Source organism: Coregonus clupeaformis, chromosome 9, assembly GCF_020615455.1.
Source record: "Coregonus clupeaformis isolate EN_2021a chromosome 9, ASM2061545v1, whole genome shotgun sequence".
Classification (NCBI taxonomy): Eukaryota; Metazoa; Chordata; class Actinopteri; order Salmoniformes; family Salmonidae; genus Coregonus; species Coregonus clupeaformis.
This window is the reverse complement of record NC_059200.1, coordinates 5,493,217-5,565,305: the sequence shown is the minus strand read 5'-3', so window position 1 is coordinate 5,565,305 and position 72,089 is coordinate 5,493,217. Positions and strand designations below refer to the sequence as shown.

The window sequence follows — 72,089 nt, the reverse complement described above, 5'->3', positions numbered from 1 at the left end:
TGACTTCCATCTGGCCACTCCACCATAAAGACCTGATTGGTGGATTTCTGGAGAGATGGTTGTCCTTATGGAAGGTTCTCCCACCACCACAGAGGAACTCTGGAGCTCTGTCAGAGTGACCATCGGGTTCTTGGTCATCTCCCTGACCAAGGCCCTTCTCCCCCGATTGCTCAGTTTGGCCGGGCGGCCAGCTCTAGGAAGAGTCTTGGTGGTTCCAAACTTCTTCCATTTAAGAATGATGGAGGCCACTGTGTTCTTGGGGACCTTCAATGCTGCAGAAATGTTTTGGTTCCCTTCCCTGGATCTGTGCCTCGAGACAATCCTGTCTCGGAGCTCTACAGACAATTCCTTTGACCTCATGGCTTGGCAGGCTTGTCGCATTCAGATTTATCCTCCCATGGGCTACTAGGTGAGGGTGAAAATCTCCCCGTATGTTTGGGTCAGAAGATCCCTGCATAATTGTGGCTATCAGGCCTGTAAAGCAGGAGAGTGATCTCTGCGAACTAGGGCGTCCCTGGTCATCGAGGGGCTCGAAGATGAGGGATGCCAGACATAGGGGAGAGAAAAAGCATAAGAAACAAGGTGTGTCACACATTGACAAGGTGTGTCAGGGCTTCCACTCCTAGTGGTGCATTATCACCATGTAGGTATGGGGTCTCCAAAAACCCTCATAGGGTTGTCGCTTCTGACAGTCTGTCTCCCGAGTCACCCCAGGGCGTAATAATGCAGAATGGCGCTGGAGGGAATAGCAGACGTCTTATGGGCTCCAGACCAATTGTGCTATTTTGTGTGTTTTTCTGCACTGATCTTAACTTTTTCTGTACATAATGTTTCCACTATCGTTTCCTATGACTGAAACGAGCTTCTGGACATCAGAAAAGCAATCACTAACCTCAATTTGGACAAGGAATTCTACTTCAATGAATCAGAGGCAATGGACATACTGCTCATCACGGACCATGCCCAAATCCCCAACACTCAAAATTGAAGAGGCGGCATTATAGAGGCAAGCGTGCAGGATACCTGATGAGGCTACGTTGGCTAGTGGATAAACCGCCTCTACCCACCGTTCTATTGGCGAACGTGCAATCACTGGAGAATAAATTGGACGAGACCACACTCCATAAGCTATTTAGAATCATAATCAAACAAAAAAATACTCACCCGCTCCTAGTGGCCGGTGATTTTAATACAGGAAAACTGAAATCCGTCTTACCTTATTATGTCACCAGTGCAACTAGAGGTGAAATAAATCTATATCACCTTTACTCCACACACAGAGACGCATACAACACTCTCCCTCGCCCTTCATTTGGCAAATCTGACCACAACTACATCCTCCTGATTCCCGCTTACAAGCAAAAACTCAATCAGGAAGTACCAGTGACGCACTCAATACGGAAGTGGTCTGATGAAGTGGAATCTAAGCTACAGGACTGTTTTACGCTAGCACAGACTGAAATATATTCCAGGATTCGTCCGATGGCATTGAGGAGTTTACCACATTAGTCACCGGCTTCATTAATAAGTGCATCGACGATGTCGTCCCCACAATGACCGTACCTACATATCCCAACCAGAAGCCATGGATTACAGGCAACATTCGCACTGAGCTAAAGGCTAGAGCTACCGCTTTCAAGGAGCGGGACGCTTATCCGGACACTTATAAGAAATCCCGATACACTCTCTGACGAACCATCAAACAGGCAAAGCTTCAATACAGGACCAAGATCGAATCCTACTACACCGGCTCTGAAGCTCGTCGGATGTGACAGGGCTTGCAAACTATCACGGATTACAAAGGGAAACCCAGCCGCGAGCTGCCCAGTGACGTGAGCCTACCAGACGAGCTACATTTATTCTATGCTTGCTTCGAGGCAAGCAAGATCGAACCATGCATGAGAGCACCAGCTGTTCTGGATCACGGTCTCCGTAGCCAATGTGAGTAAGACCTTTAAACAGGTTAACATTCACAAGGCCGAAGGGCCAAACGGATTACCAGGACGCGTACTCAGAGCATGCGTTGACCAGTTGGCAAGTGTCTTCACTGATATTTTCAAACTCTCCCTGACCCAGTCAGTAATACCTACATGTTTCAAGCAGACCACCATAGTCCCTGTGCCCAAGAACGTAAGTTAAACTGTCTAAATGACTATGGCACTGTAACACTCACATCTGTAGCCATGAAATGCTGTGAAAGGCTTGTCATGGCTCACACCAACACCATCATCCCAGACACCCTGGACCCACTCCAAATCACATACCGCCCCAACAGATCCACAGATGATGCAATCTCTATTGCACTCCACACTGCCCTTTCCCCCTGGACAAAATGAACACATACATGAGAATGCTATTAATTCACTACAGCACAGCGTTCAACACCATAGTGCCCTCCAAGCTCATCACTAAGCGAAGGACCCTGGGATTAAACACCTCCCTCTGCAACTGGATCCTGGACTTCCTGACGGGCTGCCCCCAGGTGATGAGGGTAGGCAACAACACATCCGCCACATTGACCCTCAATACGGGATCCCCTCAGTGGTGCGTACTTAGTCCCCTCCTGTACTCCCTGTTCACCCACGACTGAGTGGCCGCACACGACTCCAACACCAGTATTAGATTTGCCAATGACACAACGGTGGTAGGCCTGATCACCGACGACGAGGAGACGGCCTATAGGGAGGATGTCAGAGACCTGGCAGTGTGGTGCCAAGACAACAACCTCTTCCTCAACGTCAGCAAGACAAAGGAGCTGATTGTGGACTACAGGAAACAGAGGGACGAGCACACCCGCATTCACATTGACGGGGCTGTAGTGGAGCAGGTCGAGAGCTTCAAGTTCTATTTTCATTGACCCCCTTTTTTTGCACTAACTCTCTTGCACTGGCTCTATGCACACTCACCGGACTCTATGCACACACACACTCATGCACGCACACACATCACTTTTTCACACGCTTCACATACGCTGCTGCTGCTACTCTGTTTATTGTCTATGCTGATTGCCTAGTCACTTTTACCCCTACCTATATGTCACAAGAGGTTGGTGGCACCTTCATTTGGGAGGACGGGCTAGTGGTAATGGCTGGAGTGGAATGAGTGGAATGGTATCAAACACATGGTTTCCATGTGTTTGATGCTATTCCATTAGCTCGGTTCCAGACATTATTATGAGCAGTCCTCCCCTCAGCAGCCTCCACTGCTACATGTACATATTCCCTCAATTACCTCAACTGCCTCTTACCCCTGCACATTGACTTAGCCTCTTACCCCTGCACAGTAACAGTACTCCTTGTACATAGCCTCGTTATTGTTAATTGATTGACTATAGCTCAGCATTCAACACCATAGTACCCTCCAAGCTCATCATTAAGCTTGAGGCCCTGGGTCTGAACCCCACCCTGTGCAACTGGGTCCTGGACTTCCTGACGGGCCGCCACATTGACTTAGCCTCTTACCCCTGCACAGTAACAGTACTCCTTGTACATAGCCTCGTTATTGTTAATTTATTGTGTTACTATTTGCACATTTGTCTTACTTTTTAACTATGCATTGTTGGGAAAGGGCTCGTAAGTAAGCATTTCACGGTAAAGTCTACACCTGTTGTATTCGGTGCATTTAACAAATATATTTGATTCGATTTGATTTAGAGAGGATGTCCCAGATAACAGTAATGCGTCCGAGGCATATGAGCACAGTGTTTCTTGCAAATCATGCTTGATCCTCTTGGACTGCATCTCTAGTAGGTGGCGAAAAGTATGTCTATACCGTGTCACCGAGCAGGGCTTTGCATGAGAAAGCGGCCAACGGAATTAGATAAACCATCAACCGGTGTACCTTAAAGGAAGAAGGAAACTGCTAGACACTAACAAAAAAACAATCATATCTGGCCCTGTGCCCTCTCTTGATCGTGGCATTAAACGCTTTAGCAGGATTCTTGCTCTTCACAACTGGCTACGTGATTGTCCCGTGTAACTCAGTTGGTAGAGCATGGCGCTTGCAACGCCAGGGTTGTGGGTTCGATTCCCACGGGGGACCAGTATGAAAATGTATGCACTCACTAACTGTAAGTTGCTCTGGATAAGAGTGTCTGCTAAATGACAAAATTGTGATTATTGCAGCTCAATGGGTTTAACTTTTGTTGACAATTTCGATACCTTTTGGAAACAAATCACGTTTTATAACTAAGATGGGATCCACGCAAATCATTTGGGTTCCTGGATCCGTTCACAGCATTATAAGGATGCGTTGAGACAATGACTTAGCAATGACCCAAGCCCAGCTCAGCTAATAGGCAGTGTGCCAGATCCCATCTGGACAAGAGGAATACCTATGTAAGAATGCTGTTCATTGACTATAGCTCAGCATTCAACACCATAGTACTCTCCAAGCTCATCATTAAGCTTGAGGCCCTGGGTCTGAACCCCGCCCTGTGCAACTGGGTCCTGGACTTCCTGACGGGCCGCCCCCAGGTGGTGAAGGTAGGAAACAACATCACCACTTCGCTGATCCTCAACACTGGGACCCCACAAGGGTGCGTGCTCAGCCCCCTCCCGTACTCCCTGTTCACCCATGACTGCATGGCCAAGCACGCCTCCAACTCAATCATCAAGTTTGCAGACGACACAACAGTAGTAGGCTTGATTACTAACAATGACGAGACCGCCTACAGGGAGGAGGTGAGGGCTCTGGGAGTGTGGTGCCATGAAAATAACCTCTCACTCAACGTCAACAAAACAAAGGAGATGATCGTGGACTTCAGGAAACAGCAGAGGGTGCACCCCCCTATCCACATCGATGGGACCGCAGTGGAGAAGGTGGAAAGCTTAAAGTTCCTTGGCGTACACATCACCGACAAACTGAAATGGTCCACCCACGCAGACAGTGTGGTGAAGAAGGCGCAACAGAGCCTCTTCAACCTCAGGAGGCTGAATAAATTTGGCTTGGCACCTAACACCCTTACAAACTTTTACAGATGCACAATTGAGAGCATCCTGTCCGGCTCTATCACCGCCTGGTACGGCAACTGCACCGCCTGTAACCGCAGGGCTCTCCAGAGGGTGGTGCGGTCTGCCGAACGCATTACCGGGGGCAAACTACCAGCCATCCAAGACACCTACAGCACCCGATGTCACAGGAAGGCCAAAAAGATCATCAAGGACATCAACCACCCGAGCCACTGCCTGTTCACCCCGGTATCATCCAGAAGGCGAGGTCAGTACAGGTGCATCAAAGCTGGGACCGAGAGAATGAAAAACAGCTTCTATCTCAAGGCCATCAGACTGTTAAACAGCCATCACTAGCACATTAGAGGCTGCTGCTATTGTCTATTGAAATCACTGGCCACTTTAAGAAATGGAACACTAGTCACTTTAATAATGTTTACATATCTTGCACTACTCATCTCATATGTATATACTATATTCTATTCTATAATATTCTACTGTATCTTAGTCCATGCTGCTCAGTCATTGCCTGTCCATATATGTAATATTCTTTAAATTCCATTCCTTACTAGTTTTGTGTGTATTGGGTATATGTTGTAAAATTGTTAGATATTCCTTGTTAGATATTACTGCACTGTCGGAGCTAGAAGCACAATCATTTCGCTAAACCCGCTATAACATCTGCTAAACACGTGTATGTGACAAATAACATTTGATTTGATTTGATTTGTGACACAGAGTTGTCAAAATGCTTCAGCAAATGTACATTACACCAGGGGCGTTGGTAGACACAATATAAGTAACCTAATCTTTGTCCCTCTAACTGTCCCGAATGCCTCTGCTGATCCTACAGCTATTGTATGCAGTAATCATGTGCCTAAGAACCAGATTTATACTGTTTGCACTGAGCCGGTGTGCCCTAGGAGGAAGTCCACTGTGTGCAGCTCACCCTGCACTAACATAAAGAACACGAACACATCTACTGTTGCTAAGCTTCCCTGTAAAGCAATAAAAACAAGTAAGCATCCCAGAAAAAAAGTGCTCAAAATAGCCCACGTTAACATATGTAGCTTAAGAAACAAGGTTCATAAAATCAATACTTTTCTAGTACAGTGAGGGAAAAAAGTATTTGATCCCCTGCTGATTTTGTACGTTTGCCCACTGATAAAGAAATGATCAGTCTATAATTTTAATGGTAGGTTTATTTGAACAGTGAGAGACAGAATAACAACAACAAAATCCAGAAAAACGCATGTCAAAAATGTTATAAATTGATTTTCATTTTAATGAGGGAAATAAGTATTTGACACCCTCTCAATCAGAAAGATTTCTGTCTCCCAGGTGTCTTTTATACAGGTAACGAGCTGAGATTAGGAGCACACTCTTAAAGGGAGTGCTCCTAATCTCAGCTTGTTACCTGTATAAAAGACACCTGTCCACAGAAGCAATCAATCAATCAGATTCCAAACTCTCCACCATGGCCAAGACCAAAGAGCTCTCCAAGGATGTCAGGGACCAGATTGTAGACCTACACAAGGCTGGAATGGGCTCTGTGATTGCCAACAAGGGTTTTGCCACCAAGTACTAAGTCATGTTTTGCAGAGGGGTCAAATACTTATTTCCCTCATTAAAATGCAAATCAATTTATAACATTTTTGACATTCGTTTTTCTGGATTTTTGTTGTTGTTATTCTGTCTCTCACTGTTCAAATAAACCTACCATTAAAATTATAGACTGATCATGTCTTTGTCAGTGGGCAAAAGTACAAAATCAGCAGGGGATCAAATACTTTTTCCCTCACTGTAACGGATGACATTCATTTTCTGACTATCTCTGAAACTCACTTAGATAATAGCTTTGATGATACAGTGATAGCAATACAAGGTTATAACATTTACAGAAAATATAGAAATGCCAATGGTGGAGGTGTTGCTGTTTATATTCAGAACCACATTCCTGTGAAGATTAGAGAGGATCTCATGTTAAATACTGTTGAAGTAATATGGCTACAGGCTCATCTGCCTCACCTAAAGCCCATTCCGGTGGGAAGCTGCTATAGACCACCAAGTGCTAACAGTCAGTATCTGGATAACATGTGTGAAATGCTTGATAATGTGATATCAATGGAGAGGTATACTTTCTGGGTGATTTAAATATTGACTGGCTTTCATCAGGCTACCCACTCAAGAGAAAGCTTCAAACTGTAACCAGTGCCTGCAACCTGGTTCAGGTTATCAGTCAACCTACTAGGGTAGTTACAAACAGTACAGGAATTAAATCATCAACATTTATTGATCATATCTTTACTAATGCTGCAGAGATTTGTTTGAAAACAGTATCCAAATCCATTGGATGTAGTGATCACAATATAGTAGCCATATCTAGGAAAACCAAAGTTCCAAAGGCTGGGCCTAATATTGAGTATAAGAGGTCATACAATAAGTTTTGTAGTGATTCCTATGTTGTTGATGTAAAGAATATACAGTGAGGAAAAAAAGTATTTGATCCCCTGCTGATTTTGTAAGTTTTCCCACTGACAAAGAAATGATCAGTCTATAATTTTAATGGTAGGTTTATTTGAACAGTGAGAGACAGAATAACAAAACAAAAATCCAGAAAAACGCATGTCAAAAATGTTATAAATTGATTTGCATTTTAATGAGGGAAATAAGTATTTGACCCCCTCTCAATCAGAAAGCTTTCTGGCACCCAGGTGTCTTTTATACAGGTAACGAGCTGAGATTAGGAGCACACTCTTAAAGGGAGTGCTCATAATCTCAGCTTGTTACCTGTATAAAAGACACCTGTCCACAGAAGCAATCAATCAATCAGATTCCAAACTCTCCACCATGGCCAAGACCAAAGAGCTCTCCAAGGATGTCAGGGACAAGATTGTAGACCTACACAAGGCTGGAATGGGCTACAAGACCATTGCCAAGCAGCATGGTGAGAAAGTGACAACAGTTGGTGCAATGTAGGCAAATGGAAGAAACACAAAAGGACTGTCAATCTTCCTCGGCCTGGGGCGCCATGCAAGATCTCACCTCGTGGAGTTGCAATGATCATGAGAACGGTGAGGAATCAGCCCAGAACTACACGGGAGGATCTTGTCAATGATCTCAAGGCAGCTGGGACCATAATCACCAAGAAACAATTGGTAACACACTACGCCATGAAGGACTGAAATCCTGCAGCGCCCGCAAGGTCCCCCTGCTCAAGAAAGCACATATACAGGACCGTCTGAAATTTGCCAATGAACATCTGAATGACTCAGAGGAGAACTGGGTGAAAGTGTTGTGGTTAGATGAGACCAAAATCGAGCTCTTTGGCATCAACTCAACTCGCCGTGTTTGGAGGAGGAGGAATACTGCCTATGACCCCAAGAACACCATCCCCACCGTCAAACATGGAGGTGGAAACATTATGCTTTGGGGGTGTTTTTCTTCTAAGGGGACAGGACAACTTCACCGCATCAAAGGGACGATGGACGGGGCCATGTACCGTCAAATCTTGGGTGAGAACCTCCTTCCCTCAGCCAGGGCATTGGAAATGGGTCATGGATGGGTATTCCAGCATGACAATGACCCAAAACACATGGCCAAGGCAACAAAGGAGTGGCTCAAGAAGAAGCACATTAAGGTCCTGGAGTGGCCTAGCCAGTCTCCAGACCTTAATCCCATAGAAAATCTGTGGAGGGAGCTGAAGGTTCGAGTTGCCAAACGTCAGCCTCGAAACCTTAATGACTTGGAGAAGATCTGCAAAGAGGTGTGGGACAAAATCCCTCCTGAGATGTGTGCAAACCTGGTGGCCAACTACAAGAAACATCTGACCTCTGTGATTGCCAACAAGGGTTTTGCCACCAAGTACTAAGTCATGTTTTGCAGAGGGGACAAATACTTATTTCCCTCATTAAAATGCAAATACATTTATAACATTTTTGACATACGTTTTTCTGGATTTTTTTGTTGTTATTTTGTCTCTCACTGTTCAAATAAACCTACCATTAAAATTATAGACTGATCATGTCTTTGTCAGTGGGCAAACGTACAAAATCAGCAGGGGATCAAATACTTTTTTCCCTCACTGTATGTTGGTTCGTGGTGTGTAATGAGGAGCAAACAGACACTGCACTTGACACATTTATGAAATTGCTTATTCAAGTTACTAATAAGCACGCACCAATTAAGAAAATGATTGTAAAAACTGTTAAATCCCCATGGATTGATGAGGAATTTAAAAAATGGTATGGTTGAGAGGGATGAGGCAAAAGGAATGGCAAATAAGTCTGGCTGCACAATCAATTGGCAAATGTAGTGCAAATTGAGAAATCATGTGACTAAACTGAAAAAAATAAGAAGAAACAATACTACATAGAGCCATGACTACATGGAACTCTATTCCACATCAAGTAACTGATGCAAGTAGTAAAATTAGATTTAAAAAACAGATTTAAAAAATACGTTATGGAACAGCGGGGACTGTGAAGCAACACAAACGTAGGCGCAGACACATGCATACACACACACGATAACATACGCACTATACACACACGTACACATGGATTTTGTACTGCGGTAGTGGTGGAGTAGGGGCCTGAGGGCACACAGTGTGTTGTGAAATCTGTGAATGTATTGTAATGTTTTTAAAATGGTATGAACTGCTTTAATTTTGCTGGACCCCAGGATGAGTATCTGCTGCCTTGGCAGCAGCTAATGGGGATCCATAATAAATACTAATACAAATACGAAACATGCTGGTTACCCAGATGTCCTAATCCTAAGCAGTAGAGCAGCTATGTGTCTGGTCTGTCTTGGCCCTACCCCGAAGGGGAGGTTTAACAAGTGAGAAAATATCCCCAGCTGCTTGTTCCTAAAAAGGGAAGGTAGAGCTGACAAATGCCCGACCGTGAACCAAGCACAATTTAGAAACGGGATGAAGAAAAAACGACAGAATGTAGTGGCCTTGGGTGTATCCAACATGTTCCCCTGTTTATCGTCATGAGAACAGGTAATTGTGTATGGTCTTTTCCCTGCCTCGCTCACTTAGAATGATGGCACCTCCTGGTGGTAGTTTTGAGGAGGTGCACACGTGATGTCAGAAGAGACTGGATGTAAAGCGGAAAGCTGGCTTTTGTCCCTTTCTAGAACCTGAGGAGGTGTCAAGGGAAGAGTCCAAGGGAGGATGGCAAGGAAGCTTTGAACACTATCCTCCTCTGCCGCTTAGGGCTGTGCCCTAGGTTGCCTGACCCTTCTTGCCCGCCTTAGGGGCGTTAGGAGGGCAGAACCTTGCTGCGGCAGCACCAAAGGAATGTTTTCCTCCAGGTTTGACTTTGGTTCAAGGGCTTGGCCTGGGTATTGGCAGTCTACTGTGTCGCCAGGGGTTTTGGTCCCCCAAGGCCAGCTTGTTGTCCCCTCCCTGCTGTGAAGCTGGGGCAAGTTGCAGTGATCAACGGGCTGCCACGGGGCCCGGGTTTGCGCCTTTTAAAAAATGTGTCACACTTCTGCCCGATGGCAGTGACCGCGGGGCTGAACCACTCCTTGGGTGTCACAGGGACATCTAAGAGGTCCACTTTTTATTTGTCTGTTAAGTTGGATAAGCTTTATTAAAGTGCCCTTTCTCCCACCACCGCCAGGCTCATGGTACGACCACAGCCTTGGATGGCACTACAGGAGGCACCGAGATTTAGATCTGTAATCATACAGATCTCACCCCAAGCATCTGGATTCAGGGTATCCAAATCCAGTTGCTTCCCCACCTCCTGCAGTAACTCTGCCTGGTAAGCCATCAATAAAGAGGTAATGTTAAGTGCTCTGATTGATAGGGCCAAGGTTTTGTACACCTTGGAAAATGGAGGCAGAAAAGCACTTAATCTTTCCAGTGACGGAAGTGCCAGTAGTGCTAGTAGCAAAGCGTGTGGGGTGGAGGTGGTCAACCAGTGAAGGCTCCACCATAGGAGGGTCGCAAAACCCGGATTCCTGCATATTGTGAAACCCCTAGCTAAGATATTGCAGGTAAGGGGCTTGTCCCATGAGCTACTCGACTCCCTAAGACAAGCTGGGACCACGGGAAGCAGTTGCTTAGCAGTGGCCATGCAGGATGGGAGTATTTTCCTATTGTACAGGTCCCTTCCAGGGTCCTGGCCATCCAAGGGAGCTGGCTACTTGATACCAAGTCTGGCTGTGGCTCGCTTGTTAAAGTCGAGGAGCCCGAACTCCAAGCGAGGGAGATTTGTGTCTCCTCCGTCTTGGGGGCAGGGAGACCTAGGGACAAGAGGTGGGAAGAGCGGTGTCTTAACTCTCCATCTCAGTATCCCATAGCTCGCATTCCCCTGACACTACGTCATCAGACAGTGAAGGGAGGGAATCGAGGCTATCCATAGCCTCGCCCCAGCTGGGCTTGGTTGCGGGGTCTGAGCCTCAACCAAGGCTAGTGGCTGAGAGGTGAGGTTAGGGGTAGAGATAGGGGAGTGTTTTAGCCACCTTCTAAAAACTGCCTTAGACTGCAATTTACAATGCTTACAGGACTCGGGTTGTCGAGTGCTTCCTGAGCATGTTCCCTTCCCAGGCAATTGATGCATAGAAGGTGAAACTCCTTCCCCGCAATCATGGAACTGCAAGCGCAAGAACATGGGGGTTTGAGTGCTTTGCTGGTCTCGTCTTGGGATGGGACAGCAGTGGCCATTATATAGAACAGGGCTAGGCTGAGACTCCTGTTGTAAAAACAATGTGTAAGCCCTGGGCTTTAGATAGGCTTAAGCTAGCTAGTAAAAGCCTCGCGGCTAATGCTATCTACAGTGTACACAGTGAGACCACTACAGCCGCAAGGCTAGAAGTGCATTAACTAGCTGGCAGCTACCTCCTGGCTAAGGCATGCTGTAGCTAGCACCATCCTGGCCGAAGGGAACCGTGTGGGAGTGGGTTGACCTCGGGTAGGTATTCTCTCATGACTGTAGAGGTGTGAGGCTAACCAGTTGGTCACAAATGAGTAAACGTAGGTCAAGTTAGATGAGAGAATCTTACTGTGTTGCAGGTAGTAATGCTGGTGTGGTTAGCTTGCTTTCCAGCTAGCTAGCCAGGTTAGCTAAAGAGCTTTGCGGCGTGAGCTAGCCCTTTGTTAGTGTGGTTAGCTAGCTTAGCAGCTAGCTAGCCAAGTTATCTAAAGCCTTGCAGTGTGGGCTAACCTAGGCTAAAAGAGTCTTGGTAGCTAGCCGTGTGACGCTAGCTATAACCAGAGACTGAAGTAGTAGAAAATGAATTCTACTTGAAACAAAACTTTCCTTTCGGTCAGTCGTCAACACTACCAACAGGAGCTGAGGTCCTATGTTCGGCGGCGTTAACCTCACGGTTCTCCTGAGAACAGTTCGGTACGAAGACAGGGAATTTAGTCTTGCTAAGGAGAGCTTCAGTGAGCGTAGTCTCTTCCGCAAGTGGCTCCTTATAGTGAGGATGACCGCGTGAATGACCGCGTGAGTGGCTCCTTATAGGAAGGAGAGGGGCTCACCTCAATTGCCACTCAACCTGTTGTCTCCAACAGATGCTGTGATTGGATACTTCGAGCCAGTGATCAGCCCCCGAGCAAATCCCATAGTGACACATCGAAACGAGTATTAGAAATATAAACAAAATGTTCCTCCTTAAAACTTTATTTCCGACAGTCAATCACATATTGCTTTCAATATGACATAAAAATGATTGCATTCCATTCATATAGTCTACCATTAATATTGTAATCTATCAAAATAACATTAAAAAAACAACACCTTATTATTTACGTTTTATTTTGCAGCAATGTCAGTATTTACTTTGAGATGCCCCCTCTCCTGTTCACTGTTGACTACAATATATGGGAAGTAAAGTTATTTTGCAGGATACATTTTTATTAAGACAAATGTAAAAGAAGATACACTTTGGTGATGATTAGGTGTTACCAACTACTCACAAATAGTTGAAATACTTTAAATAAGTATTTTATAATTTTTTAACTTTATTAACATTTGCAAGCATTGTCAAGCTTTACAATTCAAATACATTTTAAAATGTATAATTATTTATAAAGCATTTCTAAATGAATCAGTTGTATGTCTTCCTCTTACCATATTTGGGTGAATTACAGAGATGAGCCAAATTTAGAGCCTGTTGCTTGGAAACGGGTTGCCCCACAGTGCTGAGACAGGTGTTAGATATACAACCCCAGTGTTTGAGATACAACCCTGTACCTAATAAAAGGTGGTGGTGTTATTTGTCTAGCCTCAGTTGTAGGATGGTGTGTCAGACGGGGTAATCTAGACAAAGAGAAACCTACTGAAGAACCTCTCACTTTCTCACTCTGTCAATGGTGTGAGATGTTAGAATAAGGCTTATATTTATGTTGCAGGAGGTAATATACTAAGTCTATGTATACAAGATTATTCATTACCAAATATACTTTTATCTTTGTGTAACTTGAGGTTGGGTAAGAAATCTGCGTTTCAGATTTAATTTCATATGATTACATTTTTTAAAGGTTGCAACCTTACAGCACTTCTTTGATATCATACTTAATGTAGGAATGATCATTGCAATTGTATAGCTAAATTGTGTTTGATTCGTACTGTATCTTTTCGATTGATTCTCGTTTCTCCTCCAGGTTCTCTGCCCCTCAGATGGAGAACCATACATACAACGAGCACTTTCTCCAGCTGGAGGGGTTGAAGGTCACCCACCAGTCCTCCTACCCTGTTTTCATTTTCATCCTCATCATATACATCTTTACTATGGTGGCCAATATCAGCCTTACAGTGCTGATCTCCATGGAGAGGAGCCTGCATAAGCCCATGTACATCCTCCTCTGCAACATGCATCTCAATGATGCTCTCAATATCACAGCCATCATACCTCGAGTGCTGAGTGACATTTTAAAAGCAAGTGCAGACAGATATATTACCTACATTGAATGTGCCACGCAAGCGTTCTGTGGTCACTTTTTTGGTACGAATACACATACAATACTAATGATTATGGCCTTTGACAGGTATATGGCCATATGCAACCCTCTACGATACGCCACCATCATGAACAACAAAATGCTTGTGAAGCTGTGTGTGTCTGCCTGGGGAGTGTCGTTTGTCTTTGTGGGGGGGCTTATAAGCCTCTCAATCCGCTTATCACGCTGCAGGTCACAAGTCATCAACCCTTTCTGCGACAACCCATCATTATTCAAGCTCTCCTGTGACGACTTGCTCATCAACCAAATCTATGGTCTCTTTTTCACCGCTGTATTCTTAATTGCCTCCATGGGGAGTGTGGCTCTGGCATACATTAACATCGCCATTGTGTGTGTGAGAAGTAAAAGCAAGTCACTAAACAGCAAGGCCCTGCAGACCTGCTCTACACACATGGCTGTATACCTCATTATGCTGATAACCGGTTTCGTCATTATCTTTCTTCATCGTTACCCACAGTGGTCAAACCAAAGGAAAGTGGCATCCATTATGTTTCACTTGGTTCCACCTTGCCTCAACCCCATTATCTATGGGCTACAGTCCAAAGACATCCGGACATTATTGGTGCAAATGATCAAGTCTAAGACAGTTTTTCTTTAATTGTAAGATAACTTTTGTGTACAGGTTATGTTTTCCCCTATTGAAATGCAGTTTGTGAACTAGGACTATGTTAACAAATGTAAAAAAGTATATTATATTATTCTATCCATGGGTTATAGTACACGTTTCATCACAATATTGTTTTGAATGATCTTTTGAAGACTGACTCCCGACTGAACATTCTACTCAATACAGTACATTCTCAATTGGCACTAGGGTTGCAAAATTCCAAGTATTTTCCCCCAAAATTTCCTGGCTTTCCAGAAATCTGGGATTTCAGTTTATGCCATCCTGATTTCTGGAATCTTCTAAAGCAGATTTCTGGAAAACCAGGGAATTTGGGGAAAGCTACCGGAATTTTGCAACCCTAATTGGCTCCAAAAGTGCATTAGAGTGGCTTGGAAAAACGATGACATTTCTAAAGGAGACAAATCATTTGTGGGAAAACCTTTTGTCATCAAGGTGATGTCGTCAGATTGACTTTAGATGTAGTATAATATTAGCTAACTAGCTAAGATTGAGGGGAAAGCACCGGATTTTAGCTAGCTAACATTAGCATTGCTAGGTATTTTTGACTAACTATGCTAGATAATGGCAACATTGTCATCTGTCAGATATACTGCTGTAAATCTGACGACATCATAATGATGACAAAGTTGTTTCCTACTAATTATCCTATTTCCAAGCCACTATAGTGTAATTTAGACTAACCAATCATTAGCCCTGTTAAGAATGACTGGGCACCACTCGGTAGGTTGTTCCTGGCACCAACGAAGATGGCGGCCTCGCAACTAGCTATTAGGAAACTTTGCAGTAATTTTGTTTTTTTTATGTATAATTTTTTACATTATTAGCTCAGAAAGTGTTTTGCATCATTTCATACAGCCGGGGAAAACTATTGGATATCAGAGCGACTCACCAGCATTACGACCAGGAATATGACTTTCCCGAAGTAGATCCTTTGTTTGCTCTCCCCAGGGCAACTGAACTGATTCCAGCTGCTGACCCAAAACATCGCCGGCGGAGGAGAGGCACTCGGAGTGGCCTGCTGGTCCGACTTAGGAGGCGCGAACACCACCCACCGCTTCCAAGTATTCTACTTGCTAATCTTCAATCTTTGGTTAACAAAGTCGATGAACTACGGGCAAGGATTTCTTTCCAGAGAGACATCAAGGCCTGTAACATACTCTGCAACAGAGCCTCTTCAACCTCATGTCTGCTAAATGACTAAAATGCCCTCCAAGACACATACAACACCCGATGTCACAGGAATGCCAAAAAGATCATCAAGGACATCAACCACCCGAGCCACTGCCTGTTCACCCCGCTATCATCAGTACAGGTGCATCAAAGCTGGGACCGAGAGAATGAAAAACAGCTTCTATCTCAAGGCCATCAGACTGTTAAATAGCAATCACTAGCACATTAGAGGCTGCTGCTGCCTATTGAAATCACTGTATATACTGCGTTCTATTCTATAATATTTTTCTGTATCTTAGTCCATGCCGCTCTGTCATTGCTGTCATTGCTTGTCCATATATGTATATATTCTTAAATCCCATTTCTTAATTTTTTGTGTGTATTGGGTATACGTTGTGTAATTGTTAGATATTACTGCACTGTCGGAGCTAGAAGCATAAGCATTTCGCTACACCCGCTATAACATCTGCTAAACACGTGTATGTGACAAATAAAATGTGATTTGATTTGAAATTTGATTTGATTTGACTTCCAGGAGCCACTATGGCTGAAATGTCTTTAGAACGCTCATAACAATGGTGTGACACAACCGAGTGATGGTGGTGCAACCAATTAATATTATATTATTTATTACTGTCAATATAGAGATCATTGCACATAATATAAGAATTATAATATTTAATTTATATTTTTTACTAAAATAAACATTTTTGTAAAAACAGTATTAGTTATTGATATCATGGCAATGTCAGTATACACACTGAGCTGCCACATCTGCTGTTCACGTTTTAATGTATTGTACTATGCAGGGTTGCAAGTTATTTAGCTAAAGGGGCCATTTCAGAGGGGCTTCACTATGGTGATAAAACATCAACAAAAGTATATACCATTAAATATTTTCAAATTATTAAGTGGCCATTGTTAATAAAAATAAATAAAAAATAAAAGTATGTCATTAACCCCTCTATGTCTTCAGTAAAGACTTAAAGGTTGAGACCGAGTCTGCGTCTCTCACATGGATAGGCAGACCATTCCATAAAAATGAAGCTCTATAGGAGAAAGCCCTGCCTCCAGCTGTTTGCTTAAAATTCTAGGGACAATAAGGAGGCCTGTGTCTTGTGACCGTAGCGTACGTGTAGGTATGTACGACAGGACCAAATCGGAGAGCTAGGTAGGAGCAAGTCCATGTAATGCTTTGTAGGTTAGCATTAAAACCTTGAAATCAGCCCTATACTTAACAGGAAGCCAGTGTAGAGAGGCTAGCACTGGAGTAATATGATCAAATTTTGGGGTTCTAGTCAAGGTATTTTGGAACTAACTGAAGTTTATTTAGTGCTTTATCCAGGTAGCCAGAGAGTAGAGTATTGCAGTAGTCTTATCTAGAAGTGACAAAAGCATGGATTTGCTTTTCTGCATCATTTTTGGACAAAAATATTCAGATTTTTGCAATGTAATGAAGATGGAAAAAAGCTGCCCTTTAAATATTCTTGATATGTTCGTCAAAAGAGAAATCACGGTCCAGAGTAACGCCGAGGTCCTTCACAGTTTTATTTGAGATGACTGTACAACCATCAAAATTAATTGTCAGATCAAACATCAGATCGCTTTGTTTCTTGGGACCTAGAACTAGCATCTCTGTTTTGTCCGAATTTAAAAGTAAAGAATTGTCCGCCGTCCACTTCCTTATGTCTGAAACACAGGCTTCCAGGATAGGCAATTTTGGGGATTCACCGTGTTTCATCTAAATGTACAGCTGTGTGTCATCCTCATAGCAGTGAAAATTGACATTGTGTTTCCGAATGACATCACCAAGAGGTAAAATATATATTGAAAACAATAGTGGTCCTAAAACGGAACCTTGAGGAACACCGAAACGTACAATTGATTTGTCAGAGGACAAAGTGCTGCATGTTATGATGACAGACACCTGTCTCAATCAATGAGAGAAGCAGGGGCGCAACTTTGGTTTTAGAAGTGGGGGGGACGTAACTTGGCGGAGGGTCTGGGGTCCTCCCATTTTTTGGGGCATTTAAAGCTCATTTCTTGCATTTATACACAATCTAATACAAAAACAGATGGCCCTTCTAGCCATCTCTATTTAGAACAACAAAAAGTAAGAAAACATGACCACAGTCATCAAGCTAGGTAAGAGATCATTATTAAATATGTTTAAGTGATTGATAAGACTGAACTAAATCAATGATAATTCAATAATCAACATCGTGTTGCACCTTTAACCAATAGTCTAACAAATAAAGTACAGACTTACCCCCTAAAAAAAAAAAACTTTTTATTGTCAAGAGGTGAGGTGTATGTGGGGTGGAAGTCAGGCGCAGGACACCGAGGCTCAGTCCAACAGAGTTTACTCAAATAATCCAACAAGGAAACGGTAAACAAACTGCCTCGAAAAACACAGAGGCAAGCATTACGCACAATGCGTAAAACACTCAAACAGAAAACAAGAAACGAAACACGCAGCACTACGACAGGCGAACAACAACACACAATCCTACTAAGCAAACAGACAGAACTTATAGGACAGGTGATCAATAAACAATTGGACACAGGTGTGACAGACAGACAAAAGCAATCACACACAGAACAAAGATCGGTGGCAGCTAGTACTCGGGGACGGCGACCGCCGACGCCTGCTCGTACAAGGAGGAGGAGCAGCCTCGGCAGAATCCGTGACAGTACCCCCCCCTTGACGCGCGGCTCCAGCCGTGCACCGACCCCGGCCTCGGGGACGGCCAGGAGGACGCGGACCCGGGCGCGTGGGATGCCCACGGTGGAACTCAGTCAGGAGGGATGGATCGAGGATGTCCCTCCTGGGCACCCAGGACCGTTCCTCCGGACCGTACCCCTCCCACTCCACGAGATACTGGAGACCACTCCTCCGGCGCCTCGAGTCCAATATAGTCCGGACCCTGTACGCCGGTGCCCCCTCGATGTCCAAAGGGGGTGGAGGGGTCTCTCCTATCTCCTCCTCTTGGAGTGGACCAGCTACCACCGGCCTGAGAAGAGACACATGGAACGAGGGGTTAATATTTTTGTACTCAATAGGCAGTTGTAATCTGTAACACACCTCGTTCAATCTTCTCAGGACTTTGAAGGGCCCCACAAACCGCCGACCCAGCTTCCGGCAGGGCAGGCGGAGGGGCAGGTTTCGAGTCGAGAGCCAGACTCGATCTCCCGGTGCGTACACCGGCCCCTCACTGCGGTGGCGATCAGCGCTCGCCTTCTGTTGACGGATGGCACGCTGCAGATGGACATGGGCAGCGTCCCACGTCTCTTCTGAGCGCCGAATCCACTCGTCCACCGCAGGGGCCTCGGTCTGGCTCTCGTGCCACGGTGCCAGGACCGGCTGATACCCTAAAATACACTGGAAAGGTGTTAATCCGGTGGAGGAGTGGCGGAGAGAGTTCCGGGCCATCTCTGCCCAGGGGATATACCTCGACCACTCCTCCGGCCGGTCCCGGCAATAGGACCTCAAAAACCTACCCACATCCTGGTTAACACGTTCAACCTGCCCATTGCTCTCTGAGTGGTACCCCGAGGTAAGGCTAACCGAGACCCCCAGGCGTTCCATGAAAGCCCCCCAGACTCTGGAGGTGAACTGGGGACCTCGGTCGGACACAATATCCTCGGGGACCCCATAGTGCCGGAACACGTGGGTAAAGAGGGCCTCGGCGGTCTGTAGGGCAGTAGGGAGACCCGGCAGTGGGAGGAGACGACAGGCCTTAGAAAACCGATCCACAACGACCAAAATGGTAGTATTACCCTGGGAAGGGGGTAGATCGGTCACAAAATCTACAGATAGGTGGGACCATGGTCGTTGTGGAACGGGCAGAGGATGTAACTTACCCCTGGGCAAATGTCTAGGTGCCTTACACTGGGCACACACCGAGCAGGAGGAGACATAAACCCTCACATCCCTGGCTAACGTTGGCCACCAGTATTTCACGCTAAGGCAGTGCACCGTCCCACCAATACCAGGATGTCCAGAGGAGGGTGATGTATGAGCCCACGAAATAAGCCGATCACGAACCTCGAGCGGAACGTACGTCCGCCCCACAGGACACTCGGGGGAGTAGGGTCGGTACGCAGCGCCCGCTCGATTTCGCATCGACCTCCCATACTACCGGAGCCACCAGACAAGACTTCGGCAGTATGGAAGTAGGCTCAATGGACCTCTCCTCCGTGTCATACTGTCGGGACAGTGCGTCTGCCTTACCGTTCTGGGACCCAGGGATGTATGTGATCTTAAACACAAACCGGGTTAGGAACATGTTCCACCTAGCCTGACGAGGGTTCAATCTCCTAGCTGCCCGGATGTACTCCAGGTTGCGGTGATCAGTCAGAATGAGAAAAGGGTGTTGAGCCCCCTCAAGCCAATGCCTCCACACCTTTAGGGCCTGGACTACAGCTAACAGCTCCCTGTCCCCAACGTCATAATTGCGCTCCGCCCGAGCTGAGCTTCTTGGAGTAGAACGCACAGGGGCGGAGCTTAGGTGGCGTGCCGGACCGTTGTGACAGGACTGCCCCAATACCGGTCTCGGACGCGTCCACCTCTACTTGGAAAGGCAAAGAGGGATCCGGATGTGCCAGCACCGGGGCCGAAGCGAACAGGTTCTTCAGCTTGACAAATGCCCTGTCCGCCTCAGCTGACCACCGCAAGCGCACCGGACCCCCCTTTAGCAGGGACGTAATGGGAACTGCAACCTGTCCAAAACCCCGGATAAACCTCCGGTAGTAATTAGCAAAACCCAAGAACCGCTGCACCTCTTTTACGGTGGTTGGAGTTTGCCAATTACGCACAGCTGATACCCGATCTACCTCTATCTCCACGCCAGACGCGGACAACCGATAACCCAAAAAGGAGACGGACTCCTGGAAGAACAGGCATTTCTCTGCCTTGACATACAAGTCATGCTCCAACAGTCGTCTCAATACTCGGCGCACCTGGGCTACATGCTCGGCTCGTGTAGAAGAATACACTAGAATGTCGTCAATGTACACCACTACACCCTGCCCATGCATGTCCCGGAAAATCTCATCAACAAAGGATTGGAAGACTGAAGGAGCATTCATTAACCCATACGGCATGACGAGATACTCGTAATGACCCGAGGTGGTGCTAAATGCTGTTTTCCATTCATCCCCCCTTAATGCGCACCAAATTGTACGCGCTCCTGAGATCCAACTTTGTGAAGAAACGCGCTCCGCGTAATGACTCCGTCATCGTCGCAATCAGTGGAAGTGGGTAACTGTATTTTACTGTGATCTGATTGAGACTACGGTAATCAATACACGGGCGCAATCCCCCGTCCTTCTTCTTCACAAAGAAGAAACTCGAGGAAACCGGAGAAGTAGAGGGCCGTATGTATCCCTGTGCCAAGGACTCGGCTATGTAAGTCTCCATAGCCGCAGTCTCCTCTTGAGACAGGGGATACACACGACTCCTGGGAAAAGCTGCTCCGGTCTGGAGATTTATCGCACAGTCCACCTGTCTATGAGGAGGTAGCCGTGCTGCTCTCGATTTGCTAAACGCTAGTGCTAAATCCTCATACTCGGGGGAATGCGCAGTGCGGGCACTTGGTTCGGACTCTCTACCGAGGTCGCCCCTATGGAAACACCTAGACATCTCCCTACACACTGGGCAGACCACTCCATAAGAGCCCTCTGTTGCCACGCTATGGTAGGATCGTGGGTGCTTAACCAGGGAAGCCCCAACACCACTGGGTACGCAGGAGAGTCAATCAGATAGAACTGAATGATTTCCTCATGACCCCCCTGCGTAGTCATCGTCAGCGGTGCCGTGACATCCCTGATTAGACCCGACCCCAACGGCCGGCTGTCTAACGCATGGACAGGGAATGGAACTTCTACCGGCCGAAGGGGGAATTCCTAACCTAGCACAAAATGCCCGATCAATAAAGTTCCCAGCTGCGCCTGAATCTACTAGCGCCTTATGCTGGGAATGAGGTGCCACCTGTGGAAAACGCACAGGAATGCTCATGTGACCAACAGAGAGCTCTGGGTAAGTGGGGCGCCTACTCACCTGAAATGACTCCCCCAGTGCGTGACCTGTTGTCCCCTCTCTCAGAAGACCCTCCCCAGCACCTGGCCGCGGTGTGTCCTCCACGGCCACAGTTGGTGCAGGGATTGGCCCTCCTCGGGTTCTCCCTCCTCCTCTCTCTAGCGCCAGCACCCCCGAGCTCCATAGGAATTGGCTCAGAGGTGCTGGAGGATGGAATGGACGACCCCCACTCGGGACGTCCGCGGGCGGCCAGCAGGGTGTCAAGCCTGATGGAGATGTCCACCAGCTGGTCGAAGCATAGGTTGGTGTCCCTGCAGGCCAGCTCACGACGAACGTCCTCTCGCAGGCTACACCGATACTGGTCGATGAGGGCCCTCTCATTCCATCCCGCATCCGCAGCTAACGTCCGGAACTCCAGTGCGAACTCCTGTGCGCTCCTCTTCTCCTGTCGGAGGTAGAACAGACGCTCCCCCGCCGCCTTCCCTTCAGGTGGGTGATCGAAGACTGCCCGGAAGCGGCGGGAGAACTCAGCGTAGGTGATGGTAGCTGCGTCTATTCTCCTCCATTCGGCGTTGGCCCATTCCAACGCCTTACCGGATAGACAGGAGATGAGGGCGGCGACGCTCTCGTATCCCGAGGGCGCTGGGTGTATAGTAGCCAGGTATAGTTCTATCTGCAGGAGGAAACCCTGACACCCGGCTGCAGAACCGTCATATGCCCTCGGGAGCGAGAGCCGAATGCCACTGGGTTCCGGTGCTGAGAGAGGAGGACTGGTCGTTGGTGATGGGATCGTGGGTGATGGCGTGGGCACTTCCCTCGTCACCAAGCGACTCATCTTGTTGGACACCTCGTCAAGGGCGGCCTCAAGTTGCTGGAACAAGATGTCTTGATAGCGTAACTGCTCCTCCAGCAACCTGGGTGCCGCCACTGCTCCTGCTGACTCCATGATGGTGTGTTGTTCTGTCAAGAGGTGAGGTGTATGTGGGGTGGAAGTCAGGCGCAGGACACCGAGGCTCAGTCCAACAGAGTTTACTCAAATAATCCAACAAGGAAACGGTAAACAAACTGCCTCGAAAAACACAGAGGCGAGCATTACGCACAATGCGTAAAACACTCAAACAGAAAACAAGAAACGAAACACGCAGCACTACGACAGGCGAACAACAACACACAATCCTACTAAGCAAACAGACAGAACTTATAGGACAGGTGATCAATAAACAATTGGACACAGGTGTGACAGACAGACAAAAGCAATCACACACAGAACAAAGATCGGTGGCAGCTAGTACTCCGGGGACGGCGACCGCCGACGCCTGCTCGTACAAGGAGGAGGAGCAGCCTCGGCAGAATCCGTGACATTTATTTTCTTTATTATCTTTCTTTATATCACATTTCAGCCAGCCCTAGCCGCCTGCACGCCCGACCCCCACCAGTATAGTCAATAACTCAACTCTCTCCCCAACACAACTTCCTTCCCATCTTATTTTTTTGTTTCAAGGGAAAGGTTTGGAAAACAAAAGTTTAATAAGAACACACATACGGTACATCTACACATTGACACACAGAAACAGTACATCCTCTATATATTTCATATCATAGGCCTAATAGTACCGTAGAGCTCTTTTTACTTGCACACAATATAGCTGGGTCACCCCGTCCTACCCCTAGGGGTCCACGGCCCTGCAGCACCCCCAACCCAACACACCCCACTCAGCTTTAGGATCATAGTGAATCATTCATTATTGGTTCCAGGTGTGTTAAGCCAAGGCCAGAGTGACAACCAACAGTACGGCAGACCCCAATTGCCAGGACTGAGCAGCCCAGCAGCTAAGGATTGCCTAAATAGGTACAGTATCTTCCCTGACGTGGGCATGTTTTCAATACAGACTCCTTTAGTCGTACAATATTCCAAATAAAGCATCCAGACCTTATGAAAGTTGCACAGTATACCCTTAATCTTGTAATAAATCAAATCTCGTGATACATAACTTGACATTTCTGCCACCAAATTTCCAATTAATGGCAATGCATTTCTCAGCCGCTATACATGTTAGGTTACACAGCTTCTTCTGATAACAGTCTCCAGTATCAACATTTTCAAGCAAACAAAAACAGGGAGAAGAGAGAATCTGTAGACATGCTGAGATAAAAGAACATACTCTTTGCCAGAATTCAGCCAGCCTTCACAAGACCATAACATATGCAAATATGTCCCGTTTTGTGTTTTACACCACCAGCAGAATAATTACATTTCTGAGTGCATGATATTCAGTTTCACTGGTATAGAGTATGTTCTATGGATGGAAAAAGGGGTGGCTTGCAAGCCGAAGAACACCATCCCAACCGTGATACACGGGGGTGGCAGCATCATGCTGTGGGGGTGCTTTGCTGCAGGAGGGACTGGTGCACTTCACAAAATAGATGGCATCACGAGGAAGCATAATTATGTGGATATATTGAAGCAACATCTCAAGACATCAGTCAGGAAGTTAAAGCTTGGTCGCAAATGGGTCTTCTAAATGGACAATGACTCCAAGCATACTTCCAAAGTTGTGGCAAAATGCCTTAAGGACAACAAAGTCAAGGTATTTGAGTGGCCATCACAAAGCCCTGACCTCAATCCTATAGAAAATCTGTGGGCAGAACTGAAAAAGTGTGTTCGAGCAAGGAGGCCTACGAACCTGACTCAGTTACACCAGCTCTGTCAGGAAGAATGGGCCAAATTTCACCCAATTTATTGTGGGAAGCTTCTGGAAGGCTACCCAAAACGTTTGACCCAAGTTAAACAACTTAAAGGCAATGCTACCAAATACTAATTGAGTGTATGCAAACTTCTGACCCACTGGGAATGTGATGAAAGAAATAAAAGCTGAAATAGATCATTCTCTCTACTATTATTCTGACATTTCACATTCTTAAAATAAAGTGGTGATCCTAACTGACCTAAGACAGGGAAGTTTTACAAGGATTAAATGTCAGGAATTGTGAAAAACTGAGTTAAAATCTATTTGGCTAAGTGTATGTAAACTTCCTACTTCAACTATATACTGCAAAATTCACCTGAGCTCCATAGACTGGTCTTCCTTGGCTGTCTGACGCTGCAGGGACGCCTGTCATCATCTGATCCTGCTAAGACATGATGAGCATAGTGTTGTGTACTGACTGTGCACCATGACAGTGAAGCCTGTAGAGCTGTTTATACCGTGTCAGTGTAAAAAGTAGGGAATTAGCTGGGGAAACTGACAGATCAATAATGTTACATTGCTATGCTGACTCATAAAAACTCACATTGCATTAAATAATGTCAGAATATTGGTTTTTAATCGTTTGGCCGCTAGTTTCATCGTCTGATTCTGGTCTAGTGCGATTGAGGCAAAAATAATAGTTAAAGTTAGTGAGCTAGTTAGCTAACGTTAGCCAACATTTGGCTAGCTCTAGCTAACTGTACAATGGTACATCATCAATTTTACTTCTGTTGAAACGGGACAAAACAAAGGCTACAAAACATTTCCATACACACAACAGCTGTTAGATACTGCTACCTGACAGATAGCTAGCTAGAGGCTAGCTAGAGCTGAACTGGCTGTGGTAGCTACTAGCTAGCTAACTAGCTGCTAGTAGTTAATTCACTTCAGTTGAGAGGGGATGAAGCATTAGCTAACATAACATGTCAGTTACACTACTAGCTCAGCACTGGGAATAAATACTTTCCCCTCCTGTCAAACAGCATTTACCTTGCCAGCTAGATCAGTCAACTAAAGAGTAGCCAGTTTCTGATCTGCTTGCTTTTACAACTCTGAGAAAAAGAGCAACACACACAGACAGCAGCTGACTCTGTTCATCTCTCCCGTGCTGGTCCTATATGCCAGCCTTTCAGAAGCTTTGCCTTCACACAGCCTGTCAGGCCATACAAACGCCTCACACCACGTGGCTGTTGCCACTCTAATCTGGTGGTCCGTCCGCGCACGGCCCACGTGGAGTTCCAGGGCTCTGGCAGCCTCTGGAACTGCCGTTCTGCGGCCAACAAGGCAGAGTTCATCTCAGCCTATTCTACCCTCCAGTCCCTGGACTTCTTGGCGCTGATGGAAACATGGATTACCACAGAAAACACTGCTACTCCTACTGCTCTTTCCTCATCTGACCATGTGTTCTCGCATACCCCGAGAGCATCTGGTCAGTGCGGCGGTGGCACAGGAATCCTCATCTCTCCCAAGTGGACATTCTCTATTTTTCCCCTGTCTCCTCATTTGAATTCCATGCTGTCACAGTCACTAGCCCATTCAAGCTTAACATCCTTGTCATTTATCGCCCTCCAGGATCCCTCGGAGAGTTCATCAATGAGCTTGACGCCTTGATAAGTTCCTTTCCTGAGGATGGCTCACCCCTCACAGTTCTGGGTGACTTTAACCTCCCTATGTCTGCCTTTGACTCAATTTCTCTCTGCCTCCTTCTTTCCACTCCTTTCCTCTTTTGACCTCACCCTCTCACCGTCCCCCCCTACTCACAAGGCAGGCAATACGCTTGACCTCATCTTTACTAGATGCTGTTCTTCTACTAATCTCACTGCAACTCCCCTCCAAGTCTCCGACCACTACTTTGTATCCTTTTCTCTCTCGCTCTCCTCCAACACTACTCACTCTGCCCCTACTCAGATGGTAATGTGCCGTCGCAACCTTCGCTCTCTCTCTCCCACTACTCTCTCCTCTTCCATTCTATCATCTCTTCCCTCTGCTAAATCCTTCTCCCTCCGATCTCCTGATTCTGCCTCCTCAACCCTCCTCTCCTCCCTTTCTGCATCTTTTGACTCTCTATGTCCCCTATCCTCCCGGCCGGCTCGGTCCTCCCCTCCTGCTCCGTGGCTTGACGACTCATTGCGAGCTCACAGAAGAGGGCTCCGAGTAGCCGAGCGGAAATGGAGGTAAACTAGACTCCCTGCGGACCTGTCATCTTTTCACTCCTTCCTCTCTACATTATCTTCCTCTGTTTCCGCTGCTAAAGCCACTTTCTACCACTAAATTTCAAGCCTCTGCCTCTAACCCTAGGAAGCTCTTTGCCACCTTCTCCTCCCTGCTGAATCCTCCTCCTCCTCCCCCTCCCTCCTCCCTCTTTGTGGTTGACTTCATCAACCATTTTGAAAAGAAGGTTGACGACATCCGATCCTCATTTATTAAGTCAAATGACACCGCTGGTCCTGCTCACATTGACTTCTTTCTCCCCTCTCTCTCCAGATGAAATCTTGCGACTTGTGACGGCCGGCCGCCCAACAACCTGCCCGCTTGACCCTATCCCCTCCTCTCTTCTCCAGACCATTTCCGGAGACCTTCTCCCTTACCTCACCTCGCTCATCAACTCATCCTTGACCGCTGGCCATGTCCCTTCCGTCTTCAAGAGAGCGAGAGTTGCACCCCTCCTCAAAAAACCGACACTCGTTCCCTCCGATGTCAACAACTACAGACCAGTATCCCTTCTTTATTTTCTCTCCAAAACTCTTGAGCGTGCCGTCTCTAGCCAACTCTCCTGCTATCTCTCTCAGAATTACCTTCTAGATCCAAACCAGTCAGGTTTCAAGACTGGTCATTCAACTGAGACTGCTCTTCTCTGTGTCACGGAAGCTCTCCGCACTGCTAAAGCTAACTCTCTCTCCTCTGCTCTTATCCTTCTAGACCTATCCGCTGCCTTTGATACTGTGAAGCATCAGATCCTCCTCTCCACCCTCTCCGAGTTGGGCATCTCCGGCGCTGCTCACTCTTGGATTGCGTCCTACCTGTCAGGTTGCTCCTACCAGGTGGCGTGGCGAGAATCTGTCTCCGCACCACGCGCTCTCACCACTGGTGTCCCCCAGCGCTCAGTTCTAGGCCCTCTCCTATTCTCTCTATACACCAAGTCACTCGGCTCTGTCATATCCTCACATGGTCTCTCCTATCATTGCTACGCAGACGACACAGAATACATTTTCTCCTTTCCCCCTTCTGATAACCAGGTGGCGAATCGCATCTCTGCATGTCTGGCAAACATATCAGTGTGGATGTCGGATCACCACCTCAAGCTGAACCTCGGCAAGACGGAGCTGCTCTTCCTCCCGGGGAAGGACTGCCCGCTCCATGATCTCGCCATCACGGTTGACAACTCCATTGTGTCCTCCTCCCAGAGTGCAAAGAACCTTGGCGTTCTCCGCTAACATCAAAGCGGTGACCCGATCCTGCAGGTTCATGCTCTACAACATTCGCAGAGTACGACCCTACCTTACACAGAAAGCGGCACAGGTCCTAATCCAGGCACTTGTCATCTCCCGTCTGGATTACTGCAACTCGCTGTTGGCTGGGCTCCCTGCCTGTGCCATTAAACCCCTACAACTTATCCAGAATGCTGCAGCCCGACTGGTATTCGACCTTCCCAAGTTCTCTCATGTCACCTCGCTCCTCCGCACACTCCACTGGCTTCCAGTTGAGGCTCGCATCTACTACAAGACCATGGTGCTTGCCTACGGAGCTGTGAGGGGAACGGCACCTCCTTACCTTCAGGCTCTGATCAGACCCTACACCCAAACGAGGGCACTACGTTCATCCACCTCTGGCCTGCTAGCTCCCCTACCTCTACGGTAGCACAGTTCCTGCTCAGCCCAGTCAAAGCTATTTGCTGCTCTGGCACCCCAATGGTGGAACAAGCTACCCCACGACGCCAGGACAGCGGAGTCACTGACCACCTTCCGGAGACACTTGAAACCCTACCTCTTTAAGGAATACCTGGAATAGTATAAAGTAATCCTTCTAGTAATGCTGGTGTGGTTAGCTTGCTTTCCAGCTAGCTAGCCAGGTTAGCTGAAGAGCTTTGCGGCGTGAGCTAGCCCTTTGTTAGTGTGGTTAGCTAGCTTTGCAGCTAGCTAGCCAAGTTAGCTAAAGCCTTGCGGTGTGGGCTAACCTAGGCTAAAAGAGTCTTGGTAGCTAGCCGTGTGACGCTAGCTATAACCAGAGACTGAAGTAGTAGAAAATGAATTCTACTTGAAACAAAACTTTCCTTTCGGTCAGTCCTCAACACTACCAACAGGAGCTGAGGTCCTATGTTCGGCGGCGTTAACCTCACGGTTCTCCTGAGAACAGTTCGGTACGAAGACAGGGAATTTAGTCTTGCTAAGGAGAGCTTCAGTGAGCGTAGTCTCTTCCGCAAGTGGCTCCTTATAGTGAGGATGACCGCGTGAATGACCACGTGAGTGGCTCCTTATAGGAAGGAGAGGGGCTCACCTCAATTGCCACTCAACCTGTTGTCTCCAACAGATGCTGTGATTGGATACTTCGAGCCAGTGATCAGCCCCCGAGCAAATCCCATAGTGACACATCGAAACGAGTATTAGAAATATAAACAAAATGTTCCTCCTTAAAACGTTATTTCCGACAGTCAATCACATATTGCTTTCAATATGACATAAAAATGATTGCATTCCATTCATATAGTCTACCATTAATATTGTAATCTATCAAAATAACAGCACCTTATTATTTACGTTTTATTTTGCAGCAATGTCAGTATTTACTTTGAGATGCCCCCTCTCCTGTTCACTGTTGACTACAATATATGGGAAGTAAAGTTATTTTGCAGGATACATTTTTATTAAGACAAATGTAAAAGAAGATACACTTTGGTGATGATTAGGTGTTACCAACTACTCACAAATAGTTGAAATACTTTAAATAAGTATTTTATAATTTTTTAACTTTATTAACATTTGCAAGCATTGTCAAGCTTTACAATTCAAATACATTTTAAAATGTATAATTATTTATAAAGCATTTCTAAATGAATCAGTTGTATGTCTTCCTCTTACCATATTTGGGTGAATTACAGAGATGAGCCAAATTTAGAGCCTGTTGCTTGGAAACGGTTTGCCCCACAGCGCTGAGACAGGTGTTAGATATACAACCCCAGTGTTTGAGATACAACCCTGTACCTAATAAAAGGTGGTGGTGTTATTTGTCTAGCCTCAGTTGTAGGATGGTGTGTCAGACGGGGTAATCTAGACAAAGAGAAACCTACTGAAGAACTTCTCACTTTCTCACTCTGTCAATGGTGTGAGATGTTAGAATAAGGCTTATATTTATGTTGCAGGGAGTAATATACTAAGTCTATGTATACAAGATTATTCATTACCAAATATACTTTTATCTTTGTGTAACTTGAGGTTGGGTAAGAAATCTGCATTTCAGATTTAATTTCATACGATTAAATTTTTTAAAGGTTGCAACCTTACAGCACTTCTTTGATATCATACTTAATGTAGGAATGATCATTGCAATTGTATAGCTAAATTGTGTTTGATTCGTACTGTATCTTTTCGATTGATTCTCGTTTCTCCTCCAGGTTCTCTGCCCCTCAGATGGAGAACCATACATACAATGAGCACTTTCTCCAGCTGGAGGGGTTGAAGGTCACCCACCAGTCCTCCTACCCTGTTTTCATTTTCATCCTCATCATATACATCTTTACTATGGTGGCCAATATCAGCCTTACAGTGCTGATCTCCATGGAGAGGAGCCTGCATAAGCCCATGTACATCCTCCTCTGCAACATGCATCTCAATGATGCTCTCAATATCACAACCATCATACCTCGAGTGCTGAGTGACATTTTAAAAGCAAGTGCAGACAGATATATGACCTACATTGAATGTGCCACGCAAGCGTTCTGTGGTCACCTTTTTAGTACGAATACACATACAATACTAATGATTATGGCCTTTGACAGGTATATGGCCATATGCAACCCTCTACGATACGCCACCATCATGAACAACAAAATGCTTGTGAAGCTGTGTGTGTCTGCCTGGGGAGTGTCGTTTGTCTTTGTGGGGGGGCTTATAAGCCTCTCAATCCGCTTATCACGCTGCAGGTCACAAGTCATCAACCCTTTCTGCGACAACCCATCATTATTCAAGCTCTCCTGTGACGACTTGCTCATCAACCAAATCTATGGTCTCTTTTTCACCGCTGTAGTCTTAATTGCCTCCATGGGGAGTGTGGCTCTGACATACATTAACATCGCCATTGTGTGTGTGAGAAGTAAAAGCAAGTCACTAAACAGCAAGGCCCTGCAGACCTGCTCTACACACATGGCTGTATACCTCATTATGCTGATGACCGGTTTCGTCATTGTCTTTCTTCATCGTTACCCACAGTGGTCAAACCAAAGGAAAGTGGCATCCATTATGTTTCACTTGGTTCCACCTTGCCTCAACCCCATTATCTATGGGCTACAGTCCAAAGACATCCGGACATTATTGGTGCAAATGATCAAGTCTAAGACAGTTTTTCTTTAATTGTAAGATAACTTTTGTGTACAGGTTATGTTTTCCCCTATTGAAATGCAGTTTGTGAACTAGGACTATGTTAACAAATGTAAAAAAGTATATTATATTATTCTATCCATGGGTTATAGTACACGTTTCATCACAATATTGTTTTGTATGATCTTTTGAAGACTGACTCCCGACTGAACATTCTACTCAATACAGTACATTCTCAATTGGCACTAGGGTTGCAAAATTCCAAGTATTTTCCCCCAAAATTTCCTGGCTTTCCAGAAATCTGGGATTTCAGTTTATGCCATCCTGATTTCTGGAATCTTCTAAAGCAGATTTCTGGAAAACCAGGGAATTTTGGGAAAGCTACCGGAATTTTGCAACCCTAATTGGCTCCAAAAGTGCATTATAGTGGCTTGGAAAAACGATGACATTTCTAAAGGAGGCAAATCATTTGTGGGAAAACATTTTGTCATCAAGGTGATGTCGTCAGATTGACTTTAGATGTAGTATAATATTAGCTAACTAGCTAAGATTGAGGGGAAAGCACCGGATTTTATCTAGCTAACATTAGCATTGCTAGGTATTTTTGACTAACTATGCTAGATAATGGCAACATTGTCATCTGTCAGATATACTGCAGTAAATCTGACGACATCATAATGATGACAAAGTTGTTTCCTACTAATTATCCTATTTCCAAGCCACTATAGTGTAATTTAGACTAACCAATCATTAGCCCTGTTAAGAATGACTGGGCACCACTCGGTAGGTTGTTCCTGGCACCAACGAAGATGGCGGCCTCGCAACTAGCTATTAGGAAACTTTGCAGTAATTTTGTTTTTTTTATGTATAATTGTTTACATTATTAGCTCAGAAAGTGTTTTGCATCATTTCATACAGCCGGGGAAAACTATTGGATATCAGAGCGACTCACCAGCATTACGACCAGGAATATGACTTTCCCGAAGTAGATCCTTTGTTTGCTCTCCCCAGGGCAACTGAACTGATTCCAGCTGCTGACCCAAAACATCGCCGGCGGAGGAGAGGCACTCGGAGCGGCCTGCTGGTCCGACTTAGGAGGCGCGCACACCACCCACCGCTTCCAAGTATTCTACTTGCTAATCTTCAATCTTTGGTTAACAAAGTCGACGAACTACGGGCAAGGATTTCTTTCCAGAGAGACATCAAGGCCTGTAACATACTCTGCAACAGAGCCTCTTCAACCTCATGTCTGCTAAATGACTAAAATGCCCTCCAAGACACATACAACATCCGATGTCACAGGAATGCCAAAAAGATCATCAAGGACATCAACCACCCGAGCCACTGCCTGTTCACCCCGCTATCATCAGTACAGGTGCATCAAAGCTGGGACCGAGAGAATGAAAAACAGCTTCTATCTCAAGGCCATCAGACTGTTAAATAGCAATCACTAACACATTAGAGGCTGCTGCTGCCTATTGAAATCACTGTATATACTGCGTTCTATTCTATAATATTATTCTGTATCTTAGTCCATGCCGCTCTGTCATTGCTGTCATTGCTTGTCCATATATGTATATATTCTTAAATCCCATTTCTTAATTTTTTGTGTGTATTGGGTATATGTTGTGTAATTGTTAGATATTACTGCACTGTCGGAGCTAGAAGCATAAGCATTTCGCTACACCCGCTATAACATCTGCTAAACACGTGTATGTGACAAATAAAATGTGATTTGATTTGAAATTTGATTTGATTTGACTTCCAGGAGCCACTATGGCTGAAATGTCTTTAGAAAGCTCATAACAATGGTGTGACACAACCGAGTGATGGTGGTGCAACCAATTAATATTATATTATTTATTACTGTCAATATAGAGATCATTGCACATAATATAAGAATTATAATATTTAATTTATATTTTTTACTAAAATAAACATTTTTGTAAAAACAGTATTAGTTATTGATCTCATGGCAATGTCAGTATACACACTGAGCTGCCACATCTGCTGTTCACGTTTTAATGTATTGTACTATGCAGGGTTGCAAGTTATTTAGCTAAAGGGGCCATTTCAGAGGGGCTTCACTATGGTGATAAAACATCAACAAAAGTATATACCATTAAATATTTTCAAATTATTAAGTGGCCATTGTTAATAAAAATAAATTAAAAATAAAAGTATGTCATTAACCCCTCTATGTCTTCAGTAAAGACTTAAAGGTTGAGACCGAGTCTGCGTCTCTCACATGGATAGGCAGACCATTCCATAAAAATGAAGTTCTATAGGAGAAAGCCCTGCCTCCAGCTGTTTGCTTAAAATTCTAGGGACAATAAAGAGGCCTGTGTCTTGTGACCGTAGCGTACGTGTAGGTATGTACGACAGGACCAAATCGGAGAGCTAGGTAGGAGCAAGTCCATGTAATGCTTTGTAGGTTAGCATTAAAACCTTGAAATCAGCCCTATACTTAACAGGAAGCCAGTGTAGAGAGGCTAGCACTGGAGTAATATGATCAAATTTTGGGGTTCTAGTCAAGGTATTTTGGAACTAACTGAAGTTTATTTAGTGCTTTATCCGGGTAGCCAGAGAGTAGAGCATTGCAGTAGTCTTATCTAGAAGTGACAAAAGCATGGATTTGCTTTTCTGCATCATTTTTGGACAAAAAGATTCAGATTTTTGCAATGTAATGAAGATGGAAAAAAGCTGCCCTTTAAATATTCTTGATATGTTCGTCAAAAGAGAAATCACGGTCCAGAGTAACGCCGAGGTCCTTCACAGTTTTATTTGAGATGACTGTACAACCATCAAAATTAATTGTCAGATCAAACATCAGATCGCTTTGTTTCTTGGGACCTAGAACTAGCATCTCTGTTTTGTCCGAGTTTAAAAGTAAAGAATTGTCTGCCGTCCACTTCCTTATGTTTGAAACACAGGCTTCCAGAATAGGCAATTTTGGGGCTTCACCGTGTTTCATCTAAATGTACAGCTGTGTGTCATCCTCATAGCAGTGAAAATTGACATTGTGTTTCCGAATGATATCACCAAGAGGTAAAATATATATTGAAAACAATAGTGGTCCTAAAACGGAACCTTGAGGAACACCGAAACGTACAATTGATTTGTCAGAGGACAAAGTGCTGCATGTTATGATGACAGACACCTGTCTCAATCAATGAGAGAAGCAGGGGCGCAACTTTGGTTTTAGAAGTGGGGGGGACGTAACTTGGCGGGGGTTCTGGGGTCCTCCCATTTTTTGGGGCATTTAAAGCTCATTTCTTGCATTTATACACAATCTAATACAAAAACAGATGGCCCTTCTAGCCATCTCTATTTAGAACAACAAAAAGTAAGAAAACATGACCACAGTCATCAAGCTAGGTAAGAGATCATTATTAAATATGTTTAAGTGATTGATAAGACTGAACTAGATCAATGATATTTCAATAATCAACATTGTGTTGCACCTTTAACCAATAGTCTAACAAATAAAGTACAGACTTACCCCCTTCTTTATATCACATTTCAGCCAACCCTAGTCGCCTGCACGCCCGACCCCCACCAGTATAGTCAATAACTCAACTCTCTCCCCAACACAACTTCCTTCCCATCTTTTTTTTTTGTTTCAAGGGAAAGGTTTGGAAAACAAAAGTTTAATAAGAACACACATACGGTACATCTACACATTGACACACAGAAACAGTACATCCTCTATATATTTCATATCATAGGCCTAATAGTACCGTAGAGCTCTTTTTACTTGCACACAATATAGCTGGGTCACCCCGTCCTACTGTCACTCCCTGGCTCTGGGGACTCTATATGTTGAGCCAGGGTGTGTAGATTCCATGTGTTTATGTTCTGTGTGGGAGTTCTAGTTGTTGCTTTTCTATGTTGGCCAGAGTGGCTCCCAATCAGAGGCAATGAGTGTCAGCTGTTGCTGGTTGTCTCTGATTGGGAGCCATATTTAAACAGTCTGTTTCCCTTAGTGTTTGTGGGATCTTGTTTCCGTTTGGTGGTTTCTGTGTTAACCGTAGGACTGCACGTTTAGTTTATTGTTTTGTTGTTATATTATCAATAAAGATAATAAAGTTAAGTATGTTCGCAACTAACGCTGCGCATTGGTCTACTCTCTACGACGATCGTGACAGAAGATCCCACCATACCAGGACCAAGCAGCGTGTCCAGGAGCAGGCAGCCTGGACGTGGGAGCAAATATTGGAGGGGCAGGGGTCCTGGACCTGGGAGGAAATCCTGGCCGGGATGGATCGCCGTCCATGGAGTGAGACGGTAGAGGCGCGACGGAGAGAGGAGCAACGGCGTCAACAGTGTCGTCGTCGGACGGACGAGAGGCAACCCCAAAAAAATTTTAGGGGGGGGGCACATGGCATGGACGACGGGCCTGCTGGAGGCAGATAAGGGGCGAATTCAGAAGGCCACCAGGTTACGGGAGCCATTGGTGAGAAGAAGAAAGGAAGATGTAGAGGCACGGCGAGAGGTACTGAGGTGTATTGCCAGTCCGGTCCGGCCCGTTCCTGATCCCCGTTTAAGGCCAGTGGTGTGTGTTCCCAGTACGGTCCGGCCTGTTCCTGCCCCTCGCACCAAGTGTACGGTGCGCGTCGCCAGCCCGGCCCGGCCTGTTCCTGCTTCTCGCACCAAGTGTACGGTGCGCGTCGCCAGCCCGGCCCGGCCTGTTCCTGCCCCTCGCACCAAGTGTACGGTGCGCGTCGCCAGCCCGGCTCGGCCTGTTCCTGCCCCTCGCACCAAGTGTACGGTGCGCGTCGCCAGCCCGGCCCGGCCTGTTCCTGCCCCTCGCACCAAGTGTACGGTGCGCGTCGCCAGCCCGGCCCGGCCTGTTCCTGCCACTCGCACCAAGCCTACGGTGCGCGTCGCCAGCCCGGCCCGGCCTGTTCCTGCTTCTCGCACCAAGTGTACGGTGCGCGTCGCCAGCCCGGCCCGGCCTGTTCCTGCCCCTCGCACCAAGTGTACGGTGCGCGCCGCCAGCCCGGCTCGGCCTGTTCCTGCCCCTCGCACCAAGTGTACGGTGCGCGTCGCCAGCCCGGCTCGGCCTGTTCCTGCCCCTCGCACCAAGTGTACGGTGCGCGTCGCCAGCCCGGCCCGGCCTGTTCCTGCCCCTCGCACCAAGTGTACGGTGCGCGTCGCCAGCCCGGCCCGGCCTGTTCCTGCCACTCGCACCAAGCCTACGGTGCGCGTCGCCAGCCCGGCCCGGCCTGTTCCTGCCACTCGCACCAAGCCTACGGTGCACGTCGCCAGCCCGGCCCGGCCTGTTCCTGCCACTCGCACGAAGCCTACGGTGCGCGTCGCCAGCCCGGCCCGGCCTGTTCCTGCCACTCGCACCAAGCCTACGGTGCGGCGTCGCCAGCCCGGCCCGGCCTGTTCCTGCCACTCGCACCAAGCCAGGGGTGCGAGTCGTCAGCCCGGCCCGGCCTGTTCCTGCCACTCGCACCAAGCCAGGGGTGCGAGTCGTCAGCCTGGTAAGGCCCGTTCCTGCCACTCGCACCAAGCCAGGGGTGCGAGTCATCAGCCTGGTAAGGCCCGTTCCTGCTCCACGCACCAAGCCAGGGGTGCGTATCGTCAGCCCGGTCCGGCCCGTTGCTGCTCCACGCACCAAGCCAGGGAGTGCGCATCGTCAGCCCGGTCCGGTCCGTTCCTGCTCCACGCACCAAGCCAGGGGTGCGTATCGTCAGCCCGGTCCGGCCCGTTGCTGCTCCACGCACCAAGCCAGGGGTGCGCATCGTCAGCCCGGTCCGGTCCGTTCCTGCTCCACGCACCAAGCCAGGGGTGCGCGTCGTCAGTCCGGCACAACCCGTGCCTGGGTCACCGGTGCCTGATCAGGTACCGGTCAGCTGCTCCACAACGGAGCTTAAGCAATCCGCTCCTTCGATGTCCAGTCCAGCTCCAGCCAGCGGGGCCAGACCGGACCAGGGGCGCTACGGGGGGATTATTGAAGGGTGGTGGTCAAGCCCGGAGCCGGAACCCTCTCCGAGGAGGAATGCCCACCCAGCCCTCCCCTGTTTGGGTTTTGTTGAGTCGCGGTCGCAGTCCGCGCCTTTGGGGGGGGGTACTGTCACACCCTGGCTCTGGGGACTCTATATGTTGAGCCAGGGTGTGTAGATTCCATGTGTTTATGTTCTGTGTGGGAGTTCTAGTTGTTGCTTTTCTATGTTGGCCAGAGTGGCTCCCAATCAGAGGCAACGAGTGTCAGCTGTTGCTGGTTGTCTCTGATTGGGAGCCATATTTAAACAGTCTGTTTCCCTTAGTGTTTGTGGGATCTTGTTTCCGTTTGGTGGTTTCTGTGTTAACCGTAGGACTGCACGTTTCGTTTATTGTTTTGTTGTTATATTATCACTAAAGATAATAAAGTTAAGTATGTTCGCAACTAACGCTGCGCATTGGTCTACTCTCTACGACGATCGTGACACCTACCCCTAGGGGTCCACGGCCCTGCAGCACCCCCAACCCAACACACCCCACTCAGCTTTAGGATCATAGTGAATCATTCATTATTGGTTTCAGGTGTGTTAAGCCAAGGCCAGAGTGACAACCAACAGTACGGCAGACCCCAATTGCCAGGACTGAGCACCCCAGCAGCTAAGGATTGCCTAAATAGGTACAGTATCTTCCCTGACATGGGCATGTTTTCAATACAGACTCCTTTAGTCGTACAATATTCCAAATAAAGCATCCAGACCTTATGAAAGTTGCACAGTATACCCTTAATCTTGTAATAAATCAAATCTCGTGATACATAACTTGACATTTCTGCCACCAAATTTCCAATTAATGGCAATGCATTTCTCAGCCGCTATACATGTTAGGTTACACAGCTTCTTCTGATAACAGTCTCCAGTATCAACATTTTCAAGCAAACAAAAACAGGGAGAAGAGAGAATCTGTAGACATGCTGAGATAAAAGAACATACTCTTTGCCAGAATTCAGCCAGCCTTCACAAGACCATAACATATGCAAATATGTCCCGTTTTGTGTTTTACACCACCAGCAGAATAATTACATTTCTGAGTGCATGATATTCAGTTTCACTGGTATATAGTATGTTCTATGGATGGAAAAAGGGGGTGGCTTGCAAGCCGAAGAACACCATCCCAACCGTGATGCAGAGGGGTGGCAGCATCATGCTGTGGGGGTGCTTTTCTGCAGGAGGGACTGGTGCACTTCACAAAATAGATGGCATCACGAGGAAGCATAATTATGTGGATATATTGAAGCAACATCTCAAGACATCAGTCAGGAAGTTAAAGCTTGGTCGCAAATGGGTCTTCTAAATGGACAATGACTCCAAGCATACTTCCAAAGTTGTGGCAAAATGCCTTAAGGACAATAAAGTCAAGGTATTGGAGTGGCCATCACAAAGCCCTGACCTCAATCCTATAGAACATTTGTGGGCAGAACTGAAAAAGTGTGTTCGAGCAAGGAGGCCAACGAACCTGACTCAGTTACACCAGCTCTGTCAGGAAGAATGTGCCAAAATTCACCCAATTTATTGTGGGAAGCTTCTGGAAGGCTACCCAAAACGTTTGACCCAAGTTAAACAACTTAAAGGCAATGCTACCAAATACTAATTGAGTGTATGCAAACTTCTGACCCACTGGGAATGTGATGAAAGAAATAAAAGCTGAAATAAATCATTCTCTCTACTATTATTCTGACATTTCACATTCTTAAAATAAAGTGGTGATCCTAACTGACCTAAGACAGGGAAGTTTTACTAGGATTAAATGTCAGGAATTGTGAAAAACTGAGTTAAAATCTATTTGGCTAAGTGTATGTAAACTTCCTACTTCAACTATATACTGCAAAATTCACCTGAGCTCCATAGACTGGTCTTCCTTGGCTGTCTGACGCTGCAGGGACGCCTGTCATCATCTGATCCTGCTAAGACATGATGAGCATAGTGTTGTGTACTGACTGTGCACCATGACAGTGAAGCCTGTAGAGCTGTTTATACCGTGTCAGTGTAAAAAGTAGGGAATTAGCTAGGGAAACTGACAGATCAATAATGTTACATTGCTATGCTGACTCATAAAAACTCACATTGCATTAAATAATGTCAGAATATTGGTTTTCAATCGTTTGGCCGCTAGTTTCATCGTTTGATTCTGGTCTAGTGCGATTGAGGCAAAAATAATAGTTAAAGTTAGTGAGCCAGTTAGCTAACGTTAGCCAACTTTTGGCTAGCTTTAGCTAACTGTACAATGGTACATCATCAATTTTACTTCTGTTGAAACGGGACAAAACAAAGGCTACAAAACATTTCCATACACACAACAGCTGTTAGATACTGCTACCTGACAGATAGCTAGCTAGAGGCTAGCTAGAGCTGAACTGGCTGTGGTAGCTACTAGCTAGCTAACTAGCTGCTAGTAGTTAATTCACTTCAGTCGAGAGGGGATGAAGCATTAGCTAACATAACATGTCAGTTACACTACTAGCTCAGCACTGGGAATAAATACTTTCCCCTCCTGTCAAACAGCATTTACCTTGCCAGCTAGATCAGTCAACTAAAGAGTAGCCAGTTTCTGATTTGCTTGCTTTTACAACTCTGAGAAAAAGAGCAACACACACAGACAGCAGCTGACTCTGTTCATCTCTCCCGTGCTGGTCCTATATGCCAGCCTTTCAGAAGCTTTGCCTTCACACAGCCTGTCAGGCCATACAAACGCCTCACACCACGTGGCTGTTGCCACTCTAATCTGGTGGTCCGTCCGCGCACGGCCCACGTGGAGTTCCAGGCAACCTCTGGAACTGCCGTTCCTCGGCCAACAAGGCAGAGTTCATCTCAGCCTATTCTACCCTCCAGTCCCTGGACTTCTTGGCGCTGATGGAAACATGGATTACCACAGAAAACACTGCTACTCCTACTGCTCTTTCCTCATCTGACCATGTGTTCTCGCATACCCCGAGAGCATCTGGTCAGCGCGGCGGTGGCACAGGAATCCTCATCTCTCCCAAGTGGACATTCTCTATTTTTCCCCTGACCCATCTGTCTATCTCCTCATTTGAATTCCATGCTGTCACAGTCACTAGCCCATTCAAGCTTAACATCCTTGTCATTTATCGCCCTCCAGGATCCCTTGGAGAGTTCATCAATGAGCTTGACGCCTTGATAAGTTCCTTTCCTGAGGATGGCTCACCCCCTCACAGTTCTGGGTGACTTTAACCTCCCTATGTCTGCCTTTGACTCAATTTCTCTCTGCCTCCTTCTTTCCACTCCTTTCCTCTTTTGACCTCACCCTCTCACCGTCCCCCCCTACTCACAAGGCAGGCAATACGCTTGACCTCATCTTTACTAGATGCTGTTCTTCTACTAATCTCACTGCAACTCCCCTCCAAGTCTCCGACCACTACTTTGTATCCTTTTCTCTCTCGCTCTCCTCCAACACTACTCACTCTGCCCCTACTCAGATGGTAATGTGCCGTCGCAACCTTCGCTCTCTCTCTCCCACTACTCTCTCCTCTTCCATTCTATCATCTCTTCCCTCTGCTAAATCCTTCTCCCTCCGATCTCCTGATTCTGCCTCCTCAATCAATCAATCAATCAATTTTATTTTATATAGCCCTTCGTACATCAGCTAATATCTCGAAGTGCTGTACAGAAACCCAGCCTAAAACCCCAAACAGCTAGTAATGCAGGTGTAGAAGCACGGTGGCTAGGAAAAACTCCCTAGAAAGGCCAAAACCTAGGAAGAAACCTAGAGAGGAACCAGGCTATGAGGGGTGGCCAGTCCTCTTCTGGCTGTGCCGGGTGGAGATTATAACAGAACCATGCCAAGATGTTCAAAAATGTTCATAAGTGACAAGCATGGTCAAATAATAATCAGGAATAAATCTCAGTTGGCTTTTCATAGCCGATCATTAAGAGTTGAAAACAGCAGGTCTGGGACAGGTAGGGGTTCCATAACCGCAGGCAGAACAGTTGAAACTGGAATAGCAGCAAGGCCAGGCGGACTGGGGACAGCAAGGAGTCACCACGGCCGGTAGTCCCGACGTATGGTCCTAGGGCTCAGGTCTCTCAGTTGGCTTTTCATAGCCGATCATTAAGAGTTGAAAACAGCAGGTCTGGGACAGGTAGGGGGTTTCGTAACCGCAGGCAGAACAGTTGAAACTGGAATAGCAGCAAGGCCAGGCGGACTGGGGACAGCAAGGTGTCAGCATGCCCGGTAGTCCTGACGTATGGTCCTAGGGCTCAGGTTCTCAGAGAGAAAGAGAGAACGAGAGAATTAGAGAGAGCATACTTAAATTCACACAGGACACTGGATAAGACAGGAGAAGTACTCCAGGTATAACCAACTAACCCCAGCCCCCCGACACATAAACTACTGCAGCATAAATACTGGAGGCTGAGACAGGAGCGGTCCGGAGACACTGTGGCCCCATCCGAAGAAACCCCGGACAGGGCCAAACAGGAAGGATATAACCCCACCCACTCTGCCAAAGCACAGCCCCCGCACCACTAGAGGGATATCCTCAACCACCAACTTACAATCCTGAGACAAGGCCGAGTATAGCCCACAGAGGTCTCCACCACAGCACAAACCAAGGGGGGCGCCAACCCAGACAGGAAGATCACGTCAGTAACTCAACCCACTCAAGTGACGCACCCCTCCTAGGGACGGCATGAAAGAGCACCAGCAAGCCAGTGACTCAGCCCCTGTAACAGGGTTAGAGGCAGAGAACCCCAGTGGAGAGAGGGGAACCGGCCTGGCAGAGACAGCAAGGGCTGTTCGTTGCTCCAGAGCCTTTCCGTTCACCTTCACACTCCTGGGCCAGACTACACTCAATCATATGACCTACTGAAGAGATAAGTCTTCAGTAAAGACTTAAAGGTTGAGACCGAGTCTGCGTCTCTCACATGGGTAGGCAGACTGTTCCATAAAAATGGAGATCTATAGGAGAAAGCCCTGCCTCCCGCTGTTTGCTTAGAAATTCTAGGGACAATTAGGAGGCCTGCGTCTTGTGACCGTAGCGTACGTATTGGTATGTACGGCAGGACCAACTCGGAAAGATAGGTAGGAGCAAGCCCATGTAACGCTTTATAGGTTAACAGTAAAACCTTGAAATCAGCCCTTGCCTTAACAGGAAGCCAGTGTAGGGAAGCTAGCACTGGAGTAATATGATCAAATTTCTTGGTTCTAGTCAGGATTCTAGCAGCCGTATTTAGCACTAACTGAAGTTTATTTAGTGCTTTATCCGGGTAGCCGGAAAGTAGAGCATTGCAGTAGTCTAACCTAGAAGTAACAAATGCATGGATTAATTTTTCTGCATCATTTTTGGACAGAAAATTTCTGATTTTTGCAATGTTACGTAGATGGAAAAAAGCTGTCCTTGAAACAGTCTTGATATGTTCGTCAAAAGAGAGATCAGGGTCAAGAGTAACGCCGAGGTCCTTCACAGTTTTATTTGAGACGACTTTACAACCATCAAGATGAATTGTCAGATTTAACAGAAGATCTCTTTGTTTCTTGGGACCTAGAACAAGCATCTCTGTTTTGTCCGAGTTTAAAAGTAGAACGTTTTCAGCCATCCACTTCCTTATGTCTGAAACACAGGCTTCTAGCGAGGGCAATTTTGAGGCTTCACCATGTTTCATTGAAATGTACAGCTGTGTGTCATCCGCATAGCAGTGAAAGTTAACATTATGTTTTCGAATAACATCCCCAAGAGGTAAAATATATAGTGAAAACAATAGTGGTCCTAAAACGGAACCTTGAGGAACACCGAAATGTACAGTTGATTTGTCGGAGGACAGACCATTCACAGAGACAAACTGATATCTTTCCGACAGGGAAGATCTAAACCAGGCCAGAACTTGTCCGTGTAGACCAATTTGGGTTTCCAGTCTCTCCAAAAGAATGTGGTGATCGATGGTGTCAAAGGCAGCACTAAGGTCTAGTAGCACGAGGACAGATGCAGAGCCTCGGTCTGACGCCATTAAAAGGTCATTTACCACCTTCACAAGTGCAGTCTCAGTGCTATGATGGGGTCTAAAACCAGACTGAAGCATTTCGTATACATTGTTTGTCTTCAGAAAGGCAGTGAGTTGCTGCGCAACAGCTTTTTCTAAAAATTTTGAGAGGAATTGAAGATTCGATATAGGCCGATAGTTCTTTATATTTTCCGGGTCAAGGTTTGGCTTTTTCAAGAGAGGCTTTATCACTGCCACTTTTTGTGAGTTTGGTACACATCCGGTGGATAGAGAGCTGTTTATTATGTTCAACATAGGAGGGCCAAGCACAGGAAGCAGCTCCTTCAGCAGTTTAGTAGGAATAGGATCCAGTATGCAGCTTGAAGGTTTAGAGGCCATGATTATTTTCATCATTGTGTCAAGAGATATAGTACTAAAACACTTAAGTGTCTCTCCCGATCCCAGGCCCTCGCAGAGCTGTGCAGATCCAGGACAGCTAAGCCCTGGAGGAATACGCAGATTCAAAGAGGAGTCCGTAATTTGCTTTCTAATGGTCATGATCTTTTCCTCAAAGAAGTTCATGAATTTATTACTGCTGAAGTGAAAGCCATCCTCTCTTGGGGAATGCTGCTTTTTAGTTAGCTTTGCAACAGTATCAAAAAGAAATTTTGGATTGTTCTTATTTTCCTCGATTAAGTTGGAAAAGTAGGATGATTGAGCAGCAGTGAGGGCTCTTCGGTACTGCACGGTACTGTCTTTCCAAGCTAGTCGGAAGACTTCCAGTTTGGTGTGGCGCCATTTCCGTTCCAATTTCCTGGAAGCTTGCTTCAAAGCTCGGGTATTTTCTGTATACCAGGGAGCTAGTTTCTTATGACAAATGTTTTTCGTTTTTAGGGGTGCAACTGCATCTAGGGTATTGCGCAAGGTTAAATTGAGTTCCTCAGTTAAGTGGTTAACTGATTTTTGTCCTCTGACGTCCTTGGGTAGGCAGAAGGAGTCTGGAAGGGCATCAAGGAATTTTTGTGTTGTCTGAGAATTTATAGCACGACTTTTGATGCTCCTTGGTTGGGGTCTGAGCAGATTATTTGTTGCGATTGCAAACGTAATAAAATGGTGGTCCGATAGTCCAGGATTTTGTGGAAAAACATTAAGATCTACAACATTTATTCCATGGGACAAAACTAGGTCCAGAGTATGACTGTGGCAGTGAGTAGGTCCAGAGACATGTTGGACAAAACCCACTGAGTCGATGATGGCTCCGAAAGACTTTTGGAGTGGGTCTGTGGACTTCTCCATGTGAATATTAAAATCACCAAAAATTAGAATATGATCTGCTATGACTACAAGGTCTGATAGGAATTCAGGAAACTCAGAGAGGAACGCTGTATATGGCCCAGGAGGCCTGTAAACAGTAGCTATAAAAAGTGATTGAGTAGGCTGCATAGATTTCATGACTAGAAGCTCAAAAGACGAAAACGCCATTTTTTTTTTGTAAATTGAAATTTGCTATCGTAAATGTTAGCAACACCTCCGCCTTTGCGGGATGCACGGGAATATGGTCACTAGTGTAACCAGGAGGTGAGGCCTCATTTAACACAGTAAATTCATCAGGCTTAAGCCATGTTTCAGTCAGGCCAATCACATCAAGATTATGATCAGTGATTAGTTCATTGACTATGACTGCCTTTGAAGTGAGGGATCTAACATTAAGTAACCCTATTTTGAGATGTGAGGTATCACGATCTCTTTCAATAATGGCAGGAATGGAGGAGGTCTTTATCCTAATAAGATTGCTAAGGCGAACACCGCCATGTTTAGTTTTGCCCAACCTAGGTCGAGGCACAGACACAGTCTCAATGGGTATGGCTGAGCTGACTACACTGACTGTGCTATTGGCAGACTCCACTAAGCTGGCAGGTTGGCTAACAGCCTGCTGCCTGGCCTGCACCCTATTTCACTGTGGGGCTAGAGGAGTTAGAGCCCTATCTATGTTGGTAGATAAGATGAGAGCACCCCTCCAGCTAGGATGGAGTCCGTCACTCCTCAGCAGGTCAGGCTTGGTCCTGTTTGTGGGTGAGTCCCAGAAAGAGGGCCAATTATCTACAAATTCTATCTTTTGGGAGGGGCAGAAAACAGTTTTCAACCAGCGATTGAGTGCTGAGACTCTGCTGTAGAGCTCGTCACTCCCCCTAACTGGGAGGGGGCCAGAGACAATTACTCGATGCCGACACATCTTTCTAGCTGATTTACACGCTGAAGCTATGTTGCACTTGGTGACCTCTGACTGTTTCATCCTAACATCGTTGGTGTTAACCCTCCTCTCCTCCCTTTCTGCATCTTTTGACTCTCTATGTCCCCTATCCTCCCGGCCGGATCGGTCCTCCCCTCCTGCTCCGTGGCTTGACGACTCATTGCGAGCTCACAGAAGAGGGCTCCGGGCAGCCGAGCGGAAATGGAGGTAAACTAGACTCCCTGCGGACCTGTCATCTTTTCACTCCTTCCTCTCTACATTATCTTCCTCTGTTTCCGCTGCTAAAGCCACTTTCTACCACTAAATTTCAAGCCTCTGCCTCTAACCCTAGGAAGCTCTTTGCCACCTTCTCCTCCCTGCTGAATCCTCCTCCTCCTCCCCCTCCCTCCTCCCTCTTTGTGGTTGACTTCATCAACCATTTTGAAAAGAAGGTTGACGACATCCGATCCTCATTTATTAAGTCAAATGACACCGCTGGTCCTGCTCACATTGACTTATTTCTCCCCTCTCTCTCCAGATGAAATCTTGCGACTTGTGACGTCCGGCCGCCCAACAACCTGCCCGCTTGACCCTATCCCCTCCTCTCTTCTCCAGACCATTTCCGGAGACCTTCTCCCTTACCTCACCTCGCTCATCAACTCATCCTTGACCGCTGGCCATATCCCTTCCGTCTTCAAGAGAGCGAGAGTTGCACCCCTCCTCAAAAAACCGACACTCGTTCCCTCCGATGTCAACAACTACAGACCAGTATCCCTTCTTTCTTTTCTCTCCAAAACTCTTGAGCGTGCCGTCTCTAGCCAACTCTCCTGCTATCTCTCTCAGAATTACCTTCTAGATCCAAACCAGTCAGGTTTCAAGACTGGTCATTCAACTGAGACTGCTCTTCTCTGTGTCACGGAGGCTCTCCGCACTGCTAAAGCTAACTCTCTCTCCTCTGCTCTTATCCTTCTAGACCTATCCGCTGCCTTTGATACTGTGAAGCATCAGATCCTCCTCTCCACCCTCTCCGAGTTGGGCATCTCCGGCGCTGCTCACTCTTGGATTGCGTCCTACCTGTCAGGTCGCTCCTACCAGGTGGCGTGGCGAGAATCTGTCTCCGCACCACGCGCTCTCACCACTGGTGTCCCCCAGGGCTCAGTTCTAGGCCCTCTCCTATTCTCTCTATACACCAAGTCACTCGGCTCTGTCATATCCTCACATGGTCTCTCCTATCATTGCTACGCAGACGACACAGAATACATTTTCTCCTTTCCCCCTTCTGATAACCAGGTGGCGAATCGCATCTCTGCATGTCTGGCAGACATATCAGTGTGGATGTCGGATCACCACCTCAAGCTGAACCTCGGCAAGACGGAGCTGCTCTTCCTCCCGGGGAAGGACTGCCCGCTCCATGATCTCGCCATCACGGTTGACAACTCCATTGTGTCCTCCTCCCAGAGTGCAAAGAACCTTGGCGTTCTCCGCTAACATCAAAGCGGTGACCCGATCCTGCAGGTTCCTGCTCTACAACATTCGCAGAGTACGACCCTACCTTACACAGAAAGCGGCACAGGTCCTAATCCAGGCACTTGTCTTCTCCCGTCTTGATTACTGCAACTCGCTGTTGGCTGGGCTCCCTGCCTGTGCCATTAAACCCCTACAACTTATCCAGAACGCTGCAGCCCGTCTGGTATTCGACCTTCCCAAGATCTCTCATGTCACCCCGCTCCTCCGCACACTCCACTGGCTTCCAGTTGAGGCTCACATCTACTACAAGACCATGGTGCTTGCCTACGGAGCTGTGAGGGGAACGGCACCTCCTTACCTTCAGGCTCTGATCCTACACCCAAACGAGGGCACTACGTTCATCCACCTCTGGCCTGCTAGCTCCCCTACCTCTACGGTAGCACAGTTCCTGCTCAGCCCAGTCAAAGCTATTTGCTGCTCTGGCACCCCAATGGTGGAACAAGCTACCCCACGACGCCAGGACAGCGGAGTCACTGACCACCTTCCGGAGACACTTGAAACCCTACCTCTTTAAGGAATACCTGGAATAGTATAAAGTAATCCTTCTAGTAATGCTGGTGTGGTTAGCTTGCTTTCCAGCTAGCTAGCCAGGTTAGCTGAAGAGCTTTGTGGCGTGAGCTAGCCCTTTGTTAGTGTGGTTAGCTAGCTTTGCAGCTAGCTAGCCAATTTAGCTAAAGCCTTGCGGTGTGGGCTAACCTAGGCTAAAAGAGTCTTGGTAGCTAGCCGTGTGACTCTAGCTATAACCAGAGACTGAAGTAGTAGAAAATGAATTCTACTTGAAACAAAACTTTCCTTTCGGTCAGTCCTCAACACTACCAACAGGAGCTGAGGTCCTATGTTCGGCGGCGTTAACCTCACGGTTCTCCTGAGAACAGTTCAGTACGAAGACAGGGAATTTAGTCTTGCTAAGGAGAGCTTCAGTGAGCGTAGTCTCTTCCGCAAGTGGCTCCTTATAGTGAGGATGACCGCGTGAATGACCGCGTGAGTGGCTCCTTATAGGAAGGAGAGGGGCTCACCTCAATTGCCACTCAACCTGTTGTCTCCAACAGATGCTGTGATTGGATACTTCGAGCCAGTGATCAGCCTCCGAGCAAATCCCATAGTGACACATCGAAACGAGTATTACCTAATAAAAGATGGTGGTGTTATTTGTCTAGCCTCAGTTGTAGGATGGTGTGTCAGACGGGGTAATCTAGACAAAGAGAAACCTACTGAAGAACTTCTCAGTTTCTCACTCTGTCAATGGTGTGAGATGTTAGAATAAGGCTTATATTTATGTTGCAGGGGGTAATATACTAAGTCTATGTATACAAGATTATTCATTACCAAATATACTTTTATCTTTGTGTAACTTGAGGTTGGGTAAGAAATCTGCGTTTCAGATTTAATTTCATACGATTACATTTTTTAAAGGTTGCAACCTTACAGCACTTCTTTGATATCATACTTAATGTAGGAATGATCATTGCAATTGTATAGCTAAATTGTGTTTGATTCGTACTGTATCTTTTCGATTGATTCTCGTTCCTCCTCCAGGTTCTCTGCCCCTCAGATGGAGAACCATACATACAACGAGCACTTTCTCCAGCTGGAGGGGTTGAAGGTCACCCACCAGTCCTCCTACCCTGTTTTCATTTTCATCCTCATCATATACATCTTTACTATGGTGGCCAATATCAGCCTTACAGTGCTGATCTCCATGGAGAGGAGCCTGCATAAGCCCATGTACATCCTCATCTGCAACATGCATCTCAATGATGCTCTCAATATCACAACCATCATACCTTGAGTGCTGAGTGACATTTTAAAAGCAAGTGCAGACAGATATATGACCTACATTGAATGTGCCACGCAAGCGTTCTGTGGTCACCTTTTTAGTACGAATACACATACAATACTAATGATTATGGCCTTTGACAGGTATATGGCCATATGCAACCCTCTAAGATACGCCACCATCATGAACAACAAAATGCTTGTGAAGCTGTGTGTGTCTGCCTTGGGAGTGTCGTTTGTCTTTGTGGGGGGGCTTATAAGCCTCTCAATCCGCTTATCACGCTGCAGGTCACAAGTCATTGTAGTGTATTAAAGATTATGACTATTCTAGAGGGACAAAGAAAATATGTTTATCTTAGTTCAAAAGTAGCAGTTGTAGGGTGACGCCCCAGGGGAGACCGGTGATTGGACGGAAGACGGAGCAACCCATATTCTGCCATTGTTTATAAGTATGAGCTAGACAAAGAGGGAGTCAGAGCAGCCATTAGAATTCGAGGACACTGCTCTCCAGACCCTGCAAGTCTGTAACTCATGCTGAAAGCTCGTGATATAAATAAAACTTATGATCCAGGTTCAGTATGAGCGGACTCCTTTGTTTGACAGCAATGAGCACCAGCATTCGACGCGACACGATAAATGGGGGCTCGTCCGGGATCTGTATGCATCGTTCTTTGTCCCATTCCTGAATCGCGAGGTGACTACCGCTCAACCCGGCTAAGGTGAGATTCCTCACAAATTATTGGGCGTTTAGTTGTTTGGCTGGTTTATGAAAGGGCACTGAAAGGTGTACCGTTTAAATTACTTGGGTTTTGTGCGGATGTGGTGCTATTGCGGTCGACTAGGAGTCTGTAATAATTATTCTAAAATGTGGTTGCATTGGTCAACGGTAAATAATTGGAATTTTAGAGCAATCGATGGTAGGGATTAAGGCAGATATTGGCAGATGTACAATTAAGGCAGATATGCGTATACATTAGAGCACTGTACCGCGTAAGACCCCAGGGGGGCCATTTAGAATGGGCCGACAAATCCGGTTGCGCGTTAGAATGTGCAGTCGGTGTGTTTTAAAGAAAACTCGGGTTGATGGAATTTATCTGATTGTGATTATTACTCGACTTTCATCCGACGGGGGGTCCGCTTGGGTGTAATTTCTCAAAAGATTGTCATTAAATCCACGGTAGCACAAACGGTAGGAAAATAAGTCAAAAGGAAAGGGCAGTGCAGGGTCCTTGTTGCGTGGGGTAGGCCACAGTTAGCTAAAGGCTAAGGCTAATGTTAATGCTAAATACTGGCTGGGTTTCATGCCACATTGTACATAGCGGCTAATGCTAATTGTGTTGCGTGCTACATGCTAACGGGTGTCCTTAGAGGTCCCATTGCGATGGGATAACCCTCTTAAATGTGTTTGTGTGTGTGGAATTCAGAGTTCTACGCAAATGTGAGCTCTGTTAAGTGTTATTGTCTGACTATAAGTGTAAAATAGAGAACTGAGGTAGAATGCTGGCGTTCTATTGTTTGGCAATCGTATTGTTAAATGGATTTGCGCATGCGCTTGATTTTACGGCGCTAAAACTACAACACGAGGGGATTTGCTAAAACTACAACACGGGATTGTGGGTAAAGTGTCATATTTCTGTTAGACTGGGCTGCAGGGGGAGACAGAGAAATAGCCACAGACAAGAGAGATTTGGACACGAATCTTCTAATCGTTAAAGTGACTGTTGTTCGAAAATGAAACTATTTGTTGAGATGTAGTGAATTTATAAATTAGATATATGTTGACGGATTATAATGAATTAAATTAAATGACGGATTAAAATGAAATAAAAATGTTTTTGAGCGATCTATTTAGTCCTGAATTAAGTCTTAAAGCGAATGTGAGTTGGGGGAATATTGAATATGGTTGAAGTAACTCAGTATTGCATTAACTACTAAAATCTTTTCCTGTGTCTCTGTTCTTTTGTCATATGAGAGGAACAATGGAGAGAGAAAGAGAGGGGGTGCTGACGTACACGTCACGTGACGCGACAGAGGATCAAGTCAAAGAGGTTTTGGTACTGGTCTGGTTAAAAAATCTTCCCCTACAGGATATTTGATGTTATGACAATTTCACATAGGCTTGGCAAATACTGATTCATTAAAAATTGCATTTTAGAGTCTCTGACATCACTTGGGGTTGATTGGAGTTGTGTTGGGAATCAAGGACTGACATTATTCTGTAAAAGTAAGATAATTAGGTGCTTATAGAGCAAGGGGGTTTATGGGAATTGTAGTGTTGTAAGGTTAGAAGGCTTTGTTTTTGGGATTGCTTTGAAGTTGACTAACTTACATTTACTTTCCTGATGGGTTGTGGTAAGATAGCCACCACTAATTGATAAATTGGTAAGATAGGATATAGAAATAAAAAATTGGTTTTAATTATTCATAATTTTTTATTGATTTTTTAATTGATTTTTTATTTTAATTAGAAATGGTTTTTGAATAAAACATTTTTTTGAATTTTTTCATATTCATATTTGGGTTGTCAAAATTCAAAAAAATGTTTTGGGTTGTTTGGTTTATATTAATAATTAAAGGGGGGAAGCCATAGGCTATATAGTCTAAAATAAAATAATTCACGATAAAGGAATATAAAAGGGTTGTTACAATGGGGAAAAACGACATCAAGGCTATGAAAGTCATTACACCGGTTGATATAGTACAAAATAGTAATCCTTTAACTAAAGTATTGCTAGGTTATCCGGCAAATGAAATAAAAGTTGCCCTTCATTCTCAAACAAAAACTGATAAAAGATTCCAGCGATAAGATAAACAAAGGTATAGAGGAAAATGCTAAAGGAAGAAAAGGCGACAGAAAAACTAATGGCAGAAGTTAGTACACCTTTCTCACATACGGATTCAGCAAAAAGACACCCACCTTACGAGAAGGAAGTAGAGCTTAGGGATGTTTATCCTCAGCTTCCAGTGATCCTCCAGCAGGGTGATTATTGCATCAGAGATGAAGATGAACGAATAATAGATAGAGGACAAGCAGAAACGACAATGAAGATGAATCCAAAACTCCAGAAGGAAGAAAATGAGATGTCTGGAAGAGAAGAGTGAGGTTAAGGAAGATGTAACTTGAAGAAGATGATGAAGATGAAGATCAGAGTGATTGAGAAGAGATCATGGGTGGATATGACTCTGTGATCAGAAGGAAGTTGGCAAGAGAGGAAAGAAGGATACTAGAGATTCGAGTTCAGATGAAGACAGCGATAAAGAGGAGACTAAAGGTGCTGTGTATTCAAAAGGATTTTATTCAACAATGATTGGCACAGAAGAAATAGAAGGAGATATAGACCGATGCTTATCATGCCTGGATAAAGCGAATAGTTTAGAAGAAGTAACACAACTGGAGGAACAACTCAAGACGCTGGGGATACAGAAGGAGAAACAGCGGAAAAAAGAATTGGAGGAGAAGAATACATTGAGGTCAAAAAAAAAAGGCCAATAGTAAGAAGATGATGGAAGATGATATTTCGAGGACAGAACTTAGAATATAAGCTTTTGAAGAATCCTGATATGTCAACAGCAAGAAAGAACAGGATCAAGAAACTCTCAGAAAACTCAATCATACAACTGGTGGAGAAGAGAAGCTTTGGTTATGAAGAATCAGAGTGAACCAAATCAACAATCACTGTTACAGCTTCAACTGAACAAGGCCAACCGCAATTGTACCAGCCACCAAGGGGGGTACCAGGTGTTCCATATCCACAGCCAGTTTCTGGACAGACACAGAATTGGAGAGGAAGAGGACGAGAAGGCTTAGAAGGAGGAGGAAGATTTCAGCTACACTTCCAGCAACTTTCAGAAGACTGTTATAATTGTGGACAGATTGGTCACTTTACCTGTGAGTGCAATAAGTCAGGAGGAAACATCAGAGGGAATTTCAGAGGAAGATAAAGGAGCAAGTCAAAATCACCTGTTCTCCAGGTGAACCCCTACAGGGGTCCGGAGCAAGGATTCTAGAGGTGTCTAGAAGATACGAGGGGGGGTGTCAGCTGATAGCACCAATTAGGAAGAAAATATCTAACAATTGAAGTAAAAACAGATGACTATGAGAAGTGATAGTGAATAGTGGAAAAACTTTTATCTGTGTTCAGCCTAAAGAGGTTAAACATCTCACTATGTAAAATTAACTAATTAGGATAGGGATTTGAGGTAGTGTCGTATCGGGTGAATGCTGGCAATTATTGCTGATAAACAAAGGAGTCTGCTCATACTGAACCTTGATCATAAGTTTATTCATATTACAAGCTTTCAGCATGAGTGACAGATGTCATGACATCCGGAGAACGGCGTCCCAGATTGCAATGGCCGTTCTGCCCTTTCTTTGTCTAGCTCCTACTTATAAACAATGCAAAAAGATGGATGCTCCCTCTTCTTGCCAATCACCAGTCTCCCCTGGTGCGTCACCCTCCAAACGGCTACATTTGACCTAACATAAACAACATTCCATTTCTTCAAGAAAAACATTTAACAAAGGCATAATCCCAATACACGACATTTCCCCCCTTCGAGACTAAACAGTCTCGAAAACAAACAGAATAGGATTATGACTAGTAACAATTTATCTTATTGAGTATCTTTAACATTAAACCAAAAACATTCTTCTCTAGAGTGTATATACCTTTCTATGAAATATGAATAACTGTTTATGAAGTGTGAATACATTACTATGAAATATGAACAAATCTTTATGGAGTGTAAGAGCGAAAAACTGTCCGGCAACCTTCGTTCCAAATCCATCCATCAATCAAGACAGTAAAATTCTCTCACGGTCCCTCTGCCCCAGGCAACCACCTAGATACTCCAGATAAACTCATAAACCATGTAAATGCATTTGAAACTATGATGCAATTAAATACACATGTAAGCCCCTGCAAACAAAATCCTATCCAAAAAATATCCACTCTAAGGCTGGTCAACCCATTGGACCCTATAGTGGACCTCTCCCTGCCTAGACTCCCTGTCCCTAAGCATCAACGAAATAAACAAAAACATCTAAGATCCTCACATGTATTCAATAACATCAAATATCATTCTACAAAAATTAATACCTAAGAATATGACACAATTATGTATTACACATGCAAATATGTCTATATTTCATTGCAGACACTGGAATGTAATCCACTACACTTCATCTCCCTGTAGTCTCGACTTCCAATGCATTGTTGATGATGGAATGGGAACCTTTCCACACCCTCCTTGTTTCATCTCCTCCAATCATTGTCCTTTCATATTGTCCCTTCATATTGTCCTTGTTTGAGTATTTCAATCTCCACATGTTCCCCCAAATGCTTCTGGAAGAAAATAAAATAAAAGACCAAACAGTATCTTTTGCAAAACAACACTTTCAAATTGAACATCAATATCAACTAAGAATATAAAAATGATATATAAATGATGTATGAATCACATTAACCCACTTCCCCCCTTTGATTCATAAAATCATACTAAAATCACCCTAATATTGAAAAAAAAATTGAAAAATGATCAAAACATAAAAAATGATATTTATCCATTCAGTTCCACTTGTCCATCTTCATCCAGATCAGGAACAGTCAACAACGGCATCTGAGTGTTGTCTCCAGGCATCACTCTCCAACCTATCTCAATATCATAGCTTTCTCAAAGGTCAGTAACAAATTACAAACATCACACACAGTGCTATCAAAGCTGCAACTAAAATCTGAACCATCACTGCCCCTACTGGGCCTACCTGATCTTGCAACCAAGTCTTCGCTGACTTCCGCTCCTTCAGATCTACCAAATGCATCCCTTATATTCTTCAATGCATATATAACCCTAGTGATAATATCTGAACTATCTGGACTCAAAGTATAACTAATATTATCAATATGATCTTCCCAAATGTTACACCATACCATGGAAAAAGTCCCCCCTTCTCCCTTAGATTCATCCTTCAATGATAGGCTTGAAGACTATGACATGTAGCCATGTCTCTTTCCATCCAATTTCCAACCCTAGCTTCAGATTGATCTGTGTTCGGTGCTACCCCTCTTTTAATGGTAGAAACCTCATATGGAAGCTTCAATGTTGACATGTAACAACATCCTGTCCATCCATAGGGTAAGAATATATACGCTTTATCACCCCAAACCCACCAAATATCTCTAAAATTCCCAATAGTTACATTGACAGGCAAAAGCTGATCTTTTAACCATCAAAGTCCTGCTGTTCCTACTACCTAGTACATAAAAAGTTACATTATATTTGTCCTCTCTAACCTTATGTTCGTGCTTATCCAAAGTCATCATATAATCATCACAATCTGATATTCCCATAAACATACCCTTTCCATCATATGTTTTATTAGAACAAAAACAACTTTTAGCCCTCACTGCTTTCACCTCAAATGCTTCAGGGTTTGCTGTTACCTGATTTTACTTCCCATCTAACAAATGCACCCAAGTTAATTCACTTAACCCAATAACACCTAACCCTAGGCTTAAACAAATGTTTTGACAACGACATTATTTTATCGGTTACTGATTGTTGTTGCTGATACAACAGTCATGACAAAGCATAAGATTGACACATACTTGATAGAGATTGAACCCCACGTCTCTGATGCTGGAATTCTCAACAGACATGGACCCTCAAGATTCTTCACTGATATTACAGAATGAATTAACCGCTGGAACCAAAGATTCCTACCTTCCCATCTCTAATTTTCACAACAGAAGAATCAAACTACATGCATTTAGTTTCTCTCTTCCCTAACGAGCGGTACTGATCAGATACCTCTCCTTGCCTGTCATTAAAATCAAAGACCTCATCCTGTCCTCCATGATAGTATCCTTCACTATTTCAGATGAGTCTATATTGACAGCACTCTCTATCCGTATCATAATGTGGTCCTCTGTAGCTCAGCTGGTAGAGCACGGCGCTTGTAGAGCACGGCGCTTGTAATGCCAAGGTAGTGGGTTCGATCCCCGGGACCACCCATACACAAAAATTTATGCACGCATGACTGTAAGTCGCTTTGGATAAAAGCGTCTGCTAAATGGCATATTATTATATTATTATTATAAACCCCTGAGTCTCTCTTGCTGCCTCCTTTAATTTCAGAAAAGTTGTTGTCGGTGTCGTACTTCCTACATTTGCTATTGCCATCGTATCATTAATCCCTTTCCACAGTTACCATTAAAGTAGTTGACTTAGTTGATGTATTAACACTCTTAACTACTTCTAGTGCGAAAGCTACCGATATCCTATGTGTATTATTTACTGTTGGAGTGGCTACTGTAATAATATACTTCCTGAACTCCTTCGGTGACTGTGGAAACTTCAACAGACTTCAAATCTTCCATCATAAGCGTTACTTTATGAATTACATAGTTTTTTAACCAATAATTCTTAACCGGAACAAATTTTAATGCTTGCACTAGATAAGTACACATATATTCTCCCTGATCTTTCTCTGTAACATTATGCAAAATAAGTGAACAATCACTCATAACCTCTTCCACTTCATATTGTTTTACAAACTATACGTCCTTTGACTAGGGACACCGCTTCTACATATGGTCCTGATAACAATACTTCTTCTCCATAATTATCTCTCCATGTGGGAGGAACGTCCCCATCCTAACCCTAATAAGTATTTTCGTCTAAAATTGGTGCTGGAGCTATTGCTTCCCTTATAATTAAATGCGATATATTTATGGCTTTAATAACTATCAATGTTGAAAGAGTTAAATTGCTTCTCACTGTTGTTTTAATAGACTGACGTGTTAATGTCCTTATTGTTACTTCATCTAGTTTCCCCAAAGATTTGAAGTCTTTGCTTGTACTTCCATCTATCACCACTAGTGTCACTTTTTCCCAACTCTCAGTCCTATCTCTAATCCCTGACTTTCAAACTTTTGATTATAAAAAATACACCTATAATTACCTTGATCTCCCTGCTCTAAAGTGTCCTTCACCACTGTTCTCTCTCTCTTACTACTAACTTTGAAACTTAGCTTACTGTCTTAGAGTTCCTTCAACCCTAGTTCTCCTAACTTTTTTGTCTAATCTTTCCTCTAACCTTTAAAAACCATTTCCACTGATTTATTCACAAAATCCCTTTACCACCAAATTTTAGAATATGTGATTGGGAAAGTCCCCACCTGCTTCTGACTTCTTTACACACAGACTTGGCAAACGACTAAACACCTTTTAGCCTAGCCTGAAATCTCTTGGTGTAAGAATGTAACCCAGAATAACAGTCACCCCTTTTAACTTTATTTTCCAGACAGATTGACTAATAGGCAGTCTAATAGATTATCATCCTTCCTATGATATTATCTTTTTAAGCCAATATGATTCCCAAAAACCCTATTCTTTTTAACATCTTCTACCAGACAGCCGTTTAGTGTACATCCTATTGTACAGTTCAATTTACACCATGCATCTCTTCCCAACACTGCAATAGGTATATGTTCTAATATTAGTATTGTCTATTTTAATTTCTCTTTGAGTTCTATAGCATAGCTCAATTGGTTCCCTAAGAGTAATTAACTGTTTTGCTACCTCAAATCCCTATCCTAATTAGTTAATTTTACATAGTGAGATGTTTAACCTCTTTAGGCTGAACACAGATAAGTTTTTCCCCTATTCACCATTATTTCTCATAGTCCTCTGTTTTTACTTCAATTGTTAGATATTTTCTCTTCTTCTCTAATCGGTGCTATCAGCTGACACCCCCCTTTCGGATCTTCTAGGCACTCTAGAATCCTTAGGGTTCACCTGGAGAACAGGTGATCTTGACTGGCCCCTGTATCTTCCTTAAAAATGTTCTCTGTTGTTTCCTCCTGACTTGTTGCACTCACAGGTAAAGTGACCAACCTGTCCATAATTATAACAGTCTTCTGAAAGTTGCTGGAAGTGTAGCTGAAATCTTCCTCCTCCTTCTAAGCCTTCTCGTCCTCTTCCTCTCCAATTCTGTGTCTGTCCAGAAACTGGCTGTGGATATGAAACATCTGGTACCCCCCTTGGTGGCTGGTACATTGCATTTGATATTGTTCAGTTGAAGCTGTAACAGTGATTGTTGATTTGGTTCACTCTGATTCTTCATAACCAAAGCTTCTCTTCTCCACCAGTTGTATGATTGAGTTTGAGAGGTTCTTCGTCCTGTTCTTTGTTATTGACATATCAGTATTCTTCAAAAGCTTATATTCTAAGTTCTGTCCTCGAAATATCATCATCTTCCATCATCTTCTTACTATTCTTCTGTGCCAGTCCTTGTAGGATAAACTCCTTTTGAATACACAGCACCTTTAGTCTCCTCTTTATCGCTGTCTTCATCTGAACTCGAATCTCTTGTATCCTTCTTCCTTCAACTTCCATCAGAGATCAAATCTCTAGTATCCTTCTTTCCTCTCTTGCCAACTTCCTCTCTTGCCAACAATATCCACCCATGATCTCTTCTCAATCACTCTGATCTTCATCTTCATCATCTTCTTCAAGTTCCATCTTCCTTAACCTCACTCTTCTCTTTCAGACATCTCATTTTCTTCCTTCTGGAGTTTTGGATTAATCTTTCTGGTCGTTTCTGCTTGTCCTCTATCTATTATTCGTTCATCTTCATCTCTGATGCAACAATCACCCTCCTGGATGATCACCGGAAGCTGAGGATAAACATCCCTAAGCTCTACTTCCTTCTCGTAAGGTGGGTGTCTTTTTGCTGAATCCGTATGTGAGAAAGGTGTACTAACTTCTGCCATTAGTTTTTCTAACACTACTTTAGTTAAAGGATTACTATTTTTTCCCTATATCAACCGGTGTAATGACTTTCATAGCCTTGATGTCGTTTTTCCCCATTGTAACAACCCTTTTATATTCCTTTATCGTGAATTATTTTATTTTAGACTATATAGCCTATGGCTTCCCCCCTTTAATTATTAATATAACCCAAACAACCCCAAAAAAAAAAAATATATATATATTTTTTTTTTTAAATAAATCAATAAAAATATGACTATGAAATAATTCAATTAAAATTTATATTCAAAAACCATTTCTAATTAAAATAAAAAATCTATTAAAAAATCAATTAAAAATTATGAATAATTAAAACCAATTTTTATTTCTATATCCTATCTTGCCCATTTATCAATTAGTGGCTATCTTACCACAACCCATCAAATGCAAGTAGTCAACTTCAGACTACAATCCTAAAAACAAAGCCTGTAACCCTACAACACTACAATTCCCATAAACAATTATCTTAATTTTACAGAATAATGTCAGTCCTTGATTCCCAACACAACTCCAATCAACCCAGTGATGCACATAGCCTCCAAAATGCAATTTTTAATGAATTTGCCAAGCCTATGTGAAATTGTCATAACATCAAATATCCTGTAGGGGAAGATTTTGTAACCATAATCAGTACCAAAACCCTTGACTCGATCCTCTGCCGCGTCACGTGACGCTACGTCAGCACCCCCTCTCCTTCTCTCTCTCTCTCCTGTCGTCTCATCCTATCGCCTCTCATATGACAAAAACAGAGACACAGAAAAATATTTTAGTAGTTACTGCAATCACTGAGCTATCTCAACCATATTCAACATTCCTTCGTTCACATTCGCTCTAAGAATCAACTCAGGACTAAATAGATCAATAACATTTTTATTTAATTTTTATTTATTTTAATCGTCATTTAATTTAATTTATTATAATTCGTCCTCATATATCTAATTTATAAATTCAATAGGTCACAAAACAAGTTTCATCTTTAACCATCCGCCGATGTAACAACTAGAAGATCTAATTCATTTTCAAATCTTTCCTCTTTGTTCTCTCGTCTGTGTTTCTCTGTCTCCCCCTGCGACACGCAACCCCACAGAAATATGACGCGTTACCCACAATCCCGTGTTGTAGTTTTAGTAAACAACGTTTTGTAGTTTTAGTACCGGAACGCAACGTCTCATAATCTCGTGCCATAAACTACAACTCCCACGTTTTGTAGTGTAGTGTCATAAAATTAAACGCATGCGCAAATGCATTCAATGATACGATTCCCAGACAATAGAACGATAGCATTACGCTACAGCTTCACTATTTTATACCTTATACTCACACAATTACACATAACAGAGCTCACATTTGCGTAGAACTCTGAATTCTACACACACATACATATTTTAAGAGGCTTAGTCCATCGGAATGGCCCTCTAAGGACACCCGTTAGCATGTAGCACGCAACACAATTAGCATTTAGCATTAGCCGCTATGTACCATGTAGCATGAACCACACTCCCATTTAGCATTAACATTAGCCTTAGCCTTTAGCTAACTGTGGCCTACCACGCCCTAAGTAACCTTGCATTGTGCCTAAATCATTGTCCATTTATCCCCTGCTAACTTTATGCTGCCGTAAGTTCTGGATAATCATATGAGCGGTTACCCCAAACAAATAACCCGTCGACTATAAGATGAGCATAACATACAATATAACCGTCCACCTTATAGTTCCTAGAACCAACCTGACACCACACTAGCGCGTTGCAAGGATTTATGGCCCACTCCTAAGGAGTCGCCTCGTTTCGAGGTCTTTAACAGATCCACAATGCTCTAATTATATACGTATTCCTGACTTTATTCTGGCCAATATCTGCCTTAATCTCTACCATCGATTGCTCTAAAATTCCAAGCCTACTCTCCCCCCTTTTGCCCTGTCTACCAGTGCAACAATTGATAATGATTAGCCAGACCCCCAGTTATCAGCAATAACGCCACACGAGACACGGTCGTATGGTACATTTCTCCAGTGTACACAAGCAGTATCCAACCTAACAAGCTCCAAAGCGGTAAGAAAAACTCACCCTTGTCTGGCCATGGCTTCAAAGCGAGTTAGCCTGGCGGCTGAATGAAACAGAGGAGAGGTGCAGACCAGCCCCACGTTGGGCGCCATTTGTCGTATCGGGTGAATGCTGGCAATTATTGCTGATAAACAAAGGAGTCTGCTCATACTGAACCTTGATCATAAGTTTATTCATATTACAAGCTTTCAGCATGAGTGACAGATGTCATGACATCCGGAGAACGGCGTCCCAGATTGCAATGGGCGTTCTGCCCTTTCTTTGTCTAGCCCCTACTTATAAACAATGCAAAAAGATGGATGCTCCCTCTTCTGGCCAATCACCAGTCTCCCCTGGGGCGTCACCCTCCAAACGGCTACATTTGACCTAACATAAACAACATTCCATTTCTTCAAGAAAAACATTTAACAAAGGCATAATCCCAATACACAACAGTAGTAAAACAGCTAATTACTCTTAAGGAACCAATTGAGCTCTGCTATAAAAATCAAAGAGAAATTAAAATAGACATACTAATATTAGAACATATACCTATTACATTGTTGGAAAGAGATGCATTGTGTAAATTGGACTGTACAATAAGATGTACACTAAACGGCTGTCTGGTAGAAGATTTTAAAAGAATAGGGTTTTTGGGAATCATATTTGCTTAAAAAGATAATATCATAGGAATAATGATAATCTATTAGACTGCCTATTAGACAATCTGTCTGAAAAATAAAGTTAAAAGAGGTGACTGTTATTCTGGGTTACATTCTTACACCAAGAGATTTCAGGCTAGGCTAAAAGGTGTTTAGTCGTTTGCCAAGTCTGTGTGTAAAGAAGTCAGAAGCAAGTGGGGACTTCCCAATCACCTATTCTAAAAATTTGGTGGTAAAGGGATTTTGTGAATAAATCAGTGGAAAAGGTTTTTAAAGGTTAGGAGAAAAGATTAGATTAAAATAAGTTAGGAGAACTAGGTTGAAGGAACTCTAAGACAGTAAGCTAAGTTTCAAAGTTAGTAGTAAGAGAGAGAACAGTGGTGAAGGACATTTTAGAGTAGGAAGATCAAGGTAATTGTAGGTGTATTTTTTATAATCAAAAGTTTGAAAGTGAGGGTTTAGAGTAGGAAGAGAGAGTGAATGTAAGTTACATTTACGTCATTTGACACTAGTGGTGATAGATGGAAGTACAAGCAAAGAGTTCAAAGCTTTGGGGAAAATGGATGAAGTAACAACAATGACATCAACACTTCAGTCTATTATAACAACAGTGAGAAGCAATTTAACCCTTTCAACATTGATAGTTATTAAAGCCATAAATATATCGCATTTGATTATAAGGGAACCAATAGCTCCAGCACCAATTTTAGAGGAAAAGACTGTTATTAGGGTTAGGATGGGGACATTCCTCCCACATGGAGAGATAATTATGGAGAAGAAGTATTGTTATCAGGACCAGATGTATAAGCTGTTGCACCTAGTCAAAGGAAGTATATTTTGTAAAACAATATGAAGTGGAAGAGGGTTATGAGTGATTGTTCATTTATTTTGCGTAATGTCACAGAGAAAGATCAGGGAGAATATATGTGTACTTATCTAGTGCAAGCATTAAAATTTGTTCCGGTTAAGAATTATTGGTTAAAAGGCCATGTAATTCATAAAGTGACGCTTATAATGGAAGATTTGAAATCTGTTGAAGCTTCCACAGTCACCGAGGGAGTTCAGGAGGAGTAGATTACAGTAGTCACTCCAACAGTAGATAATACACAGAGGATATCGGGAACTTTCGCACTAGAAGTAGTTAAGAGTGTTAATACATCAACTAAATCAACTACTTTAATGGTAACTTTGGAAGGGATTAATGATACGATGGCAATAACAAATGTAGGAAGTATGACACCGACACCGACAACAACTTTTCTGAAATTAAAGGGGGTAGCAAGAAGGACTCAGGGGTTTATGTTACGGATGGAGAGTGCTGTCAATGATAGTACGAATAGGGTTAAAATAGGAGAGCAGATAGTAGTAGAGAACAATATAGATTCATCTGAAATAGTGAAGGATACTATCATGGAGGTACAGGATGAGGTCTTTGATTTTAATGACAGACAAGGAGAGTTATCTGATCAGTACCGCTCGTTAGGGAAGAGAGAAACTAAATGTATTGGGTTTGATTCTTCTGTTGTGAAAATTAGAGATAGGTGGGCAGGTAGGAATCTTTGGTTCCAGCAGCTCATTCTGTAATATCAGTGAGGAATCTTGAGGGTCCATGTCTGTTGAGAATTCCAGCACCAGAGACGTGGGGTTCGATCTCTATCAAGTATGTGTCAATCTTATGCTTTGTCATGACTGTTGTATCAGCAACAACGATCAGTAACAGATAAAATAATGTCGTTGTCAAAACATTTGTTTAAGCCTAGGTTTAAGTGTTCTTGGTTAAATGAATTACCCTCTGGGAATTTGTTAAATGGGAAGAAAAATCAGGTAACAGCGAACCCTGAAGCATTGGAGGTGAAACCAGTGAGGGCTAAAAGTTGTTTTTGTTCTAATAAAACATATGATGTAAGGGGTATGTTTATGGGAATATCAGATTGTGATGATTATATGATAACTTTGGGTAAGCATGACCTTTAGGGTAGTAATGAGAAATATGTTACTTTTTATGTTCCAGGTAGTAAGAACAGCAGGACTTTGAGGGTTAAAAGATTAGCTTTTGCCTGACAATGTGACTATTGGGAATTTTAGAGATATTTGGAGGGTTTGTGGTGATGAAGCATATATATTCTTACCCTATGGATGGACAGGATGTTGGTACATGTCAACGTTGAAGCTTCCATATGAGGTTTCTACCATTATAAGAGGGGTAGCACCGGACACAGAAAAATCTAGGGTTGAAAATAGGGTGAAAAGAGACATGGCGACATGTCATAGTCTTCAAGCCTATCATTGAAGGATAAATCTAAGGGAGAAGGGGGGACTTTTTCCATGGTATGGTGTAACATTTGGGAAGATCATATTGATAATATTAGTTATACTTTGAGTCCAGATAGTTCAGATATTATCACTAGGGTTATATATGCATTGAAGAATATAAGGGATGCGTTTGGTAGATCTGAAGGAGCTGGATGGTCAGCGAAGTCTTGGTTGCAAGATCAGTTAGGCCCAGTAGGGGCAGTGATGGTTCAGATTTTAGTTGCAGCTCTGATAGCGTTGTGTGTGATGTTTTGCTTTTGTACTTTGTTACTGACCTTTGCGAAAGCTATGATTTTAAGATGGGTTGGTGTTGTGATGCCTGGAGACAACACTCAGATGCCGTTGTTGACTGTTCCTGATCTGGATGAAGATGGACAAGTAGAACTGGATGGATAAATATCCTTTTTGATGATTTGAGCATTTTTCAAAAAAAAATTCAATATTAGTGTGATTTTTAGTATGATTTTATCCTCTTAAGGCCCAAGCAGTTTTTTTACATGCATTTTTTATTTCTCTTTGCTATTTGGGCTTATTGGAACCTAATTAGAATAAAAACTAAGTATCATCTTTTGATATGATGTACTTTTAGAGAAAAATGATGTCCACATATGTGGATTCATGGTCCGATTTTCCATAAAACACAATAAAGTCACCTTTGTGTAATAGAATGAAAAACTCTTCATTTCTGCCTTGAACACAGCAGTTTTTTTCCTGACTGTTTTTTAATGTATTAATAACACATACACATATTTTTTGAACATGTTTTGACTATCGGAGAGTAAAAATAATATGGAAACATTGCATTTTTGCCCATTTTGGACAGTTAAAAATAGTGTTTGGAACATTTGATATGCTGCAAAATAGTTGCAGGATGACATTGTATGTCTGTAACAAAATATAATTTACATGTGCACATTTTTACTAGCATATTACATTTTTATTAACATTTTCAACACAACTAATTTAAGTATGTATGTATGTATTTAGTGATTTAATTGTTATTTATTTCATTGGGACCATGTACAGCTTTTTAGCTGCATCAGAGCTAGCTTTTTTCCCATTTTACGTGTGTGCATGTTTACAAGCATATTAGCTGTTTCGAGGAGCCTCAGTCCATAAGTACACTTACGTGTACTTCATGTTTAGCGACCTACAAAGTTGCTAGTTTTACACTTTTTTTTCAAATTTGCATGTCATGACAAATATACAAGGCTTTTATAAATATCTAAATCAGAATAAGCCATGAAATTGTGGACATAAGAGCTAAAAAGTGCTGTCCACGTATGTGACCACTAAGCCCTAGGAGGTTAAGAATCAAAGGGGGAATGGGATAATGTGATTCATACATCATTTATATATACTTTTTATATTCTTAGTTGATATTGATGTTTAATTTGAAAGTGTTGTTTTGCAAAAGATACTGTTTGGTCTTTTCTTTTCTTCCAGAAGCATTTGGGGGAATATGTGGAGATTGAAATACTCAAACAAGGACAATATGAAGGGACAATATGAAAGGACAATGACTGGAGGAGATGGAACAAAGAAGGTGTGGAAAGATTCCGATTCCATCATCAACAATACATTGGAAGAGGAGACTACGGAGGAGATGAAGTGTAGTGGACTACATTCCAGTGTCTGCAATGAAATATAGACATATTTGCATGTGTAATACATAATTTGTGTCATATTCTTAGGTATTAAGTTTTGTAGAATGATATTTGATGTTATTGGATACATGTGGGGATCTTAGATGTTTTTGTTTATTTCGTTGATGCTTAGGGACAGGGAGTCTAGGCAGGGAGAGGTCCACTGTAGGGTCCAATGGGTTGACCAGCCTTAGAGTGGACATTTTTTGGATAGTATTTTGTTTGCAGGGCCTTACATGTGTATTTAATTGCATCATAGTTTCAAATGCATTTATAAAGAGTTATGAATTCATTGGGAGTACCTAGGTGGTTGCCTGGGGCAGAGGGACCGTGAGAGAATTTTACTGTCTTGATTGATGGATGGATTTGGAACGAAGGTTGCCGGACAGTTTTTCGCTCTCACACTCCATACAGATTTGTTCATATTTCATAGTAATGTATTCACACTTCATAAACAGTTATTCATATTTCATAGAAAGGTATTTACACTCTAGAGGAGAATGTTTTTGGTTTAATGTTAAAGATACTCAATAAGATAAATTGTTACTGGTCATAATCCTATTCTGTTTGTTTTCGAGACTTTTAGTTAGTCTCGAAGGGGGGAAATGTAGTGTATTAAAGATTATGACTATTCTAGAGGGACAAAGAAAATATGTTTATCTTAGTTCAAAAGTAGCAGTTGTAGGGTGACGCCCCAGGGGAGACCGGTGATTGGACGGAAGAGGGAGCAACCCATATTCTGCCATTGTTTATAAGTATGAGCTAGACAAAGAGGGAGTCAGAGCAGACATTAGAATTCGAGGACACTGCTCTCCAGACCCTGCAAGTCTGTAACTCATGCTGAAAGCTTGTGATATAAATAAAACTTATGATCCAGGTTCAGTATGAGCGGACTCCTTTGTTTGACAGCAATGAGCACCAGCATTCGACGCGACACGATATCATCAACCCTTTCTGCGACAACCCATCATTATTCAAGCCCTCCTGTGACGACTTGCTCATCAACCAAATATATGGTCTCTTTTTCACTGCTGTAGTCTTAATTGCCTCCATGGGGAGTGTGGCTCTGACATACATTAACATCGCCATTGTGTGTGTGAGAAGTAAAAGCAAGTCACTAAACAGCAAGGCCCTGCAGACCTGCTCTACACACATGGCTGTATACCTCATTATGCTGATGACCGGTTTCGTCATTGTCTTTCTTCATCGTTACCCACAGTGGTCAAACCAAAGGAAAGTGGCATCCATTATGTTTCACTTGGTTCCACCTTGCCTCAACCCCATTATCTATGGGCTACAGTCCAAAGACATCTGGACATTATTGGTGCAAATGATCAAGTCTAAGACAGTTTTTCTTTAATTGTAAGATAACTTTTGTGTACAGGTTATGTTTTCCCCTATTGAAATGCAGTTTGTGAACTAGGACTATGTTAACAAATGTAAAAAAGTATATTATATTATTCTATCCATGGGTTATAGTACACGTTTCATCACAATATTGTTTTGAATGATCTTTTGAAGACTGACTCCCGACTGAACATTCTACTCAATACAGTACATTCTCAATTGGCATTAGGGTTGCAAAATTCCAAATATTTTCCCCCAAAATTTCCTGGCTTTCCAGAAATCTGGGATTTCAGTTTATGCCATCCTGATTTCTGGAATCTTCTAAAGCAGATTTCTGGAAAACCAGGGAATTTTGGGAAAGCTACCGGAATTTTGCAACCCTAATTGGCTCCAAAAGTGCATTATAGTGGCTTGGAAAAACGATTACATTTCTAAAGGAGGCAAATCATTTGTGGGAAAACCTTTTGTCATCATGGTGATGTCGTCAGATTGACTTTAGATGTAGTATAATATTAGCTAACTAGCTAAGATTGAGGGGAAAGCACCGGATTTTATCTAGCTAACATTAGTATTGCTAGGTATTTTTGACTAACTATGCTAGATAATGGCAACATTGTCATCTGTCAGATATACTGCAGTAAATCTGACGACATCATAATGATGACAAAGTTGTTTCCTACTAATTATCCTATTTCCAAGCCACTATAGTGTAATTTAGACTAACCAATCATTAGCCCTGTTAAGAATGACTGGGCACCACTCGGTAGGTTGTTCCTGGCACCAACGAAAATGCCGGCCTCGCGACTAGCTCTTAGGAAACTTTGCAGTAATTTTGTTTTTTTATGTATTATTTTTTACATTATTAGCTCAGAAAGTGTTTTGCATCATTACATACAGCCGGGGAAAACTATTGGATATCAGAGCGACTCACCAGCATTACGACCAGGAATATGACTTTCCCGAAGTAGATCATTTGTTGGCTCTCCCCAGGGCAACTGAACTGATTCCAGCTGCTGACCCAAAACATCGCAGGCGGAGGAGAGGCACTCGGAGCGGCCTGCTGGTCCGACTTAGGAGGCGCGCACACCACCCACCGCTTCCAAGTATTCTACTTGCTAATCTTTGGTACATAATCTCTTCAACCTCATGTCTGCTAAATGACTAAAATGCCCTCCAAGACACATAAAGCACCCGATGTCACAGGAATGCCAAAAAGATCATCAAGGACATCAACCACCCGAGCCACTGGCTGTTCACCCCGCTATCATCAGTACAGGTGCATCAAAGCTGGGACTGAGAGAATGAAAAACAGCTTCTATCTCAAGGCCATCAGACTGTTAAATAGTAATCACTAGCACATTAGAGGCTGCTGCTGCCTATTGAAATCACTGTATATACTGCGTTCTATTCTATAATATTCTTCTGTATCTTAGTCCATGCCGCTCTGTCATTGCTGTTGTAGTATCGCGTCAATGCTGGTAATTATTGCTGTCAAACAAAGAGTCCGCTTAGGCTGTACTTTGATTATAAGTTTTATTTATATTACAAGATGTCAGCATAAGTTTACAGACCCTGCAGGGCTGGAGAACAGTGTCCAAAGATAATATGTCTGTTCTAACCTCTCCTTTGTCTAGCCTATACTTATAAGGTATGCAAAAATATGGGTTGCTCCCTCTGCTGTCCAATCACCTGTCTCCCCTGGGGCGTCACCCTGAAAACGGCTCTTTTGGAACTAAAATAAACATTCCCTCAGGTTCCACTAGAATACATTCACCCAGTCATAATCTTAATACACTACATATTCCCCCCTTCGAGACGAACTAAAAGTCTCGAAAACAAAAAGAACAGGATTATGACAAGTAACAATTTATCTTATTGAGTATCTTTAACATTAAACCAAAAACATTTTTCTCTAGAGTGTAAATACCTTTCTATGAAATATGAACAAATGTTTATGAAGTGTGAATACATTACTATGAAATATGAACAAATCTTTATGGAGTGTGAGAGCGAAAAACTGTCTGGCAGCCTTCGTTCCAAATATCCATCCATCAATCAAGACAGTAAAATTCTCTCACGGTCCCTCTGCCCCAGGCAACCACCTAGGTACTCCAGATCAATTCATAAATCTGTATCAATGCATTTGAAACTATGATGCAATTAAATACACATGAAAGCCCCAGCAAACAAAATACTATCCAAAATGTCCACTCTCAGGCTGGTCTACCTATCGAACCCTACAGTGGATCTCTATGCCTGCCTAAACTCCATGTCCCTAAGCATTCCCGAAATAAACAAAAACATCTAAGATCCCCACATGTATTCAATAACATCAAATATCATTCTACAAAAATTAATACCTAAGAATATGACACATTATGTATTACACATATAAATATGTGCAAATATGTCTATATTTCATTGCAGACACTGGAATGTAGTCCACTACACTTCATCTCCTCAGCAGTGTCGATCCAATGCATCGTTGATGATGGAATCGGAACCTTTCCACACCTTCCTTGTTCCATCTCCTCCAGTCATTGTCCTTTCATATTGTCCTTGTTTGCGTATTTCAATCTCTACATATTCCCCCATATGCTTCTGGAAGAAAAGAAAAGACCAAACAGTATCTTTTGCAAAACAACACTTTCAAATTAAAACATCAATATCAACTAAGAATATAAAAAATGATATATAAATGATGTATGAATCACATTATCCTATTTCCCCCCTTTGATTCATATCATACTAAAATCACACTAATATTGAAAAACATTTGAAAAATGATCAAATAATCAAAAAGGATATTTATCCATCAATACTCCATCCAGTCCCACTTGTCCCTCTTCATCCAGATCAGGAACAGTCAACAACGGCATCTGAGTGTCGTCTCCAGGCATCACAACTCCAACCTATCTCAATATCATAGCTTTCTCAAAGGTCAGTAACAAATTACAAAAGCAAAACATCTTCGACAGAAGATTAAACCCTCTTATCGATTCATTTGCAAAACCCCTGCAAGGTATAGGTAATATTATCAATATGATCTTCCCAAATTTTACACCATACCATGGAAAAATCCCCACTTCTCTCTTAGACTTATCCTCCAATGATAGGCTTCAAGACTATGAAATGTCGCCATGTCCCTTTTCACCCTATTTCCAAACCTAGATTCAGATTTATCTGTGTCCGGTGCTACCCCTCTTTTAATGGTAAAAACCTCATATGGAAGTTTCAACGTCGACATGTAACAACATCCTGTCCATCCATAGGGTAAGAATATATACGCTTTATTACCACAAACCCTCCAAATATCTCTAAAATTCCCAATAGTCACATTGTCAGGCAAAAGCTAATCTTTCACCATCAAAGTCCTGCTCTTCTTACTAACTGGAACATAAAAAGTAACATTATATTTCTCATTACTACCCTTAAGGTCATGCTTACCCAAAGTCATCATATAATCATCACAATCTGATATTCCCATAAACATACCCCTTCCATCATATGTTTTATTAGAACAAAAACAACTTTTAGCCCTCACTGGTTTCACCTTCAATGCTTCAGGGTTCGCTGTTAACTGATTTTCCTTCCCATCTAACAAATTCACATAGGTTAATTCACTTAACCCAATAACACCTAAACCTAGGCTTAAACAAATGTTTTGACAACGACATTATTTTATCTGTTAATGATTGTTGCTGATACAACAGTCATGACAAAGCATAAGATTGACACGTACTTGATAGAGGTTGAGCGACCGTCTCTAAAATGGAACCCCACGTGTCTGGTGCTGGAATTCTCAACAGACATGGACCCTCAAGATTCCTCACTGATCTTACAGAATGAGCTAGCTGCTGGAACCAAAGATTCCTACCTGCCCATCCATCTTTAATTTTCACAACAGAAGAATCAAACCCATATGCCTTCCATTTAGTTTCTCTCTTCCCTAACGAGCGGTACTGATCAAATACCTCTCCATGTCTGTCATTAAAATCAAAGAACTCATCCTGTACCTCCATGATAGTATCCTTCACTATTTCAGATGAATCTATATTCTTCTCTACCACCATCTGCTCTCCTATTTTAACCCTATCCTTACTACCATTGACAGCACTCTCCATCCGTATCATAAACTCCTGAGTCACTCTTGCTACATCCTTTAATTTCAGAAAAGTTGTTGTTTGTGTCTGTGTCATACTTCCTACATTTGTTATTGCCGTCGTACCATTAATCCCTTTCAAAGTTACCATTAAAGTAGTTGATTTAGTTGATGTATTAACACCCTTAACTACTTCTAGTGGGAAAGCTACCGATATCCTCTGTGTATTAATTACTGTTGGAGTGGCTACTGTAATATATTTCTCCTGAACTCCTTTGGTGACTGTGGAAGCTTCAACAGACTTCAAATCTTCCATTATAAGCGTCACTTTACGAATTACATAGCCTTTTAACCAATAATTCTTACCCGGAACAAATTTTTATGCTTGCACTAGATAAGTACCCATATTTTCTCCCTGATCTTTCCCTGTAACATTACGCAAAATAAGTGAACAATCCCTCATAACCCTCTTCCACTTCATATCGTTGTACAAAATATACTTCCTTTGACTAGGTGCAACAGCTTCTACTTCTGGTCCTGATAACAATACTTCTTCTCCATAATTATCTCTCCATGTGGGAGGAACGTCACCATCCCCACTCCATCTCTCACAGCTACAAGGAAGATTAGCTGTATCACCTATCCTAACCCTAATAACAGTCTTTTTCCTCTTAAATTGGTGCTGGAGCTATCCGCTCCCTTGTAATCAAATGCAATATATTTATGGCTTTAATAACTATCAATGTTGAAAGAGTTAAATTGCTTCCCACTGTTGTTATAATAGACTGAAGTGTTGATGTCATTGGCGTTGTTTCATCTAGTTTCCCCAAAGCTTTGAACACTTTACTTGTACTTCCATCTATCACCACTAGTGTCACTACATTCACTCTCTCTTCCTACTCTAAACCCTCACTTTCAAACTTTTGATTATAAAAAATACACCTACAATGACCTTGATCTTCCTGCTGGGAATTGTAAATATAGATACTCAATCACCCTCAATCTTCTCTTATCATTCAGCAACGCATACTTTCTCAATGCATCTGCTCCTAACAGATCTAAACTCCTACCATATCTATCTTCCCACTAAACTCAAAATTTCCCTTCACCACTGTTCTCTCTCTCTTACTACTAACATTAAAACTTAGCTTACTGTCTTAGAGTTCCTTCAACCGTAGTTCTCCTAACTTTTTTAAAATCTAATCTTTTCTCCTAACTTTTAAAAAACTTCTCCACTGATTTATTCACAAAATCCTTTACCACCAATTTTTAGAACATGTGATTGGGTAATCCCCACCTGCTTCTGACTTCTTTACACACAGACTTGGCAAACGACTAAACATATTTTAGCCTAGTCTGAAATCTCTTGGTGTAGGAAGAATGTGGCAGTATCAGTAACATGCCAGTATCCAGTAACATGTCACAGAGTGGACGAGGACGGGTGAGATCGGGTGAGGTCGTCGGGTAAGCTTGGCTTTATACATAGTTTGGGCTTTGTCGAGTAAGGCTAAAACTATGTATTTAGATTGTAGTTAGGTATTGTAGGAAGTTATCGTGGGTTGTTGTATGTAATTATTGTAGGTTAGTATTGTATTCGGCTGAGCACGAAGCTAGCTGTATTCGGCTGAAGCTAGAAGCTAGC

The 72,089-nt window shown here is 43.8% G+C and overlaps 2 protein-coding genes and 1 pseudogene across 2 annotated transcripts; all 3 read left to right on the top strand.

Moving 5' to 3' along the window:
- Positions 1–13,591: 13,591 nt before the first annotated feature.
- On the top strand, positions 13,592–14,824 carry LOC121574340 (olfactory receptor 4E1-like). Its single transcript, XM_041886955.1, has one exon. The coding sequence runs from the start codon at positions 13,592–13,594 to the stop codon at positions 14,528–14,530; it is 939 nt and encodes a 312-aa protein (XP_041742889.1). The 3' UTR covers positions 14,531–14,824.
- A 15,317-nt stretch (positions 14,825–30,141) lies between these two features.
- Positions 30,142–31,170, top strand: LOC121574339 (olfactory receptor 4E1-like). Its single transcript, XM_041886954.1, has one exon. The coding sequence runs from the start codon at positions 30,142–30,144 to the stop codon at positions 31,078–31,080; it is 939 nt and encodes a 312-aa protein (XP_041742888.1). The 3' UTR covers positions 31,081–31,170.
- A 17,128-nt stretch (positions 31,171–48,298) lies between these two features.
- On the top strand, positions 48,299–66,358 carry LOC121574338 (annotated as a pseudogene).
- Positions 66,359–72,089: the final 5,731 nt, after the last annotated feature.

Excerpts from the sequence above, each read along its gene's own strand:
- LOC121574340 (XM_041886955.1), top strand. The coding sequence starts at position 13,592 with ATGGAGAACCATACATACAACGAGCACTTTCTCCAGCTGGAGGGGTTG.
- LOC121574339 (XM_041886954.1), top strand. The coding sequence starts at position 30,142 with ATGGAGAACCATACATACAATGAGCACTTTCTCCAGCTGGAGGGGTTG.